At 34.4% G+C, this 63,073-nt stretch overlaps 2 protein-coding genes and 1 long non-coding RNA gene across 3 annotated transcripts; 2 read left to right on the forward strand and 1 right to left on the reverse strand.

Moving 5' to 3' along the window:
- Window positions 1-1,324: 1,324 nt before the first annotated feature.
- LOC148912858 (uncharacterized) lies at window positions 1,325-12,978 on the reverse strand. Its single transcript, XR_016119211.1, has 4 exons — window positions 12,850-12,978; window positions 5,800-5,868; window positions 2,813-2,869; window positions 1,325-2,447 (listed from the first exon to the last, which is right to left on the reverse strand). It is a non-coding gene; the product is annotated as an uncharacterized LOC148912858 (long non-coding RNA).
- Window positions 12,979-18,570: 5,592 nt separating this feature from the next.
- LOC116294301 (uncharacterized) lies at window positions 18,571-32,111 on the forward strand. The gene is made up of 7 exons (XM_089026254.1): window positions 18,571-18,611; window positions 22,770-22,832; window positions 26,843-26,899; window positions 29,705-29,800; window positions 31,423-31,449; window positions 31,613-31,688; window positions 31,929-32,111. The coding sequence occupies exons 1-6, from the start codon at window positions 18,588-18,590 to the stop codon at window positions 31,682-31,684; spliced, it is 339 nt and encodes a 112-aa protein (XP_088882380.1). The 5' UTR covers window positions 18,571-18,587; the 3' UTR covers window positions 31,685-31,688; window positions 31,929-32,111.
- A 15,441-nt stretch (window positions 32,112-47,552) lies between these two features.
- LOC148912859 (uncharacterized) lies at window positions 47,553-52,509 on the forward strand. The gene is made up of 2 exons (XM_089026742.1): window positions 47,553-51,815; window positions 51,929-52,509. The coding sequence occupies exons 1-2, from the start codon at window positions 47,553-47,555 to the stop codon at window positions 52,211-52,213; spliced, it is 4,548 nt and encodes a 1,515-aa protein (XP_088882868.1). The 3' UTR covers window positions 52,214-52,509.
- Window positions 52,510-63,073: the final 10,564 nt, after the last annotated feature.

Genomic DNA, 63,073 nt, shown 5'->3' on the forward strand with positions numbered 1-63,073 from the left:
CACTAGAATCTATACTAGATCTACTATCTACACTAGAATCTACACTATATATAGAGCTAGGCTATCAGCTATCAGGCTATCGGCTACTGGCTACATGGATATATTTGAATAAAAGCACTGCAGAACATTTCTGTGGTTTTAGGGAAATGTGGTTCAAAGTTTTCTATATTCCTAAAAATATATGTATTAAGAAATATTGACATAAGTTTTTAAAATTCATCAACTCGATAAACTCTCCGTTAGATGATGGGGTAAAATCTTTCTAGAAGAGTAAAGTATAGATCTCACGGAAGCTCAGTGGGTAGACTGTAGTGTAAAACAATTATCTGTAGGTCGTCGGTTAGATTCCGACTCGTGAGACAACATATTTTTGATAGAAAATAAAACATCCAATCTATGATAATATAATGGTAATTGATCGACATACTTGATGCGTGAAGTTGAGTCATTATTTGCATATCACAACGACAGTTGCACTGAGGCAAATCCAACTGGCAATCACGCAGATGAGAAGATAATGAGAACAAAAAAAAATCTGAAGACATAGCATAAATTAGGAATAACAAATCGAACTGTCACGCAAATTAAACATTATGAGGGAATTATTTTTCATCATGTCGATAGTGAACTACTTCATTAATATAAAATACAGACGAACGATGAACAAAATAAATCATGACGTCATCCGGCCGAGTCCGCAGGAGGTAAAAAAGTAGCCCCTTTTTGCTCCGGAGCGGTTCCAGAGATGTAGAACACCCCTCCCCGTACGGGCCCGGGGTAGCCCGACGGGGCGCGTGATGCAGAACCGGTGTTTGTATACTACTCACCTCTGTCTTCTAAACTTTCAAGTGCTAATCTTGAAAAACATTAACGAATTAGGGGATTCCCCAAACTTGAAAGACAAAGACAAAGAAAGGAAAAGACAAATACCGTTTGACCTTTGAGGTCAATATTGACGTCTGGGAAAAGAAGGGGACGGGGGGGAGGGGGGGAGGGGGGGGGGGGAGGGGAGGTCCGTAAATCGTTTTTCTGTGATAACTGTTGTAAATAGAAAACCCTGGGCAGCAAAATGTCCCTAAATCGTTCTCTCTATGATAACTGTTGTTAATTGGTATTTTGGGTTCATGGGCTATTGACTAGTAGACCATTGTGGCTGTGGGTGTAATTCTTAAATAATCAATATATCAATCAATTACTACTGATAATTTTTGGTTCGGCTTATCTGTTTTTTTCCCTTTTCGTTTGTTTCTTTATTTTCTCGTTTGTTTGTTTGTTTGTTTTTGCTTTTGACAAAGTAGAATACTTGAATAAAATAACAACGCAATAAACATCAAATTAGCAATTTATTAAAACGTCTTATATTCTTCTTCTTATTATTTTTTTCGGTCAATTAAAAAAAATATCTATTTACATTTATTTCCCCTAATAATTTATATAATCTATTCTTCACAAAAGAATAAATAACGATTTGACTTTGTTCGAGTAATTAGCAACTAAAGCACTAAAACATTTTATAGAAGCTTACGCAACACTTCTTTAAGTCATGACTACTTCTATTAAATATTTTTAATAGTTTTTTGGTGTTTCAAATTTTTCTGTTGCTCAGGATTAACCTCGATTTCTGAAGAATATTCATGTGTTCTCGATTGAAAAAAGTCGTGGAATTACTGAAATGTTCTCTCTGTTAAAGTTAAGCATTCTCTGCTTTCGTGCAGTATTAATGAATATATGACCCTTAAATGAGACTAATCCTGAGTAACACGATCTTTAAACAAACACATCGGTATTTACAAATTTATGATCCCTCATATGAATATAGACTTTGTACAGGCTTAGTCTAAACAGCTGGTAAAACTGTTTGAAATTCAACAACAAGAAAGGTTAATTGGGTGGGTTTATTATGAGAAAAAAAAGTTAGCTAGAAGTATCTAAACTCTTGTGGCAAGGGCATAATGTTTTTGTTTTTTTCCATTTTAGACCAGTATCGCCTAGCCTAGCCGTAGCATTTCTTTGTTTAACTGTTGTGCATGAAGAGACACATAAATATGGATGTAACTCAAACAAATTATTAACCTTATTCGTAAGGCCATTGCTCATTTCCTATCTATATAGAGTATCCTTTTAGAGAAAATGGTATCCTTCCTTTGTTTAACGGTTGTGCATGAAGAGGCACATGAATATAGATGCGACTCAAACAATGAATAATTAAGCACTGAATCAGTCACATCAACATATCTCGTCATCCGGATCGACTTGAAATGGTAAGTCTATTTCTTGTCATCCAAATTGAGTTGGAACGTGTCCATCCCTTTTTAAACAACAGTTGAGTCTGCTTTTACTTTTTTGATGTTCCCTGTCAAATTCTGCCTTTAACATCACTATTGATGTGGGCCCTCTGGTTGCATTACGCGATGCCCGTTGCTTGTGAAGCCAGGCGGGGGATCTGTCTGCAGTCAAATGTATACATTTGTATATTTATATAGTATTAACTATTGAATAAGTATAATACATGAATGGATAAATAAACACTTCGACGAAATAACATGCTTTCAGTTTGACCCCGTTGAGCTGGCCCACTGGGGTATATATGATAGATAGATGGATAGATGGATGGAAGATGGATAGATGGACAGATGGATAGATGGATAGATGGATGGATTCATGGATGTATGCATTGATGGAGGGAGGATGGGAGGGATAAAGGGAGGGAGGGAGGGATGGAATGATGGATGGATGCATGTATGGATGCATGGATAGAGGGAGGGAGGGATGGCTGCATCGATTGATTGATTATGAAAAGCGTTAAACTTGCCTCGTCATGTTCTAATGGTATTTTTTTTCTCGCTTGACCTCGAGCATCAAGGTTCGGCTGAAAAGAACAAAGAGAGAAGCCATACGTCAACAATCCAGATGACAGATAAATGACCTCGAGTAAAATTTATACAATCAAAATAATGAAGTATTTTAGCATTCCCTAGAATGTTCTGCTGGAAAGAACGAAACACATCCATCCACAAATGACATATATATATTTGGCCATTTGCAAAAATTATGGCCGTTTCAAATATAAATACAAGTATATTAAAAGTATACCAGACACGGCGGGATATCTTTCTTGATATTTTTTTTAGAAAGCCCTAGTGACAGGCAACCGGAAAAAAAATAATATCAGAAATGATATCCCACAATGTTTGATATGCTTTTGATATACTTGTATATATATTGGACGCGGCCATAATTTTTGCAAATGGTTGTATATATATGTATATACCCTTTATTACTGTTTAAGCAATCAAAGTAACAAATAGAAAGTATATATTAGCATTCACTAGTCTAGTGTTTTATCGAAAATTATTATTGTATTGACTCTATCAGGGAATAAAATATGATAACCCTTTTAATTCATTTCAAAGGGTTTGAATTTAATTTAGATTGATTTTAACAACAACCATAAAACTCGACCAATACTTAATATCATTCACATACGTTGATGTGTGTGAACGTTTTTTTTGAATCGCTAAGAAATATATACATACAACTTATTTTCCTTGCATGAGCTACATGTAAAACTTTACACTTTTAAATTGTTTTAATAAAGTATTGTCCTTTCCGGGATTGAAGAAGGGACTGGGGCCAAAATAAATTCTTAATTTAATTTAAAAATTATCCCCTTTTACCGAGTTTGAGCATGTTTGGTTGGACATCTACTGAGTACAAGCTTTTAAAAGTCGCAAAAATGTGAGAGAATGTATTGGGGTTTGAGGACAGCATATATGATAGATAGATAGATAGTTTATTAAAATTACGTTGCAGCCACATGGCTGAAATACGTAATTATTTACAATTTAATAATGAAAAAAATAATGAAACATAAAACCTAATTTACAAGAATATAAGATATATAATAATAATGATGATAAACTACACTAATAAATTAATACAATGATTAAAAACGTTCATAATAATGATGGTTGAAACCGCCTAGATAGATATATATAATGTTGGGTATATAAGGGTATATAATGCATATTTGTCCACACATGCATTCATATTCTAATTGTTAAACTTCCTTGACATAGCAAAAATAAAAGTGTTCTTTGTTCTATTGGTTTTAAGATAAGGAATGCTAAAATAGCGCTTGTTTCTTGTATTATAAACTGGTTGGTGCGCGGGTCGTAATTGCTTATGGTTTCCTTGGTCTGCTAAAATGGAATTAAAAAGCTTAGAGCATAAATTAACATAATGATCTGAAATGGGTGTGATACCCAACTCCTGGGCTTCAATAGAAATGCCTGAAGTAATAGTAGACACAGCCCTCGTCTCTAAGCGTGTGATCTCGTTCTTCAAATACTGTGGGAACGCATGACAAAAAACAGGTATAGCATAATTAATTACTGCTCTTATACATGTCGTATAGAATAACACCAAATCTTGTGGTGGAATTCTGGCTCGTTTTGTATATAGATATAATTTTAGACATATCGAACACTTTTCGAGTTGCAATTGTTAAGAGCTTAAGTACTTTGGGTGAAGTGTTTAGGATTAATCCCGAGTATAAGGTAAGCAAATACTGAAAACACGTATAGCTACAAACATGGCCGCTCGGAGAACACCCGGGGCTTCTCTTTACTAGCATAACACAGGGAGCCCAGTTACATATCTTGACAACAATTATCGCTCAAATACTTTATTTTCACTAAGAATTATTCAAAATGAATAAAATGACTTTGGATTTTAAGTTTCTAGATTAAAACGGTGGACAGTTTTTCTTTGCTCCAACAGAAATAGAGCATGTTCTCTACCTTACTACGAGGGTTTTCATCCGGGTACTCCGTTTTTATTACCTCCACAAAAATCAGCATGTGAATTGAGTGTTGTATGTCGTAAAATATAAAATGTGGTGGTATCGAGCACGCGTGGAGCAACCCTTATGGAAGAGCCACGTACGAGGATTGATGGTTGTAATATATATATATATATATATAACTAAAGCTTAAAATTCCCAAGCTTAGGTGATATCTTTCAATCCACCATATTGAAGCTCAAGACAGAAGAGACTGCAGTTTACAATTACAAAACCAAACAACAAGCTTTCAATACTTTAACTTGAACGTGATATAAATATATTTTAATGTTATTACATTGAATATCGAAAAATATAAGATAATTAGAAACACATTAATTAAAATAATTTGTTCGAAATTGTTAGCAAGGTTCTGCTCTTGGTTAAACCTGTTGCGTTTCGCTTTTGATCGTTACATAACCAAAAATGTATCCAGCACTAGATAAAACCTCTTATTCCAATCGTTATAGTTAGGTAACAAGTAGAATCAGGACAAAGTATACTTAAATTGTCAAAATATTGAATATTATTAGGAGCTTTACGTCTTAGAGAAAGAGGTGATACATGGTACGTCATATTGGAACACGTTTTGTTTGTCGAAGATTTCAGGCAAAATATTTCACCTTAACTTAGACATATTAGAATAATCTCTTGTTTCTTTTAAATTGAAAACATTGGTTATTAAATTATCTAGAAATTTAGCGTTAAAGCTCTACTGTTTTCAAACACTGGCCTTCCCGAAAGAAGCAAAACGAAACCAACACCGTAGGAGGCAGAAGAGATGTATTATTCTTATCACAGCTTGCTGTATTTTCTTCTGATATAAATTATGATAAAACTATAGAATTTAGCACCTAAGAGCCTTATAAAAGGAAAATATAAAGATAAGAAAGGTTTTAGATTCGTTTAGCTTGTTTCGCTGGAGAATGCTTAATCCAAAAGCGGTTAATGTTTACCTCTTCCAAGCATTGAATGCCATTGGTGGTAGAGTTGAAAGAAAGTTGAGGATCGCTGTTGTTTGGTTCCTGCAGAATGATGAACAATATATGATTATTGAGTTAAAAGTAATCCCAATCCGGTAATAAAGTTAACACAAGTGTATGACACTCAAGACATGGAGGAAGACTGTTTCACCAAGCTCCCCAGTCTAAGTGTTAAATCGGTGCTTTAGTTGTTTTAACATGAATTGGCTTGCATAAATCAAAAAGGGGATCTTTCTTTACCATTGTATGGTGCCTGCTTAATTTTCTGAGTATTATTAAAGGCTCTATAACTGGAATGTTACGTTCCTTTACTGCAACTCTTAAAATGGTGGCTCGAATATGTTAAGTAGTCCACTCTTGCACATGCGTATTAGTACTTAATTTTCCTACATTTTGCATCCATTATCAAACAAAAAGCGTTTCTTTTTAATCTGTTTTGATTGCTGTAATTGTTGCTAAAAACATCCTAGGTATTTTAGTGTTTGAAAAAAGAACATAAACTATATGAACTATATGAACTACGCGGTTTAATAGCGAGCTCTCGGGAAGGAAGCAGGAAATCCGTGGATAATAACGTGGTCGTTAAACTATGACATAGTAAAAGGTTACAGAGAAGTTGGAAACTCATCATTCAAATATATACTGCACACCACATTAACACAAGAGCTGTTTCTTGCTTTTTATATGGCGAAAATTTCAGATGTCTACAAAACAATCGCTGCTGCTACAAGGCAATGTCCGAGCAATTTCACTATATATAGCGCTGTTATTGTTTTAAGGAAAATCATCTCGTGCATGTTCACTATATTGTGAAAACTACTCTGATTGATAAAATTATTAGCATCAGTATTTCTTAAGTCTGTACAGCGATTTGTCACGAAGAGTTTGTTCTTTAAGTGCATTGCTCTTTGCAGCTACATTCTCTACGGCTCAAACAGACCTTGGACTTTCATTATATTTAAGCTATTAAAGAAATACTAACTAGTAGTTTTTAGCTTATGTAAAAACTGTAATCATCACTGATATGAAATGATTTGTGGGGAAAAAGGCGCAGCAAAAATATTAAGAAGAGCATATTTCGATTTTTTTATGCTGTTTACGAAAGCTGAAGTTGGTAATCTTATTTTCAAGATGTTTATCAATGCTTATTAAGCGAAGCATTTTCAAGTACAGCAAGCCCCTTCTCAAGCAAATCTATTCAACTGAAATCTTCAGAATCGATTAACTTGAACTGGCTTGTGAAAAATAAAAAACTTTTTATCGCCATTTTTGTTCGCTGGTTAATACTCTAAGTTTTGTATAAGCCTCGAGGAAAAAGGAAGAAGGAACGTTTGTCATATATAACAAAATCAAAATGGCGGAATGCGAAGCTCGTCACAGTATCGAGAAAACGTTTTCGACGATTAAAGGATAAAGGACCTGAATATAACTGTGTATACGCATCCAGTGCATTTTTGACATCATAAGTTTGGCTAGGCGAGTTTTGATGAGATAAGCAGTTTCCTTAGAGTTAAGTAAAATTCCAAGTTTATTTCTTAAATGAGGGCCGTGTTCTTTGCGTGTTATTGTCTCCCTTAAGACGTATCCTAAACACCTGGTTTTCTTAAGTATTCATTGTGAATATTCCAGAGTGACGCGAAGTTTTTACTGCGACACGAATACTCTTGAAAACTCAAAACCACGAAAGAGTATTCGGTGCCTGAAAACTCTTGAAAATCTTTCTTTTCGCACAACGTAACAAAATCAAAATGGCGGAATGCGAAGCTCGTCACAACATAATCAATCTAAGCTGTTTAAAGAAAAAAGGTTGCTTTTCTTTTCCTTTAATCGATATTTTTGGTGTTGTTGTTGTTAAAGCTGCTGCTGCGGTTGTTTTAAAGCATGTTCGATGATTAACGCTTCAATGTGAATCAGTTGTATTAGTGATGAGAGATTAGAAAGTTTAGGAAGGAAGCAGGAAACCACACATTAAATAGCAGAATCAGTAAAAGACCAACACTAGAAGAAACAAAGGGAAGCCCTTAATTTCAATTTGTTTTCAAACTACACTAAGGCAAGAGATCTTTTTCACTCATAGATATATTTGAATAACTGTAAAAATACATATTATGGACGTTTGACTTCCACTATGTACACCATGTATGAACAATTTCACAGTACGAGAACCAATACCGCGCGCTGTTGTTTAAGATGTTTTAGAAAATATTGTCGATATCTAGTCGTGTAGTGCCGTTTCAATACAAAACCTACTCATAATTGATCAAAATAGAGTCATCAGCCACAATCCTATAGCACTCCTTTAATCTTTAGAGATTTGTCCGACAGTTTGTCCAGTAATGGTGTCTAGCTCAAGGGAGGAACATTGTTGTATTGAACATACTAGATGCTTTTATGTAAATAAAAGAATATCAAAAAAACAACACTACACTGATAATACCTAATAATAAGTATTTTTTTTGGCTTATGAAAATGTTGTGCTGCTTAGTTTTACCTAAGGGAAGAGAAATATATCAAGAAAATGTAAGTAGAGTTTTGATTCTCCCTTTCTAGACTCTTTTAACAAAAGTGAAAGTGAAATATTTTGTGGTGATGGAAGGTAGATGAAAGCACAAAACTCCATTTCTTGTTAGACTACTTTTTTTCCATAGTAAAAAGAAACAGGGAACATAACTGACGGATCACAGGCCAAAAAAATACTCATATTAGATTACGAGTCACTGCAAGAAGATGAATAACAACAACTCTCAGAAAAAAGAGCAAGACTGCTAGTACATCGCATCGTGCCATGTCTTGAACACTGTTGAATTTGGTCGCGTGGATTTTATCAATTTTTAACAACTAAAAGACTTACCTCTATTGGATAAGACTACACAAATTAAACTATTAAAGTATTAAAGATAAATTAACTATCGCAAATACTATCAACTATACTATTGAAAGAAACACAATTAATTAACTTGTAAAATACGATTTTAGTTTTCTGTTCACTCTGTCTAAACTCTGTTGAAAACTCTCTTTCAGTTTGAACATCATTATATATATATATTTTGTACTTTTATACCAGATATTCGTTTTTTCTCAAACCCAATGTAGTCGACATAGAAACATTCCTCGCAGTGCCTCGCACTCACACATGGAGACTACGAAGTATAAGGGTACTGAATAAAAATCCAGCCACAGAGCGATTGTATTTCTATGGATTCGTATCTTTTTAAAATTTCTTAAAATGACCTTGAAAAATGTACTAAATTCATTCTCAAGTAATCAAGTAAACGGACCTAAAATTATCTCTTAGGCTGGTCGACAGTGCAAGCTTGGTTTGTGTAAAAATCACATGGTAAAAATATGGCAATCCTGCCTAAAATGATCAATCTTTTTTACATTTTTTCAATGAAAAAATGCACTACTTTACTAACCATTGATATTGTCCTTTTTCAACTGTATCTTAAGCACTATTAATCTTGATAGTTTCCTATGTCTACGTGGCCCAAGTGGTACTGAGAACGTTATTTTTAATATAATCTTCTGATTATAAGCATGGAGTTTTATTGTTGATCATTGTCATCGTTAGGTAGTGTTACTATTTTTGGGGTTCTGTTTAGTTGACGATTACGAAACATAAACTACTCATTGGCTTCTTTTGTTATATCCACCACCATGGGGGCTGTTTCATTGTTATTTGTATCTCAAAGGATTTCGAGTCAAGTGTTTGCAACCCAATATTATTAATTCATTTTAAATAAGTTGAGTATATTTCAAGAAAAAAGAGCTCCAGCTTTGAACTTTTTATGAGCCCTCTTTCATATGGATGCCTTGAATGATTCTGTTTCATATATTCTCCACCACATATCACTCTTCGTCTTTTAATCTGTAAGTTTTTTTGTCCTTCAATTACTTTACTCCACACGAGCTGCAAGGGGTGAGGCCCTCGAACGTGTATGGAATGCAACTAAAGAAAACAATAGGCTGCGGTTTTGAGGGTGACAGGAAAGGTAAACATGTTTGAGAGACTGATGTGTCAACACATCAATTCAGATAATTTCCCAAGTTCAAATCGAGCACAACCTTTGTACAACATTTTGGCGGGAATTCGCGCGCAGCTTAAAGGTTGTTTGAAATGTCAAGGATAATCGAGCATATTTCGCTGTTTGTTCAAGGTTGCGTGCGCATCCAAATTTAATGAACTTGACGGGTCACTATACCAGAAACAGGAGTGTTATGATGAAATTATCCTACATTTCTAATTAATTTTTTTTCTCTTTAACTATAAAACTGTCTTCTCAAATTTACTGGATTTGCGTTTGGATGCGCACGCAACCTTGAGAAAACAACGGTCATATTGTTGTGACTTTTCCCTGATGGCATCCTCGTCGCCCATAGTTTGTTTCGGGCTCATCGTATGCAACAGTTTTCAAACGTATATTCTTATTCAAAGAAGTCGTAATAGAATTACACAATCATTGCAACTTGTATTTAACTTGTATTTAGAGTATTTCCTTTTTGTGGTGTGCAGAACTTGACGTGCGTGATGTGACCAACTTGTTTTCCATGCAATGTTTTTTTGAAATAGCATGGATTCCTCTTTTGCATTCTGTTTTCCAGGTATGTGTTCAACTGTCAGCGAACCATCATGAGCAACGCATCAATCCAATATTTGTCTCCCTCACTAGATGATCATTTGATTTTAAATAATGATAATAATAATCTATTGACTTGCTATAGCACCTTTCAACATTAAAATTATCAAAAGTGCTAATAGAACCCACTCCAGTCGTGTTATCTATCATAAGTTTTATGTGTTTCGCAAATATTGTTTTTGAAAATGACTTCAGGATAATAAATGCTGCAAGTATTCAGGTGATGCCAAATAACCTGTGATTTTGACTTCAAAAACAACTGGTAATAAACCATTGGAGTTGACCCATGTATCAATTTGATATTGAATTATAATGAAATTTTATTGAGGTGAGACACCGCACTCGAAATGTACAAGACGAACCATATATTAAATATCGGGCTAGGCACAAATGATTATTGTAACACTTTTTTCCGAAATTTTGAGTCTATTGTGGTTCTCTCTCGTAGAACTTCAATCGTGATATGGCAGACCAAGCATTTCGCTTGTATGCGTGACACGAAAAACCCTAATCTTATTGGATGAATATTTTCTTGTCAATAGCGTGACATTATAAGATATTTTATCTATCGGGGAAAAAAGTTTGATATCAAATTTCTTAGATCGATATTATGAAAACTGCAAAGTTTCGTAAAGATTGCTCTTAAAGTGACGAAGATATTAACTTTTAAAACTGGTCACGCATCGTTATCAGGCTAGACGCATTAATGATATTTCTTTGCAAAAATCCTAAGTTTAATTTGAAAATTTCATATTTCCGTCATTTTAAGGGCAATCTTTACGCTAGCGTGATTAGGGTCAATTGAGCTAGCCTTTCACAATATTTAGATGAAATAAATAAATTTTATTTTTCTATCCTCTAATTAGATACGAAAATAGATTCCATTTTGAACAGCACATCCATGCATGGGAGCAACGTTTGAGCTTTGGAGAAAGAGAGAGACGCTGAAAAGAGATCTCGGTAGAAATCTTTCCAGGTCGCCAAGGTGTCAAATATGTCGCAAGCGATAATCATTTAAACAAAAATAATTCTATGATTTTCTTTAAGCAAACTCAAAGGGAGTCTAATGCAAACAAAACTAATAAACTGTATCTAAAGTTTCGATTTGAATGCACCTGGGGTTTTATTAAAAAGATTTTAAACTTTTAGAAACTAATATAGCTGGAGATTCTATCGGAGAACTAAATTATTTGAAATTGTAAATTTGTACAATGAATGAAAAAACAATTAGATTAGTTTACTACATTAGTATTGTCATTATATATATTCTACTATATATATTTAGATAGTATAATTTCAATATTATTCTTTACCCAAAGGCAACCAAAATTTCTTAGAAGACAGTTGGAAGACTGCTATCAAATGAGGTCAGTCACGCTTGTCAATTTTATGCAAATGACGCACAATAAAACATTTTTAAGATGACCAATAATGAAGTTTATTTCCGTCTAGTTCCATGAGGGAACTTTCTAAAATATTATCTATTATCTATTATCTATTATCTATTATCTATTATCTATTATCTATTATCTATTATCTATTATCTATTATCTATTATCTATTATCTATTATCTATTATCTATTATCTATTATCTATTATCTATTATCTATTATCTATTATCTATTATCTATTATCTATTATCTATTATCTATTATCAAATATTATATTTCGAGGGATTGACATATTTCTTTGCTAAGTTGAAGTCATCGAAGAATCCTATGTCGACATTTTATAATTTTATTACCCATCAAAAAATTTGTATAAAAAAATAATTAACAAGGAAAGAAATCAAAAGAAATACTGAAAGTACTTGAAACAAATGTTGTTTTGGAATTGTGCAATCCCTACGCTTAAAAAGTTAACTTTAGTAAACTTTAGTTGGTTTTTACAAACTACTGCGATTACGTTTTTTATAGTAATTTCAATTAACCTAGGCGCTACCTGTTAGAGTTTATTTCTTTTACTAGCAAGACTGTACTATCTACTACAAGAGAAGCGGATATAAAGCAAATAAATATATCCTTGTATACGTACCTCTATTTATTACTAGCGTCGAAAATATTCATTTTAGTCTCTTTAGAGTGATTTTATTTGGCCCGTGAAACAAAGTTGTAAAAGTAAGTAAGCAACAGGCAACTGAAGTAAAACGAAAGAATACAATATAATTAGTGTTTACTACTAAGTATTATGTTGACTATTCTTTCAAAGGCCAAGTAAAATCACTCTATTTTACCTACAGTGGATTATCACATAACTTTCCAGTTATAATTTTTATTAAGGTTTTTTTGGAAAGACTGACTCTATGAATCACGATTGTATAAGTTAATTAATAACCGAGAATGCAGACACTAGAAATACCGTTAGCTAGTCTAGCTTTATCCTTACCTTTCATTAAGAAATTCTTGGTAATTAACTTTGAATATTCAACTTGTTCCAAGATATCTGAACTTGTTCAAAACTATTTCATCTATGATACATTTGGGTTTTTTTCCGGCTTACTCATCATGAATAAACTCATAAAAGAGGTCAAATATTCATTGGCAGGAAAGATTTACAGGTTTGGGCACATCTTAGTCTTGTGTATACACATTGGAAAAAAATACGTCACTCGTAATAGAGAAAAATTCTGCAAAACGTTTTTTGAACTAAATATGTAAATCATAAAACCCTGGTTTGTGGTTCTTACTACAGTGATATATTTTACAGATATTTTAATCTATCATTTACATATGTGGATAAAAACAACTGACGAGATGTGCTATATCATGTTAGAGGAACTGTATACTTTACTATACTGTAAGTCACGCGTACTGATGAATATCTATTTTAGGTAGTGACCTTTACCACTTGTCGATAGGCTTGCACAGGCTTGTCAAACTATGTATGTGGTATAGTTCAGATGGGAACCCTGTGGTTTTATGCTCGTTGAAATGTTTGAATAGACCTTTTAACTGATACCCAGGGCCATTTTGAATTATGGGATATGGGATGCCGAAGGGGCAAAAGTAGAAAATTTATAAAGCATAGAGTGGAGAAGGGTGGGGGGTTGGGGTTACGTTATCAAATAATTCGAAGTCTTAGCTTGGAACTACAAAAACATTTCTCACTGAAAAGTGTAAAGATATATAAAAAGAAACCCTGGCGTCTGTGCAGTCTATACATTTTCCAATACTTGCATGGTCGGCATCCCATAATGTCTCAATTAAAACAATAGAATTCAAGATGGCTGCCGTATCGGTAAAAACGTCTGTTTATCATAATTGTAATTAATGTAGGTTAATATAGGATATCCTATATTACCAATTTAATTAATTAATCGTATTAGCCGCACCTTACTTTTTTTTCTTTCTTTCTTTTCTTTCTCTCTTATACTTTGTCTTAGCTTTTTTTTTTTTGTTTGTTTGTTTCTACTTTTCTATCGAATTGTTAAACGAGTGTAAGCTATGTATATCATTATTCTAGCATAAAATTGTCAATAAAATACAAAAATGTCAATAAAATACAAAAAAAAAAAAAAAAGCAACTAATAGTCTTCTCAAAAATATCGGCTTTTGATACCTAATAGTGTTCGGAAATGAAATTTATAATTTCCCTTTTCCGGTGTTTCGTTTTCGTCGTTTTCACTGATCTTGGCTTGTTGCAACGCGCGTTAAAGCGAGCGACAAAACATCGAAGTGGCGTCATCAATATCTTCACGACGAGTGGAAATATGGAAAATATGCCACTAATGCCCCGGATGTAGTTTTTTAATGAAAAATAACAGTGGGGTTTTTCCCATTAAAACACTACTGTCTGTCTAATACCGGCCAATCTTTACCAGAGATTATTGTAGAATTGTTATTTTTCCAATGTTGATTATTAATCACTGTACAATATTCATTATATATTTTGCTTTCAAAGTAAAAATGAAAAGAAAAAAAAAAGAAATGCCCGAATCAGTTTAGCTTTACAGTCAACATTTATGACTTCCCTTTGGTTGCTAAGCAACCATGGTAACATTGCAAGACTCCTATCACTCAGTCGTTCTGATTTTGTTCAACCAAAGTACACAGTTGTATTTAATGATCTTTTTATAGGTATTTTTTTAAATGTGGATTTAGGCAGTCTTTAACAAGCACAAACATAAACCATGATCGTTTACGAAGGTCACTACTCAAATTGATTTTATCTACGCGTGGTTAGTTAAAAGATGATGCCCAAACAATTTTTACATTTCGCAAGTTAATTGTATCTTGTAAATGATGAATGAAAAGTCATAAAAATGAAATAACGATATTTAAAACTATCAGAAAATCGGTTATTTATGATTAGATTTTCTTATGATAAGAAAGAGTTTTGCATTACTCAATGCTAGTGGACTTGTTAATTAAATAATTAGTGCCGTGTGAAGCCGGAATGTTCTTATCTTCATATCCATGACAAAATGTGCACTAACAAGTTGATTTTTTAAAACAATCATGAATTATCTTTCATAAGGAATTAAACATGTTAAGCAGGAAAACCAAATACTCAAAAATGATTTTGAACAACTTTAGTGAGATAACTTGGAACTTGTCCTGAAAGTTTCTAAAGAAAAATACAAAGTTTTAAAATGATTTTCATGATTTTATCAAGGTAAGTGAAAAGTTACAACTAACTAGCTACGAATATATTCTAAATATTCTTTCAGTTACTTCTGATGCAATTGGTTTATTTTCCAATGACATCCTTGCAATATTATAGATTTGTCTATTTAGCATGAAAAATATCAGGAGGTTGCGAATGGGGTCAGTAGTTAACTGAAAATTGGCTAAAAAATTGTATTAACTGACAAATAACCTAAAAATAGTGTGAAGCTATCCCTCTAACGAGTAAGATGCCTACTTAGTAAATGATTGTTATTGTTTATGTGTTCTTTTGTGGCTATGAAGTCCGATTCTAGAAAAACATCGTCTTTGACAGGTAGCACATACGAACTCTGTAGCTGTTGGTTCAACTGTTGGAGAAGTTTGTTGCCTTGATTTTCTTTGCGACCGAAGTCTTTCTCTGTGCTCTTTTCTTCGTTGTTCACTTTGCTTCGCTCCTACGTAAATAGCATGTCTCCAGCCAGGTCCGTTGCCAGCCTGCTCCTCCCAATCATCTGTGTTGATACTAGTTAACAGTTAACTGATCAGTATTTCATTGTTTTGGTTAATATTTTGACCAGCGTTGGTAAAATTATTACAGTTACGACTGACATTCGGCCGAAAAATTAGTTCTTAACTTACAGTTGGGTACCCCGATTGGCACCCTCTTTCAGCCATAAAGCTTTTTTAGCTGAACACACTTTGTCACTGTCAAAAATACCATAAGGTTTTAACCACATGCGTTAAGGTATCAGGAGGAGATTTGTACAGCACAGATTTCACAATATTTTGCCGAAAAGGTATACATTTTCTAAAAGCTACATCAATGTAGTTTTCGAAGATATGGTATTTAGAATTGTCTGTTTTTGAACAAAAATGTTATTGGGTTAATTGAAGTAACAATCTACTGCACTTCATTTGACAGTTTTCAGCATCTCTTTTTTTTAAGTGGCTTTAGACCTGATAACTATTAAAATCTGCGAGTTAATTAGAAAAAAATCTCATGAATAAATCATTAGCCTTTGATCCAATTGTACTAACTATACACGTCACGAACATGGCCTTTCGTAGTTCAATACATATCTCTGCATGCCAATAAGACGTTTGTATGATACTGAGCGTCATTTGACTCCCACTACCATAATGCTTCGCGAACTTTCTTTCTTATTCAAATTTGAATTCTCTGATGAGAATAGTAAGACAATTGCTGCTAATTAACTGAACAAAAGAAAGTGTTCAAGGCATTCTGGTAGTGGTAGTAAATTATAAAAGACGCCATAATACAAGTGTCTCATTCAGCCGTGACGGTAAATAACTAAGGGAGTCGGTTGTTACATTATTCAAGAAACGCCAAGGCTAACAATCATGTGACAATTATCGGCAAATCGGCAATATCGGCAATGTCTCGGCATAATCTAGACTTCATGGAAACAACTTCGATCGAATCTGTAGGGGATTTCCCTATTACAAAGAAAATACAAAAAGCGTCCGATCTTGATCATCATACATTATTAAACAATATTTTTGACTTCAATTTACTTCGCAAAATAATTCTATAAATTTATATCAAAAAAGTTACTCACTCGATTATTTTGTTGAAGGAATAAAAGAATGAATGAAAGGATTTAGCTTTGTATTCAATAGTTTCACTACTTTTTTTCTAAATTTGTTTTTCTCTTGTTCCATTAATCTAAATATGTCTCAAGCTCAAGCTCATTGCCTATTCCAAATTTTCGCTATTAAATAATAAAGATAATTAGTATTTTTACACAAGTGAATATAATAAATCCGGCGCGCTCATTGGTTACAATTTACGTCTTATGCTACTATATTCACCTACAGGTGAATATAGTGCTCACGCGCTCGCTCGTTTGTCAATTTTTGCCGCTTCCAGAGATAAATAACATTGAAAAATGTAACAAAACTCTCCGTCTTCGTTAGTTATTCAATTCACTTGTGTTAAAAATACAAAAGACTCGCGTCTCGGTAAGTAATTCCCGATATTCACTTCGCATTCGGCTAATAATTGTTAATTGTTATATACCAACTTTCTTGTACGGGAGCGTAAACAAGTTTCGATGTTTCCCCGGCAACAGATCGATGTTGTTAATTGTTTCTCGATGAGCAGCACTATGCCAACGATATTGGAATTGAATAAGTTAGTTTCAAAGAGTTTTCACTTTGTATGGTTTAGTTGAACAAGTTAAGATGGGAAAAAATGCTTCGTCATTTTCCACTTTTCCACCCAGTCATGTAAAAGGAAAAACATATGTAAAGCACAAAATCAAATGTAAGTATATTAAATTATTCCACAAATAACTATTTCATTTAAACGAAAAAGGAAGGGAAAACAGCCACTTTTGGCAGCAGTGACATATTTTCGTTTAAAACATACTTTGGAATATTTTACACGAAAAACAATATATCGTCTAATCTTGTAATTTTATCAGTACCCTGGAACAATCTCTGGGCTGATCTATGTCAGGGCACGCCTAACTCACAGATCGAAACCTGAAACAACCTCGGGGTTGAGCAAAGTCAGGGCACGGCTAACTCACTGATTGAAACCTAAAACAACTTCGGGGCCAATCTAGTTCAGAGCACGGCTAACTCACAGAGCGTTGGTTTTATGAGAGAGGAAAATCGGAATTGGAGATTAGAGAAAAACCGTAGAAAAAATGAGGTAAATTCAATATCGGCTATGCCACAATTGACTCCCAGAAACTTGAAAAAAGCACGGCAAAAGAAATAGAAATCTGGATCAGTTTTACTTTTCTTGGACACTTTGAGGTTCAAAATGTTATTATTTAAAACTATGAAGTTGAACACTTTGTAGTTTCATTATTCATTATGCAGAGGTATGAAGTGTATTATTCAAAGATACACACTTTGAAGTTTCAAAACTTTGTTTTTGAACACGTTGAAATTTCATTTATTATGTAAAGGTATGAAGTCAAGTATTTAAAGGTATAGATGTAGAAATGCGAATGAAGATACGAAAGTTTCACATGATACTCCGATTGGGTATTAAGTCGGGTTCTTAGCGATGTTTCAACTGATATTAAGACTCATACTATACACCTGAACATATACTATGTTCTGATTCGTTGTAGAGCCTAATTATTGAGTTTGAAAACTTTGCATAGAAATTGTGGATCTTTTCACTGCTTATTATCTTATTGTTCTATCTCCCCAAATAAGGAGACAACTCGAGTTTTGTTTTGATATAGAATATTCATGAATAAAAAACCCAGAGCAACGGCGGAGTAAAATACCATGTATTATTAATATCAACGAATGTTTCAAGAAAATTTTGGTTTTGTTTCGATTTCCAGACTCGAAAATTGAGGGGTCCATTGACATTTACATTTGTTTCGATCTTTTTACATTTATATTTTACATTTATTATCTTATGAAAAGTACTGACTACATTACTTTTCATATAGCCAGTTCAAAGGTTAAATTTCTCTGACTCATTGCGAGCCGCACGCCTTAGTGACGAGATTTCGACCGCATTGAATGTGTTGGATCCAGCCAGCAGGGGTTCGTATTTTCTATGTGATTTTACTAGGCTCAAATTCTAATGTAGTTAGCACCCGTTTCAGCTGCACTGAATGTGTCTGATCTTCTTTTAGCAGAACCCCAGCTTTACGCGATATCAGTCCGCAATATGACATTTTTTCAGTAAAATGATATATAAAATGTATTTCTTATGACTATGGCAATGTACCGCGAGACATAAGTTTGAAAATGTCATTTAATTAATTTTAATTTTTTTTTTTTTTTTGAAGCAACCAGTATTTGAAATACGTCGATTATTTTTGATACTGTTTAACTTTGGAGTGTCACATCCAATAGAGTTAAGTCCTTAGTTATAAACACTTCATAAAGTCCAGTTGTTTATCGAAAATTACAATACGGACAATGTTCATTGCTAACACGTTGATCTTCACTGCTGCGGTCGTTGGTCATCTTCTTGGCTCAAAGTCAAACTAATTAAAATTGTTTTTTCCTGTGCTCTGTGGGTAAACTTCACTGACTCTATTTACCTCTTTCTGTGAAAAATAGTTTCAAAACGAAATTTTTAGCTCTCATCATTGCACAATAATACCAACTTTCACTTTCGTTACAACATCCTAGAAAGAATTGAAGCTTTACTTACACTTTTTAAACGTACGTTTTTGGCCTCCCGCATTAGTACTTGTCATTGAGTAAGAAAAAAGAATACAGCATTTCGATAAGCTGAAAAATTAGTATTGAAGTTTATAATATTTTGGTTTTTTTTCCATTTAAAGAAAACAAAACAAAATTTTAACATTTGTATCAACAATGTTGCTCACAAGAGCTAGTCACAGGACAAATTTTCTAACTGACAAAATGCTATAAAGATTAAAGGAAGGATTAGATACTGATTTTGTTGTGATTATATTTTATTGTGAACAAACAACATCTACGCGGGCTTTACATTGTCAAACGGCACGTCATACAGTATGTCCATATCACGTATTTTTACAGTTTTTCAAAATTATATTTATATAAAAAGATATAACTAGCTAAAAACTAGTGTGAGCTGCGTCGGTGTTTCTAATGAAAGAGTAATGATAAAAAGGTAAATTATACACCGTGAAAAGATGAAAAAACTTACTGACGTTTCGGACGCTAGTCCTTCATCGGAGTAAAAGAGGAAATTTTTACTCCGACGAAGGACTAGCGTCCGAAACGTCAGTAAGTTTTTTCATCTTTTCACGGTGTATAATTTACCTTTTCATCATTACTGTTTTCTGACAATAGTTTGAATACAATTAGAAATGTAGTTCAAATTAAGGGTATTCGTCCTCTTTTCTTTTATATAGTTGGTTTTCATGTCGCTCTTAGAGTAATCGGAGTTTCCCTGTTTCCTATACCTAAGCTTACATACATACATACTTTTATTTGTTAAAGTAGGTTACCTAAACTACGCAGCCATAGGCTGATGTGGACCTGCTGTCTAAACTAATTACAATTATATGTATAAATAACTAAGTAAAAATTTCTAAAAGACAAGAATATAGAAAATCAATTAAAATGTACTTATGTTTGTTAGAATTATTCAATAAATAAATAAATAAATAGAAATTCAATAAATAAATAATTACTAAATGCTAAATACTAAAATTTCTAAAAGACTAAAAATATAGAAAATCATCATCATTTTTCGCTATTAAAGAAGCCCTGAATGAAAAATTATTAATGTCTTTTGAAGAGGGACATCATGGAGTATGGAATTTTATCTTGAAGAACGTCATGCATCAAAAGGAGAAGGCGTCTTTTGTAGATGTAAGAGATTGGTAACCAGTTTAATTTTTGAAGGTTTTCTTGGTGATGAATGATTCGTGCTGCTCTTGCATGAATGGGATCTAACGTTTCCATAATTGCAGAACTGCAATTACCCCACAGCACTATACCATAGGTTACTGCTGGAATAATGGTCTTAAAATAGATCTCTTCTAATACTTTAACAGGAAGCTTCTTCATTCTACTCAATGCCCCAACCTTCTGTGTGAAAGAGTTCTTCACATGGTCTACATGCATTGACCATGTCAGTCTATTATCAATCACTAAGCCCAAACAAGTAGTATGATCCACAACATTGATATATTTATTTCCAAAATAAATTGGTGGAGCTGGGCCAGTGAAGTGTGTTTTGCTGAGAATCATGACTTCAGACTTGATAGGATGGATACTAAGTCTGTTATTTATACTCCAGAGTTGTAATTGCTCAAGTATTTTGTTTAATTGCAAACAGACTTGGTCAAAGGTCTTCCTCACGCAGTTTATAGTAGTATCATCTGCATACATATAGACATTCCCAAGTGTAATAGCATCAGGTAGGTCATTGACGTAGATTGTATATAATCTTGGACCAAGGAGTGATCCTTGGGGAATTCCGTATTGGACTGTTTCCAAATCAGAGGTACAGCCATTTATAACTGTACAGTGATATCTGCCTTTCAAATAATGCATCAGCCATTCATGAAGGTTACCAGTTAATCCAACAGCCTAAAGCTTGAGTGATAGAATATTATGTGAAATACTATCGAAAGCCTTCCTAAAATCCACGAATATGGCTCCAACTAACATTCCTTTATCCAAATCCATTTTCCATCTATGTGTCATCGTTAACAACATACCTTCTGCAGATAAAGTTCTTGTAAAGCCCCACTGTGATGGACTTTTCAGAGAGGACTCATTCAAGAACTCATCAATTATATAGTTATTAACTTGGGATACTCAATGAGGAAATAGGTATATAATTAGCATTATAATTAGTCTGTTCTAGTTCCTTTCTTAAAGATGGGAGTAACTTTTGCTCACTTCCATGTGTAAGGGACAGTTCTTGTTTCAAAACTACTTATAAAGACACTCACCAAGACCAGATAATGAGATTATAGCAATTAATATCCCATTGAGACCAGCTGCTTTATTAGCCTTGATTTTCTTAAGACTTTTAATAACATTGCCAATCTCCAGTTCCAATAAGGAGCAGGTGGGTGCTGTAACTGCTGTAACCCTAAACGTTCAGCAAGTACAACTACACTATGCTTAAAATATTCCCCATTCAATAGGTTTTTAAACAAAAACTAAAACAACAACAATAAAAGCAGAAAAAATCAAAAGGATCAAAAATGTGTTTTTAATTCGATCATTACGTGACATTAAGCCATCCGCCATATTGATTGATTTTTTATTTTTTTTAAACTTTATTACCGATAGAAGAGTGAGCCATACATTAATGCCGTCCACCTCCATATAACTATTTACAAGATTTTTCTTTCCTTCTTTTCTTTTTATTTTACATTCGTAATTCGTATAGCCAAAGTTAACCTTACAAAGTTTTTTGTTTCGAAAATGATTGAAAACTTGATAATAGCTCAAATTGCTATTTAGTAGTAACTTGTATGTATGTATAGTAATATTTTTAATAACAATAAACCATTTTTTGATTTAGAAATGTGTTGTATTTACGTGCTATTCTTATATGTGTTATGGTCTTGATTATTACCGATCCAGATGCCATCTTGTTTTTTTCCCCTGCTTCTCGAGGCGTGCAAAGCTCCATTGGCATATTGGCATTGATCCTTTTTCAGCAAACGGAATTCGCAATCTGATCATATCAAACTTTCCACATAGAAAAGTTGCGCTCGAGCCGTTACTTTTACCATATAAGGAATGTACTTACCATATTTGGAAATTGGAATATAATGTTCTTTACTAAATAGGCGAATTTCTTGTTCAAAACTGCTCAAATTTACAGTAAATCGAGTGAAAACATCCCAACTAGTCAGCCATCTTGGTTTTGGCCGAAAAAGGACTGGAAATGTTACCACTAGGACCCCGACCTGATCCGCCAAATCCGCCATATTGGTTTATGCTATACGACAAGTTCGAGTCTTAAACGAAATTTTAGCATTAACAGGCGACCAAAAATGGTAAAGAAAGAGCAAATTTTTATGGTTGACAATCCAGTCTATGTCAATTGATTCGTTATTGAAGTATTTAGTTAACAATTTGCTGAACAAAATGCCTCCCTTGACAAATACTTGGAGCACTATCAGTTCCCCGATCTATGTCATTGCTATCCATATTGAACTAATTTGCTTCACGAGTGAGAAAGGAAAAAAAAGATTGTAGCTCACATAGTTTATTCACTTTATTCAGCAGGAACCAAATAACAGAAATGCTGGCATCGATAGACGTTCGAATGGAAGCGAAACCTTAGAACAGGTAAAAATTACGGAGAGGCTCAGTATTGGAATAGAGTAGCACTCTTCCTCTATTTCCTAGCTCACGTTTGTTGAGTAAGATCGCTCGTCTTTAAATTTAGTGACTGAATGCAAAAATGTAATGAAATCACGAGTCAGCGCTAAAGATATTTCAGAATAAAAGGTGATAAACGGTTTAATCGGTATATCATTGGTATCGTTCTTGTTAGTAAAATTTCGAATACTATTCCGGATTTTTTCGATTTGAAAGTCAGTTATTATAATTCTACTTTTTATGGAGGAGTACCAGTAGCTCTAAGAGACAAAATCAACGAATAATTGGACCGGCTGAAAAAAGGAGTGATACAGAAACAAACTTACCTAAAGCTTGGATCAACAGTATGGTAACCGTAGTGAAACGAAAAAAAATACGCGTCCCTCTAGAGCCATATGTTTAATGCTCCCTTTTGGTGATAAAGATTTAAGCGATTACCTTTATGAAGTCAGCCCCATAAGTGTTACGTTTCAAAAAACATGTCGCACATGATTTAAAGTCTACCAGGCACTGCAAAAATAATTGATGACATTCTGGTGTGGGGCAGCACGATAAAGGAACATGATGCCAGGATGAGAAAGTCCTTGATAGAGTCGTAGAGCAAAACCTCAAGCTCAACAAAAAGAAATGTCAGATCAGAAAAAAAGGAAATTCCTTATATAGGCCACTTATTGAAAATTGAGGGCCTAGAACCAGATCCAGTGAAAGCCAGAGCCATACAAGAGATGTCTGCATCTGACAGCATCAAAGAACATCCTTCAATCCTAGAACATTTCTGGGTCTAGTAGTTCAATGCCTAGGAAAGTTTCTACACAAATTAGCAAAGGAAAGTGCTCCTCTAAGGCAGTAACTAGAGAAACAGATGCAATGGCATTTGGATGGGCTAGGAGTAGCATTGTTACAAAAGGATAAGCCAATTGCATATGCTTCTCGAGCATTGACCACAGCACAAAGGAACTATGCCTAAATGAATAAAAAAATTCTTGCTATAGTGTACACAAGCTCCATTTTAAGCAAGAATTTACATCAAGCACCTATGCCAGCCTACAGAAGATGACGATGAGTCTACAGATGTATGACCCGAAAGTAGGATAAAAGTCAAGGAAAGAGATGTTCAAAGACTTGCTAGATAGTTCATAACGTCCTGAAATCAAAGACAAACTTGTATAGAAAGTATGTCTAATCTTTGAGTTTCAACTTATCGACGAGTTTCAACTAACATCAACAGGTGATACAGTTATACAAGCCTTAATAGATAGAGTAATGGAAAGATACAAGGCAAATCTCTCAGCAAATATTGAACCTTCTGGTAGCACAAAAATGAATTATAAGTGATAGATGGTCTAGTGTTTAAAGGTCCAAAGCTAATAGTAACTCAACCTTTACGTAAAGAAATGTTTAGATGAGATTCATGAAAGACATTGTTGAACAGCTAAGTGCAAAAAAAATACAAGAAATAAACTGTTCTGGCCAGGGCTTTCCTCACAGCTAGAAGATAAGACTCCAGATGCGAAGAAGATAAGACAGCAACCCAAAGAACCCCTAATGGCACGTGATCCACCAAGCAGACCATGGGCAATGATTGTTACTGATCTATCAGCGATACGCGCTGTGTACGGTAGATAGTTTTTGGAAATGGATAGAAGTAGAGAAGCTCGAGAATCAAACTAGCAAGGCTGTAACTTATGTTCTTGAGCAGCACTTTGCAAAGTCAGTATCTCATACCTGATGAAGTTATTAGTGATGATGGTTCACAATTTTTATCAGATGAATTCACCCACTTGTGAAGGACTATGGATTCACTCGAACCACTTTCATTCCACATTATTCATAATCGAATGGACAACTTGAAAGAACTGTTCAAACAGTTAATAGGCTAATCTCTAATTCCAGAGACATAAATGAAGCATTGCTCAACTACCAAAATACACCTCAAGTCCTAAACAGCTCAGTTTCCAGCTCAGCTGTTGATGAGACAAAGGTTAAGAAGATCACTAATTTCAACAACTGCAAACCTCTTAAAGCCTAATAGTCAAACAAAGATCAAAGAAAACCTAGACAAAATCAAAGAAATACCGAAAAGAAACGTTGATAGGCAAAGCACAAGAAAATAACAACAATGCAAAAGGGAGACGTGATAAGGATGAAGCATAGCAGTAGATGGGTGCCAACATCTACCGCTTGCACGTCTTAACGTTTATGCACTCCTGGCATAATGGATCCTTACCAGATATTTTTAATAACAAGTTTAAATATGCCAGTAGTGTGCTTAGATACAACACAAACAGGCAAAATCTACATAAAACAAAAGTACGAACAAACACTGGCAAACAGGCAATTTCTTTCACGGCAATTGACCTTTGGTCAAACCTTCCCTCGCAGGTTGAATCAGCTAGGAAGTTATCTTTTCCCAAACAATTAAAATATATTCTACTCCCACAACAGTATTCTGAGTAATTTTTAACATCTACTTCCAATCTAAAATACTAAGTAACACTACTATATTCTTCATTTTTTTTCTTTATTATTTCACTTGTAACTTCTTGTATATTTCCATAACCTGAACAATAATTAGAGAAAACTTCCCACTTAACTTAGCCCTCAGGCTCAATGATTTTAATTACGTACAATATTATTTACACATTTACTAAAACCCTCATTTACTGTACTATCAGCAAAAGGTGTAAAATTTCAACAACATGAGCGAAAAATAAATCTATCTATCAACAGCTCAGTGTTAGAATATAGTAGCCCTCGTCATATATTTCCTAGCTCATGTTTTTTAGAAAGGATACTTTGAAAAGAGCTGGAAGTAAGATAGCCTGTCTTTGAATTTTGAGACTAAATGAAAAAATGTTGTAACATATCACGAGTCAGAGATAAAGATATTTTAGAAAAAAATTAAAGGTGATAAAAGGTTCCATTTGGGAACGTATATCATTGGCATCGTTCTTGTTAGTAAGACTTCGAATACTATTGCGGATTTTTTCGATTCGAAAGACAATTATTATTTATTCTACTTTTTATGGAAGAGTAGTAGTAGCTCTAGAAAGCAGAATCAAAGAATAATTGGACCGGCTTCTTCTTGCTACGTTGTAACATACACTTATATATATAGAAAAAAATACATGACTATATGCAAAAACATGAAAGTTTTTAATATTAGATATGTGCCCGGACCATTGATGCATATCTCAAAGGAATAATTGTTTTCAAAAGGTTTCACCTTTTTATCCATAAAGAATGATAAAGAATGATTTGTTTGCTTATATAAAAGATTCCTTTTATGCCCAAAAGTTAAAATATTTAAATGAATATGAATTAATTAACATCAGATACTTCAAAACCTTATCATTTGAGGTTACCTGCATTGAAGCAAAGCATAGCAGGTACTTCTTAGGCCAAAAGTTAGAATATTTGAATAAATAATATGAATTTACGCCACATATTTCAAAACCTTATCATTTGAAGCTACCTGCATTACGGCAAGGCACAGTAGTCTTTGTTAATTTTCAATAAATACTGACATTCATATTTTAGGACTGTTTCCATTTTTGTATCTCATTAAATATTTGTATATGTGCATAAACATATACTACAAACCTATACTACATATACTACTACAAATTATATAAATACATATTTATAGGACATATTTATAAATGATATATATTTAATTTGTCTTGTGATCCTGCATAATAATTATTATATATTTGTTTACTCTAATGAACTAATTATCCAGGTCAACCCTTTGGTTATATTATAATTAGCTGTCACCTATTTCAAAATTATTCTGACTTTATTTCGTGAAACTTTAGTAATACTAATTAGCACAATTTAATGCAAATTCCATCGTTTTCTATTGTTTAACTAGCACTATTTTGTACTATTTAGTAATTAGTGTTTCACGGATTTACAGTGGTCTCTCTTTAATTGTTCTCGTCTTTGCATTGCTAATGTTTTTTCTCTTTCTTAAGCAAAACATTGACATTCATGGTGGAGAGCGACCGAATCAACCGACAGAACATGATGAAGTAAGTCGAAAACATTTTAAAGCGGAATTTCCGCGCGAAAAGATACAATACTTAAGAATAATTGCTTGCCCATCGAGTTGATTTTTCAAGGCTTGATTACATCACTTCCGTCTGTCCTTGTACACACCACAAGGATTGCATTGAAACCAAAACTCTCAAATAGAACACATCGCTTTGGAACAAAATTAAAGTCAAGATCAGCAGCAAAACATTTTCATGCAGTAATGTAGGATCAAAAAGTAATGTTTAAGAATCGTTTTTATTTAAGAAAATTTTTTTTCTATATTTGTTCGGATCAGCGAATCAAAGACGACTTTCTTTCTATAGTTAATATTTCCATACATAATAAATCATAAGTTCTGAATGCAAAATTTTTCATTATAGAAAAAAATAGTTATATATTTTTTCGGATCGGCGAATCGAAAGAGAATTTCTTTCTATAATCTTATTAATAATTTATTATGAATATTTTCCATTAATTTAGCTTTTCCAGCTAGTATTATTACACAAAATAAGCGCGCTTATTTTGTGTTGCTTGTCAGTTGAGGACATGTTCGTGTTTAAGATTTTGGGTCTTTCAGTCAATAAGCAAAAAAGAATATTCCAGAACATCTACAAAGGTTGATTACTGCAAAGAAAATAATTGTGTTGCATTGATAAATATGTCTCTTATTCTTGTGAATTAGAACTGAATGTAAGCCTATATTTTTCAAAACCTCAAAGCAAGACTTTTACATATCGTTTGCTTAAAGGGATCCTTTCTTCTAAGAAGGAAATATCTATTTTAAAAGTATGCTTTTTCAAATTTAACACGTTTTCTGATGCTTTGAAGGCTTAAAATATCGAATCCATTTTTCTTGCAAACGAATTCTTGCTAGATCTGATCCTGGCTCCGAAGACGATAGAAATTAAAAAAAAAAGTGAAGAGTATTTCTCTTGCCAGAAAGGATCATATCTACTTACAGCATTATTTTTTCCAAGGTTTTCTTTGATTTCTCCACCAGCCCCCCCTGAAGCATAATTAATGAACAGTCCCTAAGTGAAAAAAAATTTTTTTTTTCATTCAACATTACTTTAACTGTCGAGCTGCCAAACGCTGTTTTTAATTTCTAGATAAACTGCTTGAACAACGTACCTTAAAATTATGAATTAAATTTTTTAAGTTATTAAAGCAGCTCACCTATAATGTAAATTTAAACAACTCTCTTCTTAGTTTTCAAGAGATATTTACAACTGCATTTGATTTTAATTCTTTGTTTATCGGGAATGATGAAAAGGCACTTGACGTTTATTCCATGAACGATGCATAGATTCTTAAAGTCATCTTGATACATCTTCATTTGATATATTTTCATGTTCGTAAATATTTCTCACAGATTCAGAATTTTTACCGAAATTTCTCATTACAATTTTAAAATTTGATTGAAAATAATATCAAAAAATAATAATATCATATTTAAGATATATAACTTCTACGGCTGAAAATCAAATGACCTATACTTCTGAAGGAATATGTATTGCATATCAGTTATACATCAATACTATAAGTTTTCAGCCTTTTTTTAAGCAATCCAGCGATTGGGAAGAGAAAACAGTTCGATACGAACATGTGTGGTTGGAAGACAAGCTCCATTGTTGACATACGAAAATGCCAAAAAAATGCCTAACTTCTATGACTGAAAATCATATGGTCTGTACTTCGGAACCTCCATATTTGAGCATATTATTCCTGCATAAAAATGTATATTTTTGACTAAATTTTTATTAGGGCCTAGAAGTCACTTAGATCATGTCATATAAAAAATTCAAATTGGTAGTCCTTTTTATTTTAATTTTCAGTAAATGATGATTTATGAATTTGCTAATTTTGAAAATGCTAATTTTATCTGTTCTCAAAAAACCCATACATAGAACATGCACATTATTACCGTTCTATTCCGAGTCAGTAGCCGCCATTTTGTATTTGCAATAATTAACAAGAATAAGTAATTTGATGAAAGGATGCTAAAAACTTAAAATGGTAAAGAAAGATCCATTTTTTAATATTTTTTGCTTCCCAATTCATGTTAAAGAAACGGTATTGTTGTTTTTTGTTATCAAATTGATTTCGGACTGAAAGAAAAGCCTCTCTTGATCACTTGAGCTTCACGCTAATTCTGATAACTATATTGCCGGATCGGTAAAAATACGGAGAGCGCACTTCCGCTATTAAACCTATTTGAGATCCTTACAGTAGAAAATATATTTACACTTCAGTTACTTAAGTTTTCATGCCAATGGCATAATAAGCAGCTCCCATGCCTCTTTGACAACTACTTCGATATGCAAGCGAAATCCACTCCCACAACACTAGATTTGCACGTTTCAGAACCAACATTAATAAAAAAACAGCATCAGCTTTGGGAATCTATTGTTGCAGCAAATTGGGCAGCAAATTCCAAAAAACTTAAGCAGCACCTATTACTAAAGCAATTTTATGTACCATCTAATACATGACCGGGTTGGCAGTTGTTTTAACCGTTGTTTGTCTATTGTTTGTACATTATCTAATTTTTTTTTTTCTCGTGACTAGGACCTAACTAGGAAACTATATGGTTTATTTAGGCTCTAGACATTTCCTTTCATTACGCACTTATATTTAGCTTTATTTATTTGACCAAATGAGTATTTTCTTTCTTTTCAATGATCTAAATATATAATTTAATGTAATTTAACATAAAAAAGAAATGTGAATAAAGATGTATTGTATTGTATTGTATTGGAAGTGCTTTTTATTTACTTTTCATGTGTTTAACATTTCCTTAGGAACCAATTGCAAACGACAATGCACCAGCGAATTCTTCGACATCGTCTGTCAACGCCAATTCTTTTAATGGTGACTTTAATGCAATTCAAAGACAGGTAAGCACTAATATGCTTTATCAAAGCAACATCCTTTCTTCTTTGTCTTATAAATGTTACTTTCTATAGTAAAATTCGTAAAGACGTGTGCTAAATATAAAGTACACCAGAGAGAAAGTTTCTGCCGATTTTTTAAAGCATTTCTTTCGCCCAACCCTCCAACCCTCCAGCCCTCCAGCCCTCCAGCCCTCCAGCCCTCCAGCCCTCCAGCCCTCCAGCCCTCCAGCCCTCCAGCCCTCCAGCCCTCCAGCCCTCCAGCCCTCCAGCCCTCCAGCCCTCCAGCCCTCCAGCCCTCCAGCCCTCCAGCCCTCCAGCCCTCCAGCCCTCCAGCCCTCCAGCCCTCCAACCTTTCCACTTTCCCCTTCCTCAATACATCCATCTAATCATCCAACCATCCATGAGATGGTTAAATGTGCCAATAAGATTACGTTAATCATCTTTCATTCCCCTCAGAAAAAAAAAGCTTAGCTATAATATCATCCTTTTAATTAAGGATAAGCTAATTGAACAAAAGAACTATGTCAAATACCTGGGTATTCTCAAACTTTAGATGGAAACCACATATTAGGAATTTATGCAAGAAGATTTTAGAACTATTTGTATTTTATCTAAATTAAGATATTATGTATCACTCATGATAACTGTCTATTGGTGTGGAGCAATACATATCCCTCCCTCTTTTACAATCAATTTTAATCTTACAAGAGATGGCTGTGAAAATCATTTCCTTTTCTAGGTACGATGAACATGCCTTTCCTTTCTTTATTTATTTAAATGTTCTTAAATCTAAAGATATTAATTATTTATTTACAAAATTCTTTTTTATGTACGAATATGATAATAACAAAGTACCTTTTGCTTTTCATAATTATTTTGAGCATGTTTTATCATACAATAGCAATTAACCTCAATATTTACCTTCTGCTAATCTTTTAATAATAATATATTAACAAACAATGCATACTTTTCTAAGATGCTCCTTTTATGTCTTTTTGCCTTTTTAGTCTATTTTGTGTGTTTTTTAGTATTTATTATAAATCATTATTTTTTATATATAGTTTGGGTATTTCTAATCTATTTCCTTTTTACATTATTAATACCTTAGTTATTTTGTGAAATGCATAATCTTTAATTTACATCAACTAATAAATCACTAATTAATTACCACAATCATGGTATGTGGTAATAAAAAAAAACTTCCATGGTAAAGTAAGAGCAGCTGAAGTAGATAATAAAGCTAGAGTACCTGGTACAGATGGAAAAGGAAGAGTACTAGTTGCCGTTAAAACAAGAATATCTAGTGTAGTTGGTGTAGTTGGTGGCCGTTTTCCATATACACTAGCTATGCTGATTCCATCCAATTAAAAACTGGACTAGTGGAGTGTTAATTGTACTTTTTATTCGTTCTTTTCTTTTCATCAATATAAAAATGAGTATACTTATATTTAACTGTCATTTTGAGTATTGATGAATGCCTCTCTTTGCATTTCTCTTGACACACGACGTCGATTAGTAAATTCTAAAATACTTTTAATTTGTAATTTTGATCTTATAGATATCACTCAAGGCCATTTTTTCTGTCATCTTGAGTGTTGACGTATACATGTTTTCTTTCTTTTCAGCCGAACATACCAGTAGAACATGACGAGGTAAGCATAACACTTTTTATAATATATCCCACCCTCCCTCAACCCTCCAACCCTCCAACTCTCGCTCAATACATCCATCTTATCATACCATTCATATAGTTAAAACGATATATTTCTCCATATTATAAAATAATTCACGTAAAATGCCTGATTTTGCCTGTAGACGGATCCCCTGCCTGGCTATACTACGAAGGGTCATCGCGTAATGCAGCCGGAGGACGAGTCAAATCATTAACAAGGTATTTTTTCAAACAGTTTCACCAACTCTTTAGTCTAAGAGGCATACATTCATAATTTCTGAGAATATTCACCAGGACCTGCTGCTTTGTTTCTTTTTGAGTTTGTAAATGTGTTCCTTAATTACAGACTCATTCACTCAATGTTAACCTCATTTCATCGTCAGAATATTCAAAAATACCAGCGATAAACTAAAACAAATACAAAGCTTACACAATATAACAAACACTTTTGATTTGTAGACTTTTACAGAACCCTGTGCAACAGAGAATACATAAGAAGAAGACTTCGTATATTTTAGATAAGTGTTAAGTAGTAGAGGTGTTTAAAAAAAGTTATATAGTTTTTGGAAAAGGTTTAAAGACAAGTTACAATGTAATCAGTGACTCATTCTTAAAAAGAAATAAAGGTAGTTATTTCATAAATTCTTAGAATACATAATATGTTTTGAATGTATGTCAATAAATTAATAAATTTACTTGCTGTTGCTCAATACTTGTCAAGGGCGGATCCAGGGGGAGGGTCGGGGGTGTCACGACCCCCCTGTCATTCCTGAGGTCAAATTTGCTTCCTGTGGTAAAAATGCGACTGGGATTCCTTTGCCCACAAAATTTACCCCTGAGACCCTTCCTTCAAGAAACCCTGGATCCGCCCTTGCTTGTATACACACACCTAGTATAAGAAGAGAACAAAAGAAACTAAATAAGGAAAAAAAACAAGCTGAAGTTTTGTTCAGTGACGTAGCAAGACGTCTTAACCAGTGGACTGGGTAGGAGCACGCGCTTTTTTGACGCCAACTTTCTCTCCATCCTCAGGGATTTCATCAATAAAATCATGGATAGAAACATTCAGCTGCACAGGGATTTTCTAACTTTTAAAATTTTGATTAGATATTTTCGAAGTTTTGCTTGAACCTTACCTACAGCTCCTCAATGATTAAATTTATAACATCATATGCTAGATAAAAAGGACAGCTATAGGAAACGTATAGTTTTTACTTCACGACGTTTCGGTGTCATCATGACTCCATTATCAAGTGAGTTTCAAGTGTACAGCAGTTTAAGATCAATCGAATTGACTTATAATTACATGTAAAAAAAACAAAAGGTATTGTTATGTAAATTGTTTGGCCTTGATAGAGTCACTGAACATTTAGAGAAGGTATTTTTTCTCGTATAAACAACATTTTAATAGAGTCATGATGACAACGAAACGTCGTGAGGTAAAAAACTATATGTTTCCTATAGCTGTCCTTTTATTATTATGCTTCTCCAAGGAACTACTTATCATATGTTAGATAAACTTAAAATTGGTCATTTGGTATAGTCAAGACTTTTTATCGATAAAAACCTTTACATTACACACAAACTTTGAATCCGTATATAATAGAGAAAGATCAATATGAATAATTGGAATTACCCCCTAACACGATATCTTACAACTCGAAAACTAATGCGGTGACCCACATTTTCCTCCTACGGTTTTGAATAGGTAACTAAAAATTTTCAAAATGAATGGATTTTTAAAAATTTCCCAAGTGAATTCTTATTCCCGGTACTACCTTAAAGTTTCCGCCAAACGTTTTACCCAGCATGGTTTTATAAATAATGTGTGGAAAGGTTGGTGTGGGAGTGTTTATCCCTATTGTTCCTCCACATGCTTCGTAGCTCGCCAAACGTCAAACAATGAGTTTGTTTTCTTGGTTCTCAAGATTTTAGAATTCCCTAATTCCTTAATCGCTTAGACAGCAAAATCTCCATAGACCGAGTTTCGCTGGGATGTTACTAAAACAGGGAATGGGGAATGGGGAATGGGGAATGGGGAATGTGACGAGCGATCAGCGGTATTACCAATAAAGAGTGTCATGGCGCTTGCAATCTAGCTTTCTTTTATAATGAAAAATTTGCCAAATATTCCACGGCAGTCGTTCGTACTCGTACTAAAAATGTCCAAAAAAGGAGGGTGACAATCAGTAAGTATTACATTTAGCATCTACATTTATATTCAGCTAATTCATGACTGTTCTTGTGGCGACTAGCATTGCTTTTCCGTCTGTAAAGTAGAAACCTTAAAGTCCGTGTTTGGGTTCCCTGTGTTAAGTTATGATGATGTAAAATTCCTGTCACATGGATGGTCAAGCGTTGGAATAAAACCATCCAAGAAATTCTGGTGTTTATTAACCATCCTAACGATACACCACCTCTTCTTAGTTACCGTTGCCTTGTCCTTCAAACTCAATAATTTAAAACTATGAATGAAATATTATCATAAATCATAAATTGTTGTCTTGCATGCATTTTACCAGACAACCGCTTCATAGGCTAAAAAAAACTACATAGACCAACATTGCTGGGGAAAGGAGGAAAGTGGCACATTATTTTTGAAAAATATTTTAGACCTCACTCTACAAGTCGTTCGCCTTCACCAATACTCCCCTTCACGGTTCCCTGCGCCATCTTGAAAGGTAGCCGGGCCTTTGCATCGAAGCGAGACGAACGGTGAGCTCGTAATGAAAGAGACCTGTGAATAGATGTCCAAGGTCTTAAAAAAGGTCTCTATCATCTCGTGTTGATCAAACTACCATTACACCATTAAAGAATCATGGGAAATGCAAATCACAACATAATGTTCAATCCTCGATTCTGATTGGTTTACCTTGAATTTGTACTGATATGTAATTTCTATTAATTTCAGTCATGACCGGATTCGTTGTCCAAAGTTCTAATTGATTTTGGTGGAGGATTTTGTGTTATAAAAGCAGTTTTCTTGAGCTATTGGACCTGGAAATACGTCACAACTTAAAAGCTTTACACACTTTCTGTACTGCTTGAACTTATGTAATTAATATGACTGACAACCTGGCATCTTTCTAAAGTCACGCGTAAGAACTCCTCTTCTTTCACTTTTAAGCCGCGTTGTCTGTCTTTCTCTACGCTTATTTGCTTCACAAGCCGGTTTTTACATGTCTTTTGTTCTTGAGAACTCGTTAAATTCACGAACGTTCTCAGTTATCCTCTTATCCTTAAAATATATTTTCTTAAAAACGCATTGATTTAAATACCAAAAATGTCATTTAATTTTTAACATCTGAAAGGAACTTTAGCTAATCTGCAATACAAATATTAAATAATTGACTCAGGCGGCTGTTTGTATGCATAAATTGCACTATTCCATTCCTGAAAGCAATGTTTCCCAGCCGTAGATCTCAGTTGCTTCAGCGAAAAATGAGGGATGGATCGACGGAGAGATGGATGAATTAATGAATGGGGAAAATGAGAAAGACCGAAGCACAGACAAGAACAATAAGCAACTCTACTTATGTAGGACACCAAGTCCGGGAGTTGAACCCCTGTCAACCTATGCCAGCTGTACTTCCCATTCTGGCCAAATAAATACAAAACAAAGCGTTTCTGTTATCGTTGCTGTTTTGCTTTCACGATAAAATATTTATAAATTATGACATCATTTCTCCCTCCCGAACACAATTAAGCCAAAAATCAATAGTGACATACTTTTGCTACTGCGTATACCCAGGAAAAACATGTGCAAAATCAGCCAATCACCACCTGATCTCTGATCATAGTTAATATTAACTATGCTTTGATGCACCAAATGCTTAATAGCTCGGTAAATTACTTGGGGATTTCATTTGTTGACAATTGTACTGAAAAAACAAAAACAAAAGGGAATCCACTGGAAAAAAATACCCTGCGCGCGGAGTTTCCTTTTACCTCCTCTACGGGCGGGAGAAAAAAAGGAGACTTTTCTTGTCTTTTCTGTGAAGTCGCCGTCGCCAAAAATTTGGGGCTAGTCAAACTGGTTTTACCTGGTTTACATGCGCACGACTGAACTAACGAATTAAACCGATGACCAAGTCTGCGCGCACAATTATAGTATAATGGCGACCAAAGTTGGCGAAGTTATTACAAAGGTTTTTGAAAAGCTTTTTCCTTCTAAATCTTTCAATTTGTATCTAATTATCAGCATCAAGCGATTACAGAGTTTATCAAATACAGGGCAAAATTACTCGATGATGCATCAGAAAACAATCTGTTAACATTTGGTCAACTACGATTTCAAGCTCACGCCCCCTCATGTGAGCCCATACAAATTATGTCTCAAAAACACGGTTTTTGGATCTTTTCTCAAAATAATGACTATCTAGGCAAAAAACAGAAGTGGATTCAGTTAATTCAACTATTCACGGACTGTATTATATGATTTAGATTGAATTCTATTGAAGAAAAAAAACACCGTACTTTTTGAGTTGAATGTACGCTATTGGATGTATTTTACAATAGAAAATGCATGACAGGGGTCAAGCTAGAAAATCGTCTCTCCTTGAAATAAAACAAAACCTGTCAAAAAAACAAAAACAAAAACAAAAAAAAAAGAAAAAAAAAAAAAAAGAAAAACAGAAGTGGATTTGAAAACCCCGGGCTTTCCTGAACATTTTGATATATAATTCATAGGAATTTGTTAAAATTTAGAACCGTATTTTTGCTGATTTTATAAACTCATACTATCTGTTTGCCTATACATTCGACTCTTATGGTTTCTTAGGCTTCGTTGCCTCGAAAACACGCTAACTACGGTAGTTACCGAAAGGACAGAAGATTTACGGGTCATAGATGTTTTGTCACGCAGTTTACTTGTGCTATATAACTTTACTTTTAAGAACAACCTTTTGGTTTGGAAAGAGAGGAAAAAGACCGAAAAGAGCAAATATTCCAAATGTATGGGCAAGTTTTTCCAATGTTGGCTAATGAAGGAGGGCTTTTTTTCCGTAATTCGCGGGGCCGAAATACTAGAGTATAATTGGTTGCTCAGTTGCCTAGCAACGCTTGCAAACCGTAAACATTTTTTTTCCCCAAACCAAAGTGGCTTCATATTTTTGCATAATTAGGCAGGCATGAAATTAAAAAGTTCAAGCGAAAATGATAACACTAGAAAGTGTACAAGTGTATGGATTAATGTTTTCCGTAAATGGGTCTCGGGAAAGACCACTCAAGTAATCCGAAATGTGTACAACTTCACTGTCATCTTGAACGGCATCGCTGGGCTGGCAGCACAGTCATCTTGTTCTGGACTTAATCACTCAAAACGCCACTCTAATCGGCTTCTTCCTTTGGATTCTGATTTAGATTAAGAACTTTGTTGGTAGGAATCTAGTTTTATGCATGTTTTTATGATTTTTGACTCGATCTTTTATGTTTGAATAGACCTTATTCGTGGTGTGACAATGTTTTCCCAATTCAGCGTGATAAACCGCCAGGAGATTCATTTTCTTTTGTTTTTACTCTTCGAAAAATTCATGAGTATCCCAAAGGATACGAAAGGAATAACGATGATATCCCGACGAGTTTCAAAACAATAGCTCTTTATTCCGCCAGAGGTTTATCACGCTGAATTGGGAAAACATTGTCACGCCACGAATAAGGTCTATTCTGAATGAAATTCGTTTGAACCATAACTACATTCGATTTGATAGTTCAGGATCAATGGATTTTTTCTTCGAATTTTGCCCTATATATGATAAACGGGTAATCGTCAGTATAGTTCCTCGTTTTAAAAATTAATGATTAATTTCACTTGTGTTTTCAAAGCTTCACGACTCGGGCAATTTCAAAGCTTTGAAAACACAAGTGAAATTAAACATTAATTTTACTCGGCTCCATACGATTACCTATACTTATCACTGGTAGGGTTACCTTCGTATCTTTACCAACAGGACATGGGAAGTCCTTAATTTATCAACTCGCGATTCCCTTGGCGAAGGAACCAGCAGCCAACGATGGTTTTCAAGATAGAACTTTTCTTACTTCTGCTGGTCCTTTTGCCTTTCTTGTGAGGTAAAGATTTATTTTCAAACTCTTTAAAAGATGATTTTTGTGGCTATTTTACAGTGTTCATCGATAGCGTAGGTTTGCGTTTTAGACTAGAAGCGGGCTTTGTCCCCTCGTCTGTATCACGCGCGAAATTTACCGGAAACGGAAGTAATATTTTTGTCCGAGTGGGAGTGGAAATCAATTCGTTTCTAAGCAACTGTCACGCATGCTCAAATAACAAGAGACAGGATTTCGACAGTCTCCTTTCCTTCTCTCGCCCGTAGAGGAGGTAGAAGGAGACTCTGCTCGCAAGGTAGGAAAAAAAAAAATCGAATTCCTTTTTAAAAAAATGGATTTAAATAATTGTCATTCGATCTTGGATTTTGGACCTTGGATGCGATTTTCCGTGCCGTCCAAGTACTCCTATAAGATTTGATTTGAAGTAAAGGTAAGACGTTTGATTCAGTTAGGTTACTTTTATTTTTTCTTTCTTTCTTTTCTTTCTTTTTTTTATTTTTATTTATTATTATTATTATTTTATTTAATTTTTTTAACTAAATGTTTTAAAAGGGATTAAAGATAGCCTTTCGCTTTTGCTCTCTGAAATATATTCACGCCTAAAATGGATATTTAATTATAGCTTCAAACTTTTGTTGTTTTATTTCTCAGGATTAGAGTATATGTACTATGTATGTATGTATATATATATATATACCGAAGGTCGTGGGTTCGATTCCCAGCGAAGTCGGAAATTATTTTTTCCGAATTTAATTCCAAGGGCTTTCGCCCGGAATAACCTCGTTCCCAAGCACTATAACTTATCTATATTTCTATATCTTCATGTATTTCATAAGTGCTAAGCGGACAACATATTCTCACTATGTATATATATACAATAATAGAAGTATAGAGGCACTTTTTTTCATGCCTTCCTTTATTCATTTATTAGCTTTTTCGTTCGTTCGTTCGTTTGTTAGCTTATATCTTCGTGATTTTATGTAGCATCATTTTTAAATGATAATATTTGTATCTTTGTGATATTACATAAAATCACAAAAGTATGAGCTAACAAACTAATGAAAGAAGGAAGGAAGGAACTAATAAATGAATAAAGGAAGGAATGAATGAAAATTAAAAAATAACTTAAGAAAGTTAGGAAATTATAATTAAACAGAGAGAAATATGTGTTGATTTATTTTTTATAAAATATATATTTTTATTATAATTTTTCATATTTACATTGGTTAAACATTCCGGGGTCTCAACTTTCTGACAAAAGTTCTATTTACATAACAAATTGAAAAAAGCTTCTTCCATCCCATGAATCTCGCTCTGTCTCTAAAGCTTAAAGTTGATTCCATTTTCATTTTGATAACGGAAAAAAATAAAAAAACAATTGTCAAAAATCCAGTCTATGTTGGTAGGACGTTTCTATGAAATATTTCTTACAGCGATTCAGCAGTTTTCATAAATTTTAATTAGTTTCATTTATTTCAATTTGCTTTATCTCAACACAAAAAAATAATTGAACACAGCGTTCTTTGTCCCAAGAATATTGCTATGGCTCCAAAGCTCAAGCTGTGTTGGCACATTAAAATACGAAAAAAGAATTTTGGGTTAACATTCAATATAAATTGTTACGAAAAAGTCAACCGCAGTGGTCTTAATATCCAACTGTTTTTAGAACAATAAGGAATTATAGCAAAGAAATCGCAACGTTAACGATGACTGAGTTTCCTGAAGCTATGGAACTTCTATGCTTTCGCTTCTCAACCTCAATGTTAAAAAGAAAACCATTTCCATATTTAAAAAAAAAATATATATATATATATATATACATTTATATATATATATATATATATATATATATATTTAATTTATTTATTTATTTATTTATTTACTTATAGATAGATAGATAGACAGACAGACAGACAGACAGACAGACAGACAGACAGATAGATAGATAGATAGATAGATAGATAGATAGATAGATAGATAGATAGATAGACAGATAGATAGATAGTTAGATTCATGGGGCCCTAATGTAACTTGACACGCTCCCTTTTGTAACATTTGATCCCTTTTGTAACTCATTGCGGTTACAAAAGGGATCGCGATCCCTAATGTAACTTCAAGAGTTCCCTAATGTAACCTGATGTTCCCCAATGTAACCTGACACGTTCCCTAATGTAACCGGAGGTTCCCTTTTGTAACTCAAGGCGTTCCCTTATGTAACTCCACATTCGCCTTCAATTTTCTGTCATTTCTTTTTATTTATTTCATATAATAAAGGTGATATGGTAAATCGAGATGCTTTTTGAAGAGTATTACCATGGCTGTTCACCTTCTGAGAAAGGTTTTTGGGGGTAAAAATCGATTATAAAAAGTGTACTAAAACCAGTTAATTCGATAGTTCCCTTATGTAACTTCATATTTGGCTTCAATTTTTTGTCATTCCTCTTTATTCTTTTTAAATAAACAGTACAATATGGTGGATCAGAATGCTTAGAGAACACCATTATCGTACTGTTTTCTTTTTAGGAAATGTTTTTCCGGGATTAAAATCGATTTAAAAAATAATATTACAACCACTCGCTGTAATAGTTGCCTAATGTAACCTTTTACTAAGTCTTGTGTTGATATGATGTTCTTTGAAACTGATAACAAATATCTTACACTAATTGCCCATGCACAGAGTTTTGACTAAAAACTACAATATTTTTTATCGAAATAAATACAGCCACAAAGTAGTTTGGCCTCTATCGTACTTCTTAACTAAGTTTTACATTACTTTAGAAGTCGTTATTAGTGCTGGTGATACCCACTGTTCAGTTGTGTTTTGTTTGCTTGACGTTTAATGGTATTCTTACACAGTGCAATGCAACGAACGATTGAAGTAGTGCAAGTAGCTTCAGCTATACTTATTATAGTTATGGCCTTTATGTTATCATCAAGATTTCAATGGCGTTTAAGTTGCTGACACACGGTGCAACATTGCACTCATCAGCAAGCAATAAATTTGAATCGGAGTGACATTGGAATAAAATCATGCAACATCGCTTGTGTCAGCCTGCTATGTTAAGATATTTGGTCCGCAGTCATAAATTTGGTGCAAGCTGTTTCGCTTTAAATTTCAAAGTGTTGCAGGTAATGTTGCAGACATGTTCACATGATGAAATTTGTAGAGCGCGATTCAACTTCAGATTTGTTGCATGCAACGTTGCGTGCAACAAGTTTGTGGTAGACACACGCTACGACAGTCCTTTTGCGTGTAATGTTGCATGCAATGTTTCACCGTGTGTCAGCACCATAACTGCCGTGAGTTTGTAAAGCGAGGTTATTTAGCAAAATGTGTTAAGATTCAAAACTCACGACTGTGTCAAACATCCTTCGTTTTGTTAGTCATATAAAAGCTATGAGGCTCTTACGTAAATGCGCTAATGCAATAATGAAACGATTTAAACGAATGCAATGATAAAAATAATGAACGAAGTAGTTTGAACTCTATCGTACGTCTTAACTATGTTTTACGTTACTTTAGAAGTCGTCATTAGTGCTGATGACACACAGTGTTCGGTTGTTTTTTGTTTCCTTGAAGTTTGATGGTATTTTTACACAGTGCAATGCAACAAACGATTGAATTAGTGCAAGTAACTTCAGCTATACTTATTATAGTTATGGCCTTTATGTTATCATCAAGATTTCAATGGCGTTTAAGTTGCTGACACACGATGCAACATTGCACGCAACATTGCAAGCAACAAATTTGAATCGGAGTGACACACATTGCAACAATATCATGCAACATCGCTTGTGTCAGCCTGCTATGCTAAGATATTTGGTCAGCAGTTATAAATTTGGTGCAAGCTGATTGGCTGGAAATTTCAAAATAGTGCAGACATGTTCACATGATGACATTTGTTGCGCACAATGTTGCAACAGCAGAGCGCGATTCAACTTCAGAATTGTTGCATGTAACATTGCGTGCAACAACATGGGGTAGACACGCTGCAGCAGTGCTGTTGCGTGCAATGTTGCACCGTGTGTCAGCACCTTGACTGCCTTGAGTTTGTAAAGTAAGGTTATTTAGTAAAATGTTTTAAAATTCAAAAATCACGACTATGTAGCTCATCCTCCGTTTTCTTTCATATAGAAGCGATGAGCCTCTTACGTAAATGCGCAAATGCACTGATGAAACGATTTAAACGAATGCAATAATAAAAATGACGAACTAATGTTATTATTAGAAATAGCTGTACAGCTGTTACAGATTAAAGATTACAAACATATGACAGCAAAAACGTGCGAATAATGTATTTAAATGCTGACGGATAAAACAAGGGAGAAACGCCGTATTCTGCAAAACAAAACACTATTTTACACTCTTACAAACTATCTAACAAGTTGGTGATGCGCATATTAGAATTCTACATCAAAAAGTCTTACAAAAAAGTCTTGTAGAAGAAGCTATAATTTCGGTGTTTTTCGCCGATGTTCCCTTTTGTAACATTTTAATGTTGGAGATTAAAAATTCAAAACAAGCAAATTAGCGAAAGCAACTCAATTGTGTATTAGGATTCACCGAATTGATTCTATTCATGGCAAGAGATTAAGTTTCGCGAACAAAATGGAACCTGGAGAAAACTTTATTCCAAGTTAACCCTAACTTTCCCATTTGTAACTTGAACGGCATTTTACAGGGGTACATATAAAAAATCATAACTTCCTAGAATTATGTTATTTTATCCTCCACTTTTGGTGTAGTGTGCGGAAGAAATCTCTTATCAACTGGTATAAAATCCATTCCTATCCTCAATGTTTGTAAGAAGTTATCATTATCCGCTTGGAATGGTTAGATTTGCTCAAAACAGCTACTTTTCGGTTTCGCACATTTCGACAACTTTGGACAAGAAAATCCTTCTAACTCAAAATCTACTTAATATTTTTGCATGCAATTTTGAGGACATCTAGTACAGGTATCTAGACTGTATGTGCTTGAATTTAGTAGCACTATATTAAAACGGTGGAAAGATATTGCAATTTTTCATGAAGATGCACGTTTTTTGATCATTTTGAAATTTCTTCAAACCCTAGGACCTAGTGAAGTTCATACGAACTTACTTGAAATTTTCGTCCCGATTTCCTAATGAAACTTAAATACTGAGTGGATGTTTGGGGGCATCAGTAGACAGTGTTAAGCATGATCTAACCTGATTTCGTATCATATTGGGTTTTTGATCGATTAAGAAACCGCAGAATCCACGACCATGTTCCCTAATGTAACATAGCTAGGTTTGTGAAGTTCGTAAAATTTGAAAACAAAAGCAATGAAAGAGTGACTCCTAGGGAGGAGAAACAGCATCAATATCTGTCAATCCACTGTATTTGGATTGAAATAGCACGTTTTTAAGAGTACGAAAAATGCTATCTATTATTAGGTTACACTAGGGCCATCCATGAATCTAAAGATAGATAGATAGATAGATAGATAGATAGATAGATAGATAGATAGATAGATAGATAGACAGACAGACAGATAGATAGATAGATAGATAGATAGATAGATAGATAGATAGATAGATAGATAGATAGATAGATAGATAGATAGATAGATAGATAGATAGATAGATAGATAGATAGATAGATAGATAGATATTGCTTTATTGACATGACCTCACCATTTACAGGTATTGATAAAGCATAAAAGTAACAAGACTAATACAACGTAAAAACTAATCATGGCTATACTATGTTTTTGTTTTTGTTTTTTTACAATATGTGGTGTTTTTAATTATATATATAATATACATACATATACATATACATATATATATATATATATATATATATATATATATATATATATATATATATATATCGAAACAGGCTTGTCGGGAAAAATGTTGTCTTGACTTTTTCTTCTCAAACAAATATTCTGCTCTACTTCTATCGATGTATTGAGCACTATTTTACGGAAAATTGATTCACAGATTTCTTATATATATATATATATATATATATATACATATACATATATATATACGTACACGCATACATACACACACATATACATACATATATATATATACATACACATACATATACACACACACACACATACATATGTACATACACACACACATACATACCCATACATACACATACATACATACATATATATAAATCGTTTAAATACTTTTCGAATGCTATTCCAATAAAATAAATCATTTTTTGCTTTTAGAAAGTTCTTCTTGGCGAAGTTTGAAACATTTGTGAACAAATTTTGACAAATACTGGATTACGCTTTCGTTACTTGAATGAAATAAATCAAATGTGCATGCTAAATAATCTGATTTATTATTGCTATTAAAATCAATCTTTTCATAAAATTCTTTTCTTAAATCACTCTTAATCATTCTTAAATCATGTTTGTTGTTTCTGGTCGCTATTTTCTCATTCGTTTCTATTTTCATCCGTAATTCAAACCCGAAAATGCATTTCCTTTTAAAAAATACCTTTTATTAACAGTTTACATTATTTTAGCAGTTACAACATTCGTTTCGGGTAGTTTCTCTAACGAAAATTAATAACAGTCGGATTAAGCCAGTAAAACTGACACAATTGAAGACCTACTGTAAGATTTTACCTGCTCCACCTGATAAGATAGTTTCAGCTTTAAAAACTTTCCTTTTGAGAAATCTCAAAATTTTGGGTACGGTTTACATCGCACGAAATCAATGCAGTTTAACTAAGGAACATGGACGTGCAAAAGCCATTAAAGATAATATGTTTTTAAATCAAATTATAAAGCAGTTTCATGCACGTTTGTCGGCATTCTGCAAAATCCCATATGATAACATGTACATGCCCAATTAGAACGTTGCTGGACGAAAATTTTGGTTAAAAGTTCAGTTCGACATGCTGCTCAGCTGAGCTGCCGGAGTAATACACTAGTCAACGGAAGCCCTCGACCCCGACCCCGGGACAGGGCGGGGAATTAATGTGACGAGACCGGGGGTTTAACGCGCATGCATTTAACAGTGTGAATGCACGGAGATACGGGAGATTTAATGCGTAGCTCAACGATTTTAACAGCAAATATTTTCCTGTGTACCCTGGACAGGGCGGGGAATTTAACACTATATAAATGTTAAATTCCATAAATTGAAAACAAATAAAAGAAAAAGAAAGAAAACAAAGAAGCATAAAAACGAACGAATGAGGGAAGGAGGGAGGGAAGGAGGAATAGGAAGAAAGGAAGGAAAAGCAAGGGAAAAATGGAAGTAAGGAAGGAAGAAAGAAAGGAAGGAGTGAGGAAAGCATAAGGTCATCCTCCCCTCCCCCCCCCCCTCCCCCCCCCCCCTTCCAAAAAAAAAAGGTAAAACCACAAACTAATGTTTTTTTCCCTGACAATTAGAAATTACTTTTGAAATTTAAAAGATTTCTCCTCATGAAAACACAAGTAAAAGATTTCATGACACTTTGAAGTGTACCCTTCGAGCAGAGTCTCCTTTTTACCTTCTCCCCAGGCGAGGGTGGTTAGTAAAGGAGACTGCTCGTCTCAGTCTCCATTCCGATTCCACAATCACGGCCATTCCCCATTGCCTATTTTAATAAGATCCACTTCGCGGCGAAGGATCGCCCCTCTTTTAAAACTAAATGAAAATATACAGAAGTTTACAAAAAGACGCCGAATATCCGAATAGGAAAATAAAATACCGGGATTGTCCCGAAATCCGAATCTACTTAAAGGAATGTTGTAACTGCTAAAATAATGTAAATTATAAAATGTAAATTGTAATAAAAGGTTTTTTTTTTTTTAAAGGAAATGCATTTTCGGGCTTTAATTCCGGATGAAAATAGAAACGAATGAGAAAATAGCGACCAGAAACAACAAACACTTGTCGATTTCAGTCAAGGTATTTGTCAAAAATACCCAATGTTCACGGCCTCCGTATGAACACGAAATACAATAACCCAAACTGATTTTTGGATATGTTCTAGAAGTACATCTAAATAGTTCATGACGTGAGTTTCATTGAGAAAGAAAGTTGCGCACTAGATTTAATTTTTTTTTGGCGTAGCAAGGGTCAAATCTATGAGTGAATACCACTCAATTCTAAATATCATCAAAAACATCTCTTCTATCAATTTATAAACATATAGTTTTCATACCCTTTTCTTATTCTGTATACGTTAGTTGTTTTTGGACTGGTTTGATTCAACTGAAAATTTGCATACTTTTGAGATCGCCGCTAGGCCAACAGTTTTTCTCGGATTTCTCAGATTTTTAGCGGTTTTTTTGAAAAACTAACTACGCCACGTTTGTTTACTCGGTAATACCTTCCAGCAAACCTTCGCTTTTAATTCTTTAAAATCAACAAGTTGAGTTAATTTGAAGAATGCATGAAGCGCTTTTTTCTGTTGATTGATTTAAATGTGCAATAAAATTACCTGTAGAACTTAATTTTACACCTAAGTAAGTAAATCCATTTACGATAGCAAGTTCATTACTATTCAAAATAAAAGAGGATTGGTTGACTTTTTTATACGTTTTCTTAATAAAAGTTAATATTTTTGATTTTTTCTCGTTAACATTCATTTGCCATTTATTACAAAAATCCGCAACAGTGTTGATACAGTTTTGTAAACCTTCTTTTGATTTTGATAATAAAACTAAATCATCTGCATATAAAAGAGAAGTAAGTTTGGTATTATTTGGAAGAATTATTGGGTCTGACCTTGGAATTCGATCTAGTTGTACTCATTGAGGTATACTGGATTAAATAATAAAGGACTTAAAATACATCCTTGTCGGACACCACGTGCATAATCTAACCGGCGTTTTTGTACGTTTTGAATCCAGTTTAATAAAACATTTTGATTTAGAGTACAAGCTTTTAATTAAATGGTAGAAATTTCCCTTGATGTTATAATCTAGTAGACGCGTTAGCAATCCAATATGCCAAACGGAATAAAACGCTTTTTTGAAATCTATGAAGCAAGCGTATATTTTTCCTCCGCTAACATTTTTAACATACCTATCAACGATTGTTTTAAGAGAAAAAAATGATCAGTTGTTCGATAACCAGGCATAAAACCAATTTGAGAATTGTGTAAAAGAGAATTTTGTTGAACATGATTCAAAAGTCGTCTATTAGTCCAGTTGCTTAGGCCCAAAAAATGCTAAAATCGTGACCGAGGTGACTAAAGCACCAAACTTGGCAAAGAACTTCGTTTTGATGTAACAAACGATTTCAGAAGGGGTGCCCAGTGAAACGAGGTCGGGGGGTCTGATTTCACTCCAAAAGGGGGCGGGGTGGGGTATTTCTCTTAAACTCGCTATATAAAGTAGTAAATATATAAATAAAAGCCATACGGTAATGATAAAGTTGATGAATAGTCTTCCTCATTAAAATAAACAATTTAAAAGGGATATCCAGTGGTTTGGGGATGGGAGGGAAGGGGTAATGGCTTTTTGGGGGAAGGGGTGGGAGAGTTTCTTCAGGAAGGGTTTCGTATAAGTACTGCTAAAGAATATTTATTTTTACAGTAATTTCTCTTAGAATACATCAAGCTATTAAATGTTTTCTTGGAAAAAAAGTTTTAAAAATTATACTGCAAATTAAAGTTATGAGTATTTTTCATCAAATAATGTGAAGCTGCAGTAAACTGGTCAGCAGAGTTTCTCTACAAATCACAAACTAAGGCGGCCATTTTGTCTTTTTAACTGATCGTGATCGTCACTACACAGACTGTAAAGTTTCAAAATTAACCTTGAAAAATTGCTCGTGTTAGAGCATTATTTTCATTAAACAATCTCTTATTTACTTCTAAGGTAAGATACATAATTTTTGGTTGACTCGTTTAAGAATTTGACATTATTTTTTTGGTCAGACTACTTTTAGCAGACGAACTTGAAAATATTTTTTTGCACCTGATTGCATTTGCCTAGTTAAATAAGGTAGAGTGATTGCACTTAACCTCTTAAATAATAATTGATTATTAGTGTGTAATAGCTTAGTGTAATCACTCTAAATGAATAGTTCCAAGTTAATGCTGACAAACCAGCAGAATTATTATAATTTATTGATATTTTATCCAGCAATTCATGCTTGTATGGACTGGTCATTGTGTTGCATATGTCAAGAAAAACGGCCTTCAGAGCCACTACGATGCCCTCTTAATAGCTTTCATGATGGCACTGCTTTGAATGCATATGAAACATTTCTGCATACCGTATCTCAGTTTAGAGAAGCCAATTCCTTACCTATAAAATTGGCATTCAAAGACGATGATGAGAATGCCCAATGCCTTATTAACAACAAAGCCAGTTGGCACAAATCATGTCATTTAAAGTTTTCAAAAACAAAGCTGGATAAAGCTTTGTCAGCACAGAAAAGAAAAAGTGACGATGGTGGCGCCGAAACTGACAGAAGAGCGTCAAAACGTCATGCTTGTGACAAGGATGTCTGTATCTTCTGTGGAGATGGAAATGAAGACCTCCATCAAGTGACGACTTTTACAGTAGATGAGACAGTGAAAATGATGGCCACAGAGCTTGAGGACGTCGAGCTGTTATCCAAATTGGCTGGCACAGATATGATTGCAAGCGAAGCGAAATATCACCGAAATTGCATGAGGTCTTTCAAGAACCGATACAGGTCGCTGCTGCAAAAGGGTACTGCTGAAAATTCCTCTGGTGAAAGCCAATTAATTGCTGAAGCACGAGCATTCTCGGAACTGATATCATATATGGAATATTCAGCAGAAAATGGCGTTCGTATCTTTAAGCTTTCTGACCTCCATCAGCTCTATGTTAAGCGTCTGCAGGCATTCGACATCGTCAAGACTGTAAACAAGACCCGTCTGAAGAATCAAATTCTTGGACACTTTTGTGAAGATCTCAAGGAGCAGTCAGATGGTAGAAATGTTATCTTAATTTTCAGTGACGCTCTAAAATCACTTTTGAAAAGGGAGCTAGAATCACGAGACTTTCAGTCAGAGGCCCTGGATTTCACGAGTGTGGCAAAACTAATCAGAAGAGAAATGTTTGAAAATGATGGTTTTCAGTTCTCAGGGACTTTCACGCAAGGATGTCAATTTGACAGCGTACCACCCAACTTGTTATATTTTGTATCCCTGCTCTTAAATGGGCCTAACATCCAAGATCAACCCTCAGATGTTTCACAAGCATGTCTAACAATTGCGCAGATGATAATTTTTAATTCCAAGAAAGGCGCCTCTCAAGCAAGTAAAAAGAAACGCCATTCCAGATCACGAGAACCGCCACTCCCTATATATGTGGGTTTGAATATTCATACTCTTACCAGAAGTAGAATGCTGGTTGATAGCCTGTACCAATTAGGCCTAAGTGTTTCCTACGACAGGGTTACAGAGATTATAAATGGATTAGCATCATCAGTTTGTAGACAGTTTAGAGCTGAAAACAATGTTTGCCCCTCAAATCTACGTCATGGACTTTACACAGTTGGGGCACTTGACAATATCGATCACAACCCTTCTTCGACCACATCGCAAGGTTCTTTTCATGGCACTGCTTTAAGCGTGTTTCAATTTCCAACTGAGGGTAAACCAGGGATATCGAGACCTGCAGTATCTCTGTCAGAAGAAGATATTGAAAAAGATTTTACACTTCCTGACAACTATGCGACGGTGCCAGCAGTTAATATCAATACTTCCAAAATTACTCTTAACACCAGAAATAACAATCCACATGAAACCAATGGAAACCTCATTGGTGAAGTTCAACAAGAAAAGTGCTGGATTGAACAAAGTATTTCTCTCTTAGAAAGCAATCTTGTCAAGGGTAGCTTTGTATCATGGTCAGGCTATCACGCTGCGCTAATAGAGTCAAGCAAAGAACACCCTGCTATATCTAGTCTTCTACCAATGTTCAATGAAAAAGCCGGATCGGTATCAATGATAAAGCATGGTATGGATCTCTTGCGTAACACAACATCGTTTCTTAATCCAGACCAGGTTCCTGTACTGACAATTGATCAACCACTTTACGCCATTTCAAAGTATATTCAGTGGCAATGGCCGGACAGATATGGCGAAAATATGTATGTAACAATGCTAGGCGGCCTTCACATTGAAATGGCTCTGTGGGCCCTATGCGGCGATCTACTCGATGGGTCTGGTTGGACCAGTGCGCTAACAGAAGCCGGAGTTGCGTCGTCTGGAACGTCAGAATCCTTCTTAAAAGTGTCTCACCTAGCACGAACGAGACATGCTCATCAGGTCACAGTGGTTGCTCTTTTCAAGCTGCAGAGAGATGCATTTCGATCAGCAGAAGATTTTGATGATGAAGATTCATTTGCGTCATGGAGGTCCAATATGATGAAGAAGAGTCCTACCTTTCAGTTCTGGGATATTATAATGCAACTGGAAATCAAGATCCTGGTGTTTATAAAAGCTCACCGCGAAAGGAAGTTTGATCTTTTTGTAGAAGTACTGGAGGCATTAACCCCGTGGTTTTTTGCGTTAGACCATGTGAACTATTCCCGATGGGTGCCCGTCTTCATTCAAGATATAAAGTTATTGCCAGATGAAATCAAGCAGCAGCTGTCACAGTTTTGGGTTATCCAGAAAACTGCGAAGAAGTTCTCTTCCATTCCAGTTGACCAAGCACACGAGCAAAATAATGCTCTTGTTAAGGGTTCTGGGGGAGCCGTTGGGTTGACAGAAAACCCTGGAGCCTTTGCCAGATGGATGGTTTCAGGTCCTGAGCTGGCTAGACTTCTCAAGGAGTTTGAAGTAGACCTGCCTTATTACGATGATAATGAAGAAGAAAGTAGCTACGCCCATCATGATCAAGGCCTCTCCTCGCAGAAACTTTTTCAAAAGCAAGTGAAAAACCTCTCTGCCACTATCTCTGAAATGGGTAATCCCTTCATCGATGATTCTCCTGAACTTATCGCTTTAGACTCTCGCGACTGTGCAAACGAATCTGTTGCGATAACTGTGCGCACAATCGAAGATATCGGATCCGCGAAATACAAGGATTATGTCCACAATGTGATCGTAGAGAAGAAGGTGTCTATAAACGACCCGATCAAGAAGAATTCCTTACCTTTGTTCAAGCGCCAGAAACCAAAAACCTCCTCCAAAACATCGAAGGAATTTTCTGTACTTAAAAGCGATTGTAGCTTGTTCAGTCGACTATATATTGCCAGTCAGAACCGGGATGGAGACCTTGAAGATTTCTTCAAACACGAGAACCAGCCATATCCACCATCATTGTCTCAGTTTGGTAAAATGCGCTTCGGCAAGAAGTCAGATCTTCTAAAATGCCTTGAAGTACCATCACAGCAAGACCCGCCAGCCAGTTATGATACAAAAATCTTTGATGGTGCTGCTCTTGTCCATGCATTGCTACCTGGGCCGGCGTCTACGTTTTCACAGTATGTCGAAAGAGTATTTTTACCTTTCTTAACTCGGGAGCTTCATTCGTCAAAGCAAGTTGATGTCGTTTGGGATGAGTACCGTTCTGATAGTTTAAAAGAGGCCACACGAGAGAAACGAGGTCAAGGCAGAAGAAAGAAAGTTGGAGGGAATACCAAACTTCCTCGAGACTGGAAAAACGTTCTTCTTGATTCGACAAATAAGGAAGAACTCTTTGCACTTTTGTCAGAGCGAGTTGGAAGCTTTGTTTGCCCATATGAAGGCAAGAAGATCTATATCACCTCAGGAGTGAATGTCACGTCAGGTGGGGAGAGTGTCATGCAGGTGTGTGACCAGGAAGAAGCTGACACGAGGATAGTTGTACACATCCTGGACGCCCTAAGAAACGGCGAGAAATCCATTTTTGTTCGCACAGTCGATACTGATGTTATCGTAATCATTGCTGGACATTTTTATCAGTTGATGAGAAGTTATGGCCCTCTTGATATTTGGGTTGGCTTTGGCATGGGAAAGTACTATCGGTGCTACCATATTAATGCTATCTGCGAGAAGCTTGGTGAGAGAAAGGCTAATGCCCTACCACTCTTCCATGCCTTTACAGGCTGTGATACGACTTCATCGTTTTCTGGTAGGGGGAAGCAGACTGCTTGGGGGGCTTGGAAATCATATGAAGAAGCAACCGATGCATTCATTCATATTAAGGAGAATCCATTTGATGCCATCGACATAATGTCACCCCATTTCAAGACTCTTGAACGTCTCACTGTGGTCATGTATGACAAATCAAGCTCAACCAGTTGTGTCAATGAATCACGGCGTCACCTGTTCACCAAGCAAAACCGAAACTTGGAACATATTCCACCAACACAGGTAAGAAGACAAGTACAAGAGGTTTTGCTGCTCGTAACTGACTAGCTGCATTAGTTTTTGAGAAATACATCACTTGGTCTTAAATAATTAATTTGACTTTTAATCATATTAAGGAAGCGTTGTTACAGCACACACGAAGAGCTATTTACCAGGGAGGGATTTGGACAACTTGTATGGAGGCCCAGCAGAACATTCCCCCGCCAGAAGGCTGGGGGTGGACCATGAAGAAGACTTGGGATCCTGTTTGGAGTGCACTGCCCGATGCGTCAAAAGCCTGCGCCGAGCTGCTGAGATGTGGATGCAAAAAAGGCTGCAGTAACCGATGCAAATGTGTGAAGTCGAATCTCTCGTGCACAGAGCTTTGTTATTGCTCCGCTGGGTGCACCAATACTAGCTAACCTGTAATATGATGAGGTAAGCTTTCCTTCTCGATCTAACAGGTCCAGATCATATCCCTCCAGCCATGCAGCATGTCCCGAATGCTTCACAGCAAATAACATTGAGTGATATGTAAGACCCAAAACTATCTTGCGTTGAAAAGATATCTTAATTAGTAGATTGAAAAGGTATATTTCAAGAAGAAAATGTCTCATACCCTCCCCTCTAAAAAACATTCCCCTCCACTCCCATCCCAAAACCAATGGATATCCCTTTTAAATTGTTTATTTTAATGAGGAGCTATTCATCAACTTTATCATTACCGTATGGCTTTTATTTATATTTTTACTACTTTATATAGACAGTTTTAGGAAATACCCTCAAACTTTTGGAGTGCAATCAGCCCCCCCCCCCCCCCCCCCCCCCCGACCTCATATAACTAATCAGTCCTTTGTAAATCGTTTCTTAGATCAAAACGAAGATCTGTACACGAGTTGAGTGCTTAAATTACTATTTCAAAGAATTTAATATATTCAATTTACTTTATATAGCGAGTTTAAAAGAAATACCCCACCCCTCCCCCCTTTTGGAGTGAAATCAGACCCCCCCGACCTCATATAACTAATCAGTCCTTTGTAAATCGTTTCTTAGATCAAAACGAAGCTCTGTACATGGAGTTGAGTGCTTAAATTACTATTTCAAAGAATTTAATATATTCAATTTACTTTATATAGCAAGTTTAAGAGAAATACCCCACCCCTCCCCCTTTTGGAGTGAAATCAGACCCCCCGACCTCGTTTCACTGGGCACCCCTTCTGAAATCGTTTGTTACATCAAAACGAAGTTCTGTGCCAAATTTGGTGCTTTAGTCACCTCGGTCACGATTTAAGCATTAAGCTACTGGACTATATTAAGAATCACAGAAAAGAATTTACCCAGACAACTAGATACGCATATTATACCCCTGTAGTTATTAGTGTCAGATATATCTCCGTTTTTAAAAATAGGTGTTAATGAACCAACACACCATGTGTCCGGAAAAGTACCAGATTTCAAGATTAAGTTAAAAAGTTTGATATATGCAGAGCATATTTTACAAATACTGTGTCGAATCATTTCATTTCTTATTCTGTCTGAAGCAGCAGCTTAATTGTTTTTAAGTAATTTGACAGATGAGCGAATTTCCTCATCGCTAATAGGAGAATTAAGAATATCATTTATCTGTGAATTGTTTCTTTCTATTTTATGTAAATTATTTACAAGAACTGATTGCTCTGTTCTTAAAGACGGTTTCTTGTGAAGTTTTGTAAAATGATCTATCCATTTTTGTTCTGTTATCTGAGGTATGGATTCTTCTCGAATTTCTTCATTAGCCGATTTTAAAATTTTCCAAAAATTTGAATTTTCAGAATTAATTTGAAGTTCTTGTAATTTATCTTGATTGAAATTATATTTTTTTAATATCTTAATCAAGAGAGAGAGAGAGAGAGAGAGAGAGATGCAAAATGCAAATGCTACAGCAAGTTTTGAGAATAGATTTTTCGCTGAGGCAACCTACAGCCAGTTTATGATGGTAATTGAACTGATGGAGTGCAATTTGCAATTGGTCTGACTGCGTAGCGGAAGTGCGATTTGTAATTGCAAGTTTGATTGTAATTGCAAAATTGCATGACACGAAGTTCAATTACCACTTAATCATATCCTTTTTGTAATCATACACAAGAAAAAGACACAATAAAGAGTGCAGAATAATCCATTCAATGTAGTAGAAGAACTAAATGCGAACAAAAAAAAAACATCTAAAAAAAATTTTTTTTGTTGATTTTTTGTTTTATTTTATTGTTTAAAAATAATTATTTTTTAGGATGCGATTTGGGAATTAATCGCACTCCTTTGAACCAATCAGATTGCAGGATTTGGTAGTGATTACAAAATATGATTATGGTCGAAAGCGGCGAAAACTATGGCCCGAATACAGTCTCGTTTCACTTAGGAGTAGAGCAAAAAGGTTCCTAAACAGTCCCTCAAATAACAAAGCTATAAAACTTACCCAAAATATGAGGTTTGCTTTGATGTCATGGAAAACAGGTTAAAAGCAAATCTGACAAAACCCAATGTTGTTGAGCTTGCAAGATCCAAAAATGTGCACATCATGTACAAATCTTACGAAAATGTAAATTGTTCTTGAATATTTAGTCGGATTTTCCAAACCTTTTTGTAGATTCTTAATGTTTACATCCTTTTCATGAATTTTTTCAAGACATTTTTGTGAAAACAAATTTGTCAGACTCGTCTTTCCATTGAATGAGAAAAGGTGCGACGAATGTGATTCGCTTATTTGCCAAAATGTGGAGAATTGCAAATTTGATGAGATGATAAACGGCTCGTGATTTTTGAACTTTTCTCGTGTTTATCCCAACTTCCCGCGTGCTCTATTTCACCGGTAGAGTCATAGAACTTAGTCTCTATTGCTAATATATATATATATATATTTAGTGCGTTTTTTCTTTCTGATTTAGTTTTATTTTACATTATATCTTATGAAAAAAAAAAGCTTTACATTCAAGGAAATGACTAGAGGCTAAAGGAACCGTAAGGTTAGTAATGGTTTCAAACAAACTTGCAAAACAATTCCAACTAGCAAAAACGATGGTGCGTTCAGAATTAGTAATATTTTGGGCACTTTCAAGCAATTCTGCAATAGACGCACTGACATTTGAAATCATTGAACATTTTGTAGGATTGGATTGTCTTCTAGACGATGCTATTTACAATTTGAGATAGAGCAATTTATAGGCCTATCCCGGGTCATTAAGTCGCATTAAATCTTCTTAAATCGCCTTAAATCGCCTAAAGTCGCCTTAAGATGCCTTGAGTTTAATCTTTTCAGACTTATGTTTTGCATTTTTGTTTTCATTACTTCTATCATTCATGCATTCATGCATTATTTGACCACCATTACCAGAATGCTTTGCAAATTCCCTCATGAGAAAAATAAGAAAATTGATGAAATGAACAAAACAAAGGAATTCTGGTAGCAGAGGTCCATGACACCACAATACAAATGTCCTAGCTATTATAGCAGAGCACTCATAGTCATATGGATAATAAAAAACTGGCATAAACTCGACATATAATATTATGTAACTATTTAAGACATGTCACTTAGAGTACAAACACTATAAGTGTGTAACATAAATACCACTAAATACTAAATTATGCTAATCCTATGGTTTTCTATTGTTTAATTAGCACTATTTACTACTGAGTAGCTATTACCAATGCCTGTTTCAATATTATATTGTAAATAAATTTGAAAAATTATGGTAATAAAGCTAAATCATCATCATCATAATCATCATGTTTGTACTCTATAATCATATATATAATAACAAACTGATATATACTCATAATATGAAAATAATCAGATATAATATGTAAATAATATTAAGACATATGCTATATATGAGCAGCCAGAATACCTCACTGATATAAGCTGCCATACTAAGTTTTATTTATCTCTGTTGGGTCATTTGATGTTAGATAATTTTAAAATGGATAAGGTTTTAAAATTCTATAAGTCTTAATGTATTTTGAAGTCAATCTTGCTAAAATATGTGGTTTTTGGTAAATAAGAATATTTGATTTTCCAACCAATACTTTTTTGACTGAGATTACTGAGGTTCTTAGAAGGTTTTTATCGCAGACCACGTCATCACTACTCCAAAATTATACAAACTATATAAAGCAGTGATTCCTCTTTACGTGCATTTGATTTAAGCATAAATAAGCATATGTATATGAATAATGCTGGAACTTTAAGGCCTAGAAATACACATACACTTGTATACCTAGACACATTTGACTTTATTAATGAAAGCTTTTACTATGTTTGATAAATAAGACGTACTTTACAGGCAGATCGAGAACATTCTAGAACATTATCTACTCACTTGCGAGCTAACGCCATGCAGACATAGGAATTAAAGTCCCTTCATTCCGATCACTTTCACATTCGCATGCAGCTCACCCTAGTTTATAGCTAGTCATCTCCTCCATTTTAGTGGTGTTATTACACTGACTATTGTAATGCGCTGTGAAATTCAAAGAAAACAAACCATCCGAAAAGCCATTCACAAAACAGTATAACATTCGCCATTTGGAAATATTTTGGCACGCAAGGAACTGTGGTTGTAATTACAACTTCTCGCCCCAGATTCTCTCTGTTGTAGGTCTTCCAAATATTGGCAAAGAGGGAGGGGTGGATTTGGATAATATAAAAGATAGGATGTTCTTCTTCGGTAAGGACAGTAAGTTACAACGAGAAAAATTTCTCAAGTTTGGAGGGAGTAGTCGCAGCCGACAAATGGGGTGACGTGACCTTTAAAGAGGGCTTGCAGAGCATGAAATTGCCCGGACGTCCAGATCAAACTGTATAAGTTTCGATGGAGTGGATCACTAGCTGCATTGCCGATAGGAAGATTCTCCCTACGGTTTCGTACGAGGCAAGAAATCAAAAGGTCATTTGAAACCTCTTTTAACACTCTTTCCGCCATAGTCATACTCGCGGGATTCGGGACGTCTTGAGACTACGGGAAGTGTACTTGAAAGCTTGAAAGGACTGGTAACGAAAAAAATGGCGGATTTCTTGTGGATGTTGAAAAAGTCAGCAAGAGGACGAGAAAGACGTACGCTGTGTCAAAGACACCTTCCAAGTTTTTTTTATCGACCAAAGAAGTAGTAACAAATGCTTTTGAGTCTCGACGATTTTCAGAAGAAGTGTTTGAATTCAGAAAAAAGCTTGCTTATGGAAGCTGATATGAATTGGGAGTATTTTGCTGGTTAAGGTCTGACGTAAAAGCATCAAATAGGATGGGTTCCTGAGAAGGAAAGTTAAGCTGATATAAAAAGATTGAGCTTATGTGTCAACAACCAAGTTTTCGTGTGAGGATCATCAAGGAAACAGCAAAAACAGTTTCTGAAACCTTTTTGAAGATTTCTATTGTCTAAGCTTATATTTTCTTAAACTTCATCTTTGGTATGTAAAACATTAGATTTGCATTAGGTATATAAGCTTAAGCTTATATGGTACTGTTTTTAGAATATTTTGTAGTCAATTAAGGCTTAATATATATAAATTTATAAGCTAGTTTTTATGAAAGAAATCAGATTTTGTCTCTTTTGTCATAATGATGTCATTTGACCTGAACACAAATCAACATAAAACAATGGAATGAATAGTGTTAGACATTAAAGTTGTGGGTTTCAAAGTCTGCTTACTCCAGTGTTGTTATGTTGGTATAGACCCTTTACACTGATTCCCAAGAGGAATTGAACTGGAGTACAAAATAATGAGTTTTTATTTCACATGAGAAAATACAGCTTATTGTTTTGGGAATCAGGGCAAAGAGTCTATTAAGAGTTAGAAGCAGAAATGATAGACCATTTTCACAACTATCATATGACTGCTTCTACAGGTTAAGCCACTATATTGTTTTTGCTATAATAAACACTGGTTATCATAGTGAGAAATGTTAGCTGCTTGAGTACTTGCACTAAACTCATGAGAGAATTATTAATTGTTGCTAACAGCACTAATATCTACGCAGACAAAACAAAAACAAAATAGCGTAACTTAGCAATATTTTATACTAATTTATGTTCATACCATTTATGGTATCTAACAGGTGCCAGTATAAGATCAGAAATGCAAATGCAAACTGGGGAACCAAGGCTACTGAGACAGGTCTCTCTATTAATCAATCACAGTTTGCATTGGCATTTTTTGCTTTTATACTGGCACCTGTTAGATACCGTAAGTGGTATAAATAAGACAATCCTTTGTTTACCTTTAATTAGATAAATCATTTTATTTATTTATTTGCAAGAAACTAACTTTGCTCACTTAAATCACCTTAGTTGCTTTAAATCGCCCTTAAAATACCCAAAATTCCATCATATTTTCTTAAATCGCCTTATGTTGCTTTAAATTACGGCGACTTAAGGACCCGGGGTAGGCCTATGGAGGAAGGCGATTCGCCAAGTTTCCCAGTCAATGTGTTAAATCAGTGCTTTTAGTCCTCTTAACATGAATTGGCTTGCAAAAACCAAAAATGGGGCTTCCAAAATGGGACCTTTCTTATTATTTTAGTGTGCCTGTTAATATGTTTGGGTATCATTTAAGGCTCTAACAGGAATGTTTAGTTTCTATACTTCTTTGCATGCAAGCAAATTCCAAATTGGTTGCTAGCTGATCTACACTTAGTACGCGTGCGTATTAATGCTTACTTTTCCTAAATGTTTAGCTTTCATTATCAAACATGTTGGTCTTTATTTTTTAGCTGCTTTGATTTATGTAGTTGCTTTTTATATAGAGGATAATCCGAATGTCTGCAAAAAAATACGTTGAGTGAACATGCCTTACTGTTCCAAGGCAATTTCACAACCCGATCAGCGATCTTACGTGGTGTTATTGCTGTAAGGAATATCCTCAACCTCGTAAATGCTCACAATATTGCGAAAACTACTCTGATTGATAAATTATTGTCATCTGCAATTCCTAAATATGTAGAGCGATTTGTCACGCAGAGTTTTTCTAAAAGCTACATTGCTCTTTGAAGCTACCTTCTTCACGGCTCAATCACAATAAAAAACAGAAAAAGGATTTTTACTATGTTTAAACTATTAAAAAAATACCAAGTAATTTTTGGCTTATGGCAAAAACTGTACGCATGACATGATTTGTAGGGAAAAAGCATTTATCGATTTTCTCTAAGCTGTTAGAGATAGCGAACGTTGGTAATGTTGTTTTCCATATGTTTATCAATGTTTATTGAGCGACGCATTTTCCAGTTCAGCAAAACACCTTCTCAAGTAAATTGGTTCAACTAAATTTTCCAGTAAAAAAGCAAGTCTATCAAAGAATTCTGAAATAGCAAATCAAACATGACTGGTTTGTAAGATATACAATTTGGATCCTTCTATACTATTTTTCTCGTCTTGTTAATACTCTAAGTTTCGTTTAAGACTCGAGGAAGAAGGTTAGCGATGGACCGCTCTTGTTAGATCTTTATTACTCTTCTGTTCTGATTCTTTTCTCTTCTAATTTACATTGGGTTAAGCTAGGTATATTTAAAATAGGTTCCGACATGGCCGTTGTCAGTCAATGATATATCTGATATAAGTAAAAACAAGTAAAAACATTCTCACGCTGAATATTCAGATGGAAAATATGCGAGTGTAAATCTAATGATTAAACATAGCTAAAACTGAAACTAAAAGGAAGGTCTTTAAAAGGAAAGTAAATATATAATAAAGAATATATGGGATGTTGGGGTCAATAGACTTTAAGAAAAAAACTAGAAATAGTTAAAATAAAGGATGAATTACTTGTGGATGTGACCAAGAGGTGCAAATATTAGAGTAAGAGCTACAGAGCTTGAAATATTAATTATCAATTAGCTTATACGCGCTCGTAGCAACGCTGAAATGTTAGTTTCAGAACTTACAAATTTCTCGAGTGCTGATTGGTTATTTTTTATCATCAATTAAGGGAAAGACAGATAAAGCGGACGTCAACGAGCACCGCTCTTTTCGTTGTTTTGATCGCTAAAAATGAGAAGTTTCATCGTTTTTGTTATCGTAAAAAACACTTAGACATCAGTTTTTTATGTGTCTGTCCTCTTATTGACGATAAACATCGTCTCACATTGTCAAAGTAGAATGCGGATCGACTCGGCTACGCCTCGTGGATCCACACTACTTTGACAATGTGATGACTCAATATATGGTCAATAAAGAGAACATGAGACAAAAAAATAATGTCTATTTGTTGAATCGATACATATCTAATGAATTGGATGATTCATGATGTTGTTTTACACATTTTTAATTTCAAGTGTTTAATTTTGATTTTTCTTTCATTATAATATTTGATGTTGGGATGTAGAAATTTTCACCTGATATCTTGCTAGGTAGGTGTAGCATTGTGATAGATTAAATGGCAAAAGACATTTCTTTTTCTTTTGATGGGAAATTTTGATCGTAGACCGTAGACCTTAGATCGTAGAAGTAGATCGTCCCGTTTCTCCTATGTAGCTTGAGTGATTGATATATATGTAATGTTTAATAAACGAGCAGGAGGGTTTTATTGGGTATAAAACACGAGGCGTAGCCGAGTGGTTTTAGACCTGATAAAACACGATCTGCTCTTTTATTGAACGGCTTAAAAAAACTCATGATGTAAGTTCTCATATTGTACCGAATTTTTTACGAAATGAACCAAGTTTAATAGAGGAAATCCAAGTTAAAGTTTATGCAAATGAAGACGAATCTTTATCAGATATAAAACCTCCTTCACGGTCATGATTTCTATTGTGTTTCCTTCATGAATTATTAATGGTTTTTTAAAGTTATATACTCGATTGCAGAAACGTTGTTGTTTACATTTATACATATATCTAATTTTTTCAGTATATTTAATGATATGAAACAGACAAATCGCTTTATTTATTGTTTGTTTCATTCAATGACTGTGTCAAAATAATTTTTCTTGTCTATTAGATCTTACAGATTATAAATCAGTTGGTTTTTAAGCGTTGAAAATGGTTATTTTGCAATATGTATCTCATTAGATAATTGTATAAATGTGTAAATGAATCAGTACTACAACGTTTCTGCAATTGAGTGTATATATATATACACCGAATCGCTAAAACTTTGAAACTTTAACGATATATATACATATATGTGTATCCCCCTTTTTCCTGTTGTCTTGCCTGGATTTTCAAGGAAAGACAATAAGAAAAGGGGGACACATATATATGTATATATATATATCGCTAAATTGTCAAAGTTTTGGCGATTTGGTGTGTGTATATATATATATATATATATATATATATATATATACATATGTAACTCGTTCTACGTTTTCCTTGGTAGACTAAGTGCACTTAATATTTCTGGACATAACCTCTAGTCTTCACCTGCCATTGGTAAAGGTAAGTTTCTTGGGGGGAAGGGGGAGGGCTGGCCCTTCAAAGGGAAGGGTAGTCAGTAATTACTTGAACTTTTTGAAAGATAGAACCTTTATATTTTGACGAAAGCTCATTGCAGGACCGTAGCCTTTATGAGGTAACCCTTTCAAAATTCTTGAATTGGCATTTCCGAGGGTCTCAATGCTTCAGTCTTCGCCGCTCCTTTCCCTTGGTAAATAGATAAATCATTTATTTCCAAAGATTCAACATATCGCAGTCCTCCCACTGAATTACGCGTTAAAATGAACAAGGCATCTAGTTTATAGCTTTATGTTTTTCGAGAATGCTATGGAAACGTCTTGTGATTGACGTCATCCAAAACCTTCTTCGTCGCGAAAGAACAATCGCTAGAGGGCGATTGAGGTCAACATTACCGAGAAAGATTAACGTACTTGTGAGTTGAGTTGTGTGTATAAAATATTCGAATGTTGTGGTTGTGCTTCTTAGTGGACTCGGAGAAATCAGCAGTCTCTGCTACTCTCAAATCCGAATATAAATAAAAATAGTGTCATTAATTTACACTTATTTACTGGGACCGAGGGAAACAGTTTGTTTTGTTGTCCCGAGACCGCTGATGTCCCACGAAGCGAACCCGAGGACCACAAAGCATACTGCTTTCCCGAGGTCCCAGTAGTTAAGTGCTTTATTATCATACCAAGTGTCAAAGAGAACAAGAAAATCGGGAAGACTCCTTGTTTACCCTGGTGTTTCGTGAAAGAAAACGTGTGAATGAATTTTGCAAACGCGCGCTCAAATGTGTTGCTTTCTGGTTTCCGGTTTTCATATTTTTTCAACCACGTGACTTCCGGTTTTGTTATTCCCGGTCCATAACATAATATTCCCTTACCAAAATGGTCGCCAGAAAGCAGTCGGATTTCTTCACGTTCACGTGACACACTCTCGACCAATAGAAACTGAGTAAAATTGAACTTTGACACTTGGTATAAAATAAAACTTGTTGTTGCAGACCTTGTAGTAATGAATATGCACTTATAATATATATATTTTAAATTTCTTGTAGTCAGTATATTCCGCGATAAAAAAAGAATAATAGCTTTTGGCAGAACACAATTGAGACCAGTAATGTTTAAATATTGTGAAATTATCGTATTAGCGGTTTTAGAGTTAAAATGAAAAATTATTACAAAATTACATTTTCTATGAAAATAAATTATTATATATATTATTATAAATCTCGAAAGTTTAGTAAGCTTGAAACATTTTTATCCCTTTTGAATATATGTTTAAAAAATCTCTCTAAAAAGCAATGGTCTTACCTTTACTTAAATATAATCAAATCCAAGGACTACTTGTACGGCAAGTAAAAATGGTACTTCTTAAGGTCCAAAATCCAAAATTTATTTTTTTCTTGTGGATCTTTTTTCAGGGAAATTTGCCATAAATGAAATACCCTAGTTATTGCCCTGCTCTCAAGCTTTTGGTTTAATTGAATACTTAGTCGAGCAACCTGGTTCAGAGCTCACGCAAGATGATTGTCTGAAAACATGAATTTGTTTGCACTTGTTTTCACACCCTCTATGTGCAAGTAAAATTTACATAATAATGATAATAATAATAATAATAATAATAATAATAATAATGTTTTCACACCCTCTATGTGCAAGTAAAATTTACATAATAATAATAATAATGAATCATCATCCCCATCATCATCATCATCATCATCTGATAATGATAATGATAATCATCATCATTATCATCACTGATAATAATAATAATAGTAATAATAATAAAGGGAAGAAAGTCTTAAGAAGTATACAGTAATAGCAATAAAATGAAAGTAAATTCAAACATTTCAACGAACATAAAATCACAGGACTC

The sequence above is a fragment of the Actinia tenebrosa genome, unplaced genomic scaffold (assembly GCF_029948245.1).
Source record: "Actinia tenebrosa isolate PJP-AT-01 unplaced genomic scaffold, QUT_ActTen_1.0 PGA_scaffold10__47_contigs__length_13832649, whole genome shotgun sequence".
Classification (NCBI taxonomy): Eukaryota; Metazoa; Cnidaria; class Anthozoa; order Actiniaria; family Actiniidae; genus Actinia; species Actinia tenebrosa.

What these genes read in the sequence shown, in the direction of transcription:
- LOC116294301 (XM_089026254.1), top strand. Translation starts at nt 18,588, where the DNA reads ATGTGTTGGATCCAGCCAGCAGGG. An exon ending in GAAGCGAAACCTTAGAACAG is followed by an intron (nt 22,833 to 26,842) that starts GTAAAAATTACG and finishes CTCTTTCTTAAG; the next exon opens with CAAAACATTGACATTCATGG. An exon ending in TACCAGTAGAACATGACGAG is followed by an intron (nt 31,450 to 31,612) that starts GTAAGCATAACA and finishes TTTTGCCTGTAG; the next exon opens with ACGGATCCCCTGCCTGGCTA.
- LOC148912859 (XM_089026742.1), top strand. Translation starts at nt 47,553, where the DNA reads ATGAATAGTTCCAAGTTAATGCTGACAAACCAGCAGAATTATTATAAT. An exon ending in AACATATTCCACCAACACAG is followed by an intron (nt 51,816 to 51,928) that starts GTAAGAAGACAA and finishes AATCATATTAAG; the next exon opens with GAAGCGTTGTTACAGCACAC.